Source organism: Leptosomus discolor, chromosome 7 (assembly GCF_034619465.1).
Source record: "Leptosomus discolor isolate bLepDis1 chromosome 7, bLepDis1.hap2, whole genome shotgun sequence".
NCBI classification, from domain to species: Eukaryota; Metazoa; Chordata; class Aves; order Leptosomiformes; family Leptosomidae; genus Leptosomus; species Leptosomus discolor.
The window spans coordinates 35806130-35872378 of record NC_141397.1 but is presented as its reverse complement, the minus strand read 5'-3'; the positions used below and the strand labels follow the sequence as shown (position 1 = coordinate 35872378).

The 66249-nt window shown below is 42.9% G+C and overlaps 1 protein-coding gene across 3 annotated transcripts; it reads left to right on the top strand.

The window, feature by feature from the left end:
• The first annotated feature begins 16306 nt into the window (after positions 1–16306).
• ICE1 (interactor of little elongation complex ELL subunit 1) lies at positions 16307–63669 on the top strand. Of its 3 annotated transcripts, XM_086467881.1 has the most exons (22): positions 16307–16390; positions 17206–17264; positions 18788–18822; positions 19220–19238; positions 20030–20141; positions 21101–21177; positions 36445–36482; positions 38328–38410; positions 38671–38710; positions 38795–38851; positions 40578–40667; positions 40751–40804; positions 46859–47211; positions 47816–48578; positions 48798–49148; positions 49200–52549; positions 53648–53816; positions 56855–57015; positions 59322–59512; positions 60914–61020; positions 61758–61856; positions 62758–63669. In XM_086467881.1, exons 1-22 carry the CDS (start codon positions 16307–16309, stop codon positions 62937–62939), a joined length of 6474 nt encoding a protein of 2157 aa, XP_086324007.1. In that variant the 3' UTR covers positions 62940–63669. The 3 variants fall into 3 exon arrangements, with proteins under 3 accessions (XP_086324007.1, XP_086324008.1, XP_086324005.1); XM_086467882.1 differs by having other exon boundaries at positions 47816–50195; positions 50577–52549; XM_086467879.1 differs by having other exon boundaries at positions 47816–52549.
• The last annotated feature ends 2580 nt before the right edge of the window (positions 63670–66249 follow it).

Here is a 66249-nt window from a genome sequence, read left to right as displayed (position 1 = left end):
CAGTTCTTCTTTTTCCTTTCTTGTCTTTAATTTACATTTGGGCCAAACCCACCCATTCCTGACAGCCTAACTTAATTGCCCAACACTTCTGTACAGGCATGTGATTTTATTCTCGTCTTTAGTTTGGCCAAAATAGTCTTTTTCTCTTTCCCTCATCATTTCTCCTTTTCAGTGCGGGGATAGGGGCAAGGATCTCCCCACTGTATCATATGCCCTCCCTTAAAAGATATTTTTTGTTCCTACTTTGTCGTGCTTGAATATTTATCTCCCCATCCTTTTGCTATTTGTCACTCATTTCTTTCCTCAGTGGCTGCTCTTTTCCGTCTGACCAGTATGATGGCCAGGAAGCAGCCGGGACAGACTGCTCCGTATGGAAAGTAAAGCTGGGAGCTGAGAGTCAGCAAATTCTACAACAACTGAGCAAGAAGAGCAGAACAGGTTCACCAACGCTTCAGGCAACAGGCCAGGCTGCCAGGCAAGCCTGCAGTGACAGGGCAGCTCAAGCCAGCAGTCAAGCCGGTGGGTGAGGGTCAGAGAGGGCAGGCACAATCACACCTGAAATGTAATACAGGGAGGCACTGAGGACGAGAGCATGAATTTAAAGCGGCATGGGAAAGAATGAGGGGCTGGCACCCACTGAGGCTTCTCAAGGCCTGACAGCTACCTGTAGAAGTTGGCACTAAGCCCACCCAGACAAACCCCCAGGGTGGTGGGAAGGGACATGGGGGAGACGTACTCAGCACCCTTAGAGCCACCGATCTCTCCTATATGCAGCAGGGGTGCTGTGAAACAGCCTTGCCTTCCAGGGAGAGGGGAGATGAGGTAGGGAAGCAGAAGGAAGGGAATCCCTAACCATAACCGTCAGTGCCAGCATGCCAGGGAAGATAAATCTGCTAATAGAAACATATTCTTGAACTGGCATCGTGGTAATATTTAAGGACCAGTCAGCCTGTGGTGGGGTCCGTGACTGCTCAGGAGATGCCTGGTGAGAGAGCAAGGTTGCCATGATGCTGAGATTCTGGTGAGGAAGATGAAATGTTCTACAGCTGATGAACTGTAAGTCCAGATGTTCAGGATGAGCCTCCTGCATACACACAATACCCTTTTGTGCAGAAGATTTCCTGGAGTTCCTGACTTTCAAAGAAGCTGTTCCTAGGTGTTTCCAAATGCCGTTGGGGTTACTAACCCTGCAGCCAGAAGCAGTAGTTTAAGATAGTACCGCATACTCCTCCAGAAGGCAAGGGAGTGCTGTGGGCACAGTCCATTGCAGCACACAGTGATGTTTTGTCTCTTTTGTCCTTTCTTTCCTTGCATAAAGCCCTTATAGGCAATTTCATTTAAAAAAGGAAACTACCTAAAAATGAAGATGCTTGTTGAAAATGGAGGGGCAGGTAAAATAATAATGTCTTTGAGGGTTATGTGGAGACTTTAAGAATACAATACTGGAGGCTCAGGACAAATGCGTATAAGGGGGAAAAGGAACCTGCCATGGTTAAGCAACAGGGACAAGGGAGCCTGTTGCTGGGCACAGCATTTCACAAGCATCCTTCGAAAAGCTAAATTTGGGCCTAATATTGAAAATAGAATCTGAACTTGTGACAGATGAAAAGTAAACCATCCCATGAGACAGGCCAGAAGGGTTTGAGGAACAACTTGCATAAGGCATAAAATCTAATAATAAATCCATTTTCAAACACATCAGGCTCTGGAAGCCTACCAGACAGTCTGCAACACCAGGAAAATTAAAACAAATTTAAAGGAGCATACAGAGAAAACAACAGAAAATCTAAATTATTTATTTACATCTGTGTTCACTATAGCAGAGCTGGATGAGATTCCCAAGCTGGCTTTTCTTCTTTATGGGGGACTCACCATGGGTTGTGTCTTGAAAGACTCAGTATGCAACATATAGGCAACATTCATAGTAACGAATCACAAGAACCGGATGCTATGTAACCAGCAATTCTAAAAGAATTCAAGGGTGAACTACAAACTCTCCTGTACAACCTCTAGCAACCTAAACTGATTTGGTAGCAGGAGATGCAGAAGTAACACCATTTTTTTAAAAGGATGCCATAAGAAATCTAGAAAAGTACAGGCCTGATGTCTGTAGCAGGAAATTTAATGGAAACTGTAAGATAGATTAGAATTAGTGAGCATCCACATAAAAATGCTGTAATAGGGATGAGTCAAAGTGGCTTTTGTAAAGAAAGAACTGCCTCACAATCTCACTGAAACGTTTATAAGTCAACAGGCTTGTGGCTAAGGGAAGTAGACCCTGGAATCCTGACCATTGATTTCTGGAAGGTATTTGGAATGTGTATATCATCACAAGCTCTTAAAAGTTACGCTGCCAAGAAATAAATAGTTGCAGGGGTAAATAACTGGTTGAAGGACAGGAAATAAGACAGTAGGAATCAACAGTCTGTGTTCACGAAGTAGAAGGAGGTCACCCGCAGAGTCCCACAAGGATGTGCTCTGGAACCTGATCTGTGCAACGGATTTCTCAAGGATCTGGAAATGGCAGTGTCAGAGTCTGTTCATGGTACAATGTTATTTAGGGAAGCATAGGCAATCTCAGGCTGAGAAGAACTGCAAGCAGAAGAGTCTTAGGATACTGAGTGTATGGGAAAACAATTTAGGGAAGCTTAATGTAAAGTAGCACATATGGGAAGAAACCGTCCCATTGAAACGAAGAGGCTGGAGCTGTTGGCAACAGTTGTAACAGGTAGTTGTATGAAAATGTCTTCTCTGGGTCCAGTAGTGTGAAAGAAAGTCAATCGATCATTAAACATTGCTAAGAAAGGAGTAAAGAATAAAACAGAGAAAACATCAAAATGGTGTATAAATTGATAAATATTATACACAAGTCTGGGTCCTCCATCCCAAAAAGAGTACAAAGGAATGGGGAGAGGTTCAGAAAAGGGCAAGGAAAAAGGGATCATAAGCATGCAATGGCTTTGTACAAAAAATGACTTAGATAAACTTTCTGGAAAAGATAGGGGCAAGGCGGGGGGGGGGGGGATATGACAGAGGTGTGCAAAATCTTGAGCAGCACTGAGGGAGGAAACAGACCGAGCGCTGACCTTTGACACGTGACATCAAATTAAAGATCATTTAGAGTCCTGGCCCGGCAGCACTGAAAGAAGGTAAAATGTCAAGATTAAACTATACTAGACCTAATAAGTATGGGTGCCCTGATAATCCAGACAAGTTAGAAGCTGCAAGAAAACATAATGGTGAGGCACTGATACTAATAACATGATGCTAGTTACAGAATGGCTACTCTGGTTTGAAAAATTTGAATGTCCATCCCAAAGCACCACACAGGAGAATTAAGACCATGGGTGCATCAATAGACCTTACTTGCCCTGACCAGCCTCACCTGGGGCTTCCACCCACATGCTGTGCCCCATGGGCCCAGGAGCTCCATTATGTTCAGAACTGGGTCCCTGACTCTTGCCTGAGCTACTTCATAGGTGTACCACAGGTATACTTGTGTCCACTTCTGTCTTCTGTTGCTTGCTCTGTCTCCTGGATTTCAGGATTGACCTCAGATCCAACTTACCACCTTGCCTTTGATGATCATTGGACTGTTGATGGAGCCTGTTATTGTCACCAGCCCTGCTTGGGTACTGTAAGACTGCACTGTGAGTGGTGAGACCACTGCCCCTGCCTATTTTATGGTCAGTCCTGGCGTGTCTTCCCCTGTGGAGGAGTCCCCACTCCTGCCTGAGAGGTCAAGCCTCCTTGAACTCTGAGCTGAGCACCATGGAGCCAGGCCCTCAGGCTGTGCACGGGCTAGCCCCAGTGCTCCCTACAGCTCTAAGCTCATCTCCAAATGCTGTCCGGGAAGCAGAGACAAATCACAGCCCTGCAGGATTCTGTACATCCCCAGTGCCCAGTGACCCCTGCCCCCAGCTTTGCCAAACACCCTTCAGCGGGGATCAGGTGGGGGTTCAGGAATTTATTAGGCACACGTGGCTAATCTTTACAGACAAGGTAGTAGATACTAGTTGCTCTGCAGTCATAAACTCCTGGCTTTCAGGGTGGCCCTGGGTTGAGTCACCTCTATAAGAAATGCAATGATAGTTTTCTAGAACCCTGAAGCCTTATTCACTGATTTGAAGAGGTGTCTTTGGGGACCATGGATGTGCAGCTGTGGTTGTGACTGCCAGCTCCAGCATGGAAGCCAGGTGGTTGGTGACCAGACAATCCAATTTATGCATTGGCTCTGGAAAACTGGCTGTGAAGAATGAGTAGTCCGTAATGCCCACTACAGATTACTGCCTACTCGAATTCATTCCTCCATGGTGAGGAAATGGGTGGTGCAAGATGTTGGAGTAATTTGTGTAATGGTTTCTTTCTGCTGCTCATTGCTTCTTACTCGTTTTCCTCTGCTCTGGTATGGCTCACCCACGGGCCACAGTCTCTTTCAGGGTGTACCTCCACAGATATAGAGCACCTCTTTCCAGGAGTGCAGCCACATCTCCCTGTCCTGTGGGCCACCAGGTAATCAGGTACTGCATCATCCAGCAAACCCTGTGTCTGGATGCAGAAATATGATGGCGTTGGCAGAAGACTGTGTCTGCAGTGGTCCCTGTAGGATGTACAGCTGCCAGCCATAGTACACGCAACCATCCTGCTCTTGAAGGCTGAGGGCAGCTGTGCCAATGGGATGCTCTATTATGTTCAGGTTACTTCCAGTGGCCTGGAAAAATTCTGCAGTGAATTTGTCCTCTGCCATGGCTGTAATGAAATGTCTTGGAGAAAACAGGGTTGGGGTGCATGCAGAAGGTGTGCATCCAAATCTGAATCTTCCTTCCATGACAAGGCATCAGCCTTGCTGTTCTCTTTCCTGGATGTAATATGAAAGTGAAGGGGAAGCATGTAAAGGAGGCAAGATGGAGAGAAAAACGCTTCACCCATTGGTACTGTTCCATGTTCTGACGGTTGGTCAGCAATCCTGTTGTGGGTTTTGCCCTCTCAAGGAATTGCAGCTTTGGTTGAGAAGACAGTCCTTAACCCAGATAATCTTCTAATTCCTCTCAGTGTAGAGGAGCTGCTGAAAGAAAAAAGGGTGGCGCTCCTGTGTAAGGCCAACCTTCTGGGGGAAGATGGTCACTGTAGCTTGGTTTGAGGCATCTGTGTGCTCTCAGCTTTACACTAGCAGAGTTTTTCAGTTCTCGGCAGCCAGCTCTTCTAGCAGATGCAACAGCTCAAGCCACAGATAGACAAGCAGCTCCTTTGGAAGATCTCTGTGCTCTTTTTTGTTCAAACTGTGCAGAGCAGCCTCAGTTCAGGAAGGCCTAGCTCTTGGCAGCAGTCAGCCACTCAGCACCAAAGCCAGCTATGCTCTGTACAACTTGACAGAGGAAAGACATCAGCAGTCCCAGCAGGAAATGGAAGTGGACCCATCCTGTGAGATTGCTGCTGTGGGTATCAATTGTGGTTGCCTGCACATGCATTGGAGAGGCAGAAATGGAGAGAAGAGACTGTGTCTGTGGAGAATGTAACTAAGGAAGGGAGCTGGGGGAAACCTGCAGAACTTGCCAGCATACAGATGCAGACAGAGAGAGAGAAATCAGAACTATTTATTTATTTATTTGCTACAGTCTAGGTAGGACAAAAGGCCTGTGCAGCCCTCTCAACATGGCCACTACAGACCAGACATGGTTCATATCTATCACAAGCTGGCTAACACCTAATAGTCTTCCCACAGACTGGCAAGAGTCAGACACAAGAAGGCTCCAGTGATGTCTTTTCTTTCCAGAGCGGTGTGCTCACAAAAGACAGTGGCCCAGCAGGGAGTCTCAGAGATGACTTTTCACATGTTGAAATTCTGTACCCACTTCTGATTTCTGAGGTGCATAGCACAAGCTGATTCTACCTTTGGTGCTGGTGTCACAGGTCACAACACTGCTTTCCCTGATGAACAGCTTACGGAGGACAAGTTCTGAAGTCCCCACACAGCCCTTTTGTGCAGACAAAAAGAGGCGGCCTACAGCAGCGGTTTTGTTCTACACATTGCTGAGATGCTGGGCCAGCCCCACAGGGCTCGACAGAGCTTGCATCTTGGTTTGGAGCCTCCAGCAAGCAGCAGCTCTGCTGTCATCCTAGGTGGAAGAAAGAGGCAGGTCCTCCCACAGGTGTAAGCAGGCGGTGAAAGCTGTCTGGCATGAACACAACAGCAAATGAGGCAGGAACGTGCATCACCCACAGACAGCATGTTGTGTTACCAGCGGCTAAGCACAGATCACCAGCCTGAAGGTACAGAGTAAGTGTTGTTTTAGAATGGGATCCATAGGGACAGAAGGAAAGGGAGATGTGCATGAAAGAAAGACATGTTGGCAATTAGGACCAAGAGTCTTTCCGCTAAAGGACTCCTGGAGACTAACTTCTGATTTGCATGCAGTAGACACCCTGTTTTGGGAGAAGAAAAATTTAGCTGTATAAACACAAACTATACCTTGTTACAAAATTTCTGAGCATCCATAGTTCTGTCTGGAAAATTTTGATGAGTAATATTATGTGCTGCTGGGATGCTCAGTAGGAAAAGCATCTCCAGTGTTCATGCAAAATCCAACATACTGGACTTACCATGCATATATTTCTCAGTTAATTACACTTCTAACCAGAACACAGGGCACTCGCTCCACCTGCATTTTTTGCATGTACAGCTGACATGCAGGGGATTTGTAAGCACTGAGTAGTCACATCCCTGTGATTTCTAGTCCACCTTTTGTACCTTATGTAATTTCAAGGAAAAGATTACCAGAAGATGCTGCCAATGTTGTGTCACCCAATTTACTACAATAAGTTTAAGCTTTTTTTTTTATTATTTAAGAAAGGTCTTAAAATGTAAACATGGTGGATTTCAAATAGATCCTTGTAACCGATACACACTCCATCCTCTGCCACTTATCATTCAAATATCAGAGGCAAACAAGTAAGAGAATTCACTGCATGCAGTAAAAGTACACAGGAGGACCGTGCCAGATAATTCTCCACCTGGATGTTCTCCCGATACTGAGAAGAGGCACTAAGAATGATGCTTCAGGAATGATACAGAAAAAATCTTTGATGTCATGGTAACAGAACAAAGAACTAGAGCCCCTCTCAGGGTTATTTTCATAATCAGAAGAAACTGTACCTCTGGATTGATGAGCAGCCTGTGGCAACAGAGCTGCTTTCCAACGTCTGACAAACCAGAGAGAAAAAGAAAAAAAAAAAATCTAAAAAAGAGGTATTGCAGTACTGAAGAAATATGCACAGAGCACTCAGGGTAAAGAATGAGAAAGCCTCAGAAAGGATATAAGAACATGACACACGACACATTATTTTCACCTTCAACTAGGAGTTGACTCACCAAGATTCCTACACAATGTCCATGAGACTATAGGAAACAGAAGCTTCTTGTGTCCCGTAGTACACTCACCTGAAAAAAACTCTTATATGTTTATTCTCAGGACTCTGAATGTTATGCAGTGATAACCCAGCAGATGAGTCTGCAATGCTGAACATATTGTTCAACTGGTGTGTCTGGATTTGTCTTACACTAGAGGAAAAATCTGAAAAAGCAGGTGAAAATAGAGCTATTCAGAAGAGCAAAAAATAGTATATTCTGTCTTAAGTTCCTTTATTGTCAATTTATGTAACAGAAACTCATAATTCTGCAAAGAGTGTGTGTGTGTACATATCTGTATAGAGAGTGAGGGAGAGGAAGAGAGAGAAGAAAGACAGGGAGAAGTTTGGATATACCAGACAGACAAAAGGTAAAGTACTCCTCTGTGACTAACTGCCAGTGATCATCTAGCTGGCAGCCTAATTAAATGGCATTTCTTAAGGGTCAACACTGAGGCTGACACTGTTTAGTATCTTCACCAATGACCTGGAAAAGGGTATGGAAGGACCCTGAGCAAGTTTGCATATGACACAAAATTGCAGGGAGCACATGATCTGCTCCAAGGCAGGCCTGTCATTCAGATGGACCTTGACAAGTCAGAGGAATGGGCCACCAGGGCCCCATAATGCATATAGGGAGAGGCTGAGGTAACTGGTTACAAACCAGTCACGATGTTTAGAAATGCAGGAAGAAGGTGGCAGGTAGGATCTTCAGCTGCAAGAGGAGATGAGCTGTCTGCAAAATTAAGGAAATTGAGTTGCCATTATCCAAAGCATAAGTAAATGCTCATCTGGCATTTCCTCGTCTGAAATTTAATCCATGTACATCCCTAGTCACCTATGTTTATGAAAATCTGATCCACAATTCAGTGAACAGAAGATTTCTCCTAAGAGGTAAAGCAAAACCAGCTCAGATTGCTTAGCCAAAACAAAACAGGACAGGGTCAAGAGAAGCCAAGATAGAGTTTAGTTTTGGTCTTTGTAAATACAGCATAGGGGTACACAGTTGGAAGTGAGGAGAACTATTTAAGGTAACAGAAGAATTGGCAGAAGAACAAAAATATACCAATTGGTTATGATTAAATTTAAACTGGAAATTAAAAATGGGCTTCTAATTTTCAGGGAGTGACATTCTGGACCAGCTCCCAATAAACATAGACAGAATAAGAAATATAAATGGCTGGTAATTGCTGTAAAGGATTAGAAGTAACTGCAAGATGCTTGACTCAATGATTCATCAGATTTCTTCCAGCTCCCATGTTCCTAATTTCTATTAAAATCATTAATACGTGTTGGTGTTATAAGCTAACACCAATATATCTCTCAATTATATTGTCCTCATCACCATATCAAGAGTTTAGTAATAAAATTCAGTACTATATGATGACCTGGAAGCAGTAATATGTCACTGAAACATGAAGCGTGAGCAGGGATACCATTAGCCACTGCCCAAAATAAATTTTAACACTTAATGCTACTCAGGAAAATTTTAGCAGATCATCTTGTTGATCAGGTCTGATCACTGTGCTAAGCTGTAATTTTCCTGCTGCTTGTTGACAGCTTGCAACTGGCATGGCTATTCTGAACTAGTCATGGGAGCATAAAAAATATATGGGTCTGGTAACTGTATTGATGATCCTTGTGTTGGCTGTGTGATTAAATTTACATAAGCATTTCATGCTGATGATAATTTGGAGGCAGAAGGACAATACAGTTTTTACTCCTCTGTGGTAATGACTTGGAAAGGATTACATGCATGCTAGTAGAGTGAGAAAGTAAGAGCTTTCAAATGCCATATGCTGAAAGCATCAAAGCTGACAACAAGAATACTTCATTGCTAACTAAAAAACAGTTACCCTGGTTGAAATTCTGGAATGTCAAACCATGGCATCTGCAAGAAGGGAAAACTATTCACATTTCGAATAGTTGACCTTATTCAAGGTCAGTTAAGTAATACTTGTTTTTATCTGGGAGTAAAATTTTCTTTGCAGATAGAATTTACAAAATGATTCTTTAAAAATAATCGACAGGTGTATGCATATTCGGTTAAAATAAACAAAATGTACTCTCAGTTGTATGAATGTATCCACTCCTGCTCCTTAATATTTTGCATAATCATAGAATCACAGAATGGTTTGGGTTGGAAGGGACCTTAAAGATCATCTAAAATTTTCTGATATTATCTAATGCAATGTAATATGCTAAGGCTTACTAAAAAAAAAATAAAAATAAATGACAGCTCTGCAGTTTACAAAGCTGACACTGGTCTCTTCAGCAGTATTAGTTTCTGCTGACTATTTTAGCATCTGGAATCCCATGGTTTATGTTAGAGCCACTTCCTCCTGCCTAGATTGCTCTTTGGGATTCACTTCCTACCATTCACTTTAGAGCTGTCATTTTGGCACTACAGATTTTCTTACATTTGGTCCATGGGACACCAAACTGATGCCATACAAAGACCGGAAGCTAGATCCAAATTTTGGTACTGAGGATTCAAAGAGATAAAACTCAGAATATACTTTTTTCTTGCAATTTTCCTGGAAAAAAACCAGCTCTGAAGCCCATACACTACCAAGGGGAGGACCCCAATTTCCACAGGAGCCTCCCCTCTTACAATTACGCGTAGCTCATTCAAAAACAGGGGACCCACATTTGACCTTAAATGCAATTCCTGGGTCCATCATGGGCAGAGGGCAAGTACAGATGTCTCAAGTGAGGCTGCTTGGAGCAGCTGAGTCCTACTTGTTCCTTCTGGGTTCTGCCAGCAGCCTCCCCTTATGTCCTCCCGCCTCACTGTCACATAGAGACTCCAGAAAAGTAATACGGGGCTTTTTCATAGCCTCTGCAAGCGGGTTCCTGTGCTGTTTTATTGATGGCATGTTTGGCGCATCCTAGGTACGGTGTGTAACAGGGCATATGTATGTTCGAGCCCAGAGCATGCCAAGAGGACCGTTTTAAAGGGTACTTGCCAAAACAGCACACACTTGTCCACATTGCTACCTCAGTACTATCCCAAGAGCTAGCCAATAGTTAGCCAAGGCATGTTTGGAAGAATGTTGGCTAATACAGCCCCAAAGCATTGTGCAAACAGTTAAACAACTGAAATGATCATGTGCTCTATTTACTCCTATAGAAGGTGATTATATTGACACCTGCATCCAAATGTTACTGGAGTGGATTATTTAAGAGGGGGAAGCAATAAGGTTTGGTGGATCCTCTCCAACAGAGGCTATCTGTGGTTGGTTGATCTTGGTTGGCTGCCAGATGCCCACCAAGCCATTCTATCACTCCACCTCGACAGGACGGGGGTTGAAAATATGACAAAAACCTTGTGGGTTGAGAAAAGGACAGAGAGATCACTCAGCAATTAGTGTCATGGGCAAAGCAGACTCAACTTGGGGAAATTAATTTAATTTGTTGTCAATTAATAAGAGAGTAGGATAAATAGAAATAAGGACAAATCCAGAAACACCTTCCCCCCAACCCCCACCCCCCTTCTTCCCAGTCTCAAGATCACTCCCAACTACTCTACCTCCTCCCCGCAAGTGGCCCAGGGGGTTGGGCAAGGGGTGTTGCGGTCAGTTCGTAATACGTTGTCTCTTCCGCTCCTTCCTCCTCACGCTCTTTCTCTGGTCCGGTGTGGGGTTCCACACTTTGGAAACAGTCCTTCCCGACCTTCTCCAATGCGTGTCCTTCCAATGGGCTGCAGTACTTCAAGAACTGCTCCAGTGTGGGTCCCCCACGGGTTCGTAAGTGCTGCCAGCAAACCTACTCCTGCATGGGCTCCTCTCCACAGCCCCACAGTTTCTGCCAGAAGTCTGCTCCAGTGTGGGCTCTCCATGTGCTGCAACTTCCTTCAGGGCACATCCGCCTGCTGCAGTGCAGGGTCCTTCATGGGCTGCAGGTGGATGTCTGCTCTACTGTGGACCTCCATGGGCTGCAGGGGGACACTTCACTTCTTCACTGACCTTGGCATCTGCAGGGCTTGCATCCAATAAAGGATGGAGATTCTCCTTAGCCCTCCTTTTGTTACTAATGGATTTATAGAAAAACTTTTAATGGCCTTTTACTGCAGTATCCAAATTAAGTTCTAGCTGGGCTTTGGCCCCTTCTAATTTTCTCCCTGTGTAACCTCATGGCATCCCTGTAGTTGTCCTGAGTTGCCTGCCCCTTCTTCCAAAGGTCATAATCTCTCTTTTTCTTTTCCTGAGTTCCAGCCATAGCACTCTGTTCAGCCAGGCCAGTCTTATTCCCTGCCAGCTAGTCTTTCAGCACATGGGTATAGACTGCTCCTGTGCCTTTAAGATTTCGTTTTTTGAAAAAGTCCAGCCCTCCTGGGCTCCTTCGCCCTTCAGGACTGCCATGCTCTGTAAGCAGCAGGTCTCCTATCAGTCAAGCACCTTTGAGTCAGAGATGCTTGAAATCCAACATGCAGATTTTTTGGGGTTGATTTGCTCATAATATGATGTTCTAACCTCTGACTGCTATTTCTGGCTAGCAGCAGGTATTTCTGGCTGCTTCATTCTGCTAGTTCACATCTTGACTTTACGTAAATGGTAGTACTTCTCTACAGCTTTCTTTTGGCGCTTATACATTTTTTTAATGAAATAGTGAAGAACTCTGAGTATGAAGTTCTAATGTAAACAAAAAATAATATTGGTATTATTCATCGGTAATGACAGTCACTAATAATTTCTCCAATTAATAAACTAATGATGAAAATCAGCCTTAAGTTTATCCCAGCTGGAGACTGCGTTAGGATGCTTCAAACACTAAATCAAATGACATCTCAAACATCATCTGGTCCTTTAAGTCTTTGTTTATGCAAGAGCTCTCTGGGGAGTATGTGGTAATAAAACTATAGTACTGGATTAATACAAGTTTCTTTCACACTTACTACAGTTAATAAACTTCTCTGCTCTGAAGCCGCGACTGCCAGAGACCATGGTGCTGTCACGTTGACAAGTGGTGAAGATGGTTAGGCATCTTCATTTCCTCTGCAGAGCCTCTCTGCACCTATCATCAATATTGCCTTCAGTTACTGGCGGCGAGAGGGTGACACTTCGTGCTATGAATGACCACCTGGGTATTGTTTGCGCAGAACTTCTTTGGGACCATCAGCGTCTGATTCTTTCTGTTCTTCATTCATGAGAAAAAGGAAAGAGAATTTCTGTTGTCTCTATGAGCAACAGCAAAGAAATCATGTTTATGTGCTGCTGGCTATTTCAGTTCTGCTAAATAAACACAATAACCCTGCAGGGTTCCATTTAAATGGCCCCGCTCAGCAATGAGGAGATTCACAGCTACATCAGTGGCCAATTTTCTGTTTTATGATCAACAAGAGACCAAAGTCTCTGGGAGTCAGACCTCATGGCACACACATCTTAGCCCTGTATAAGTCTACTCACAGGGGTCTTTATAGTCCAGATTTATAACCCTCCTCTAGATCCTGTCTGCCCTTACTAGTGCCCTCCCAACTCCATGCATCCTCTCTGAACTCTGACGTGCTCATCGCTTGAGATACAATGAAGCAGAGCTTTGGAACTCCAAGCCCTACCATCTCTCTTCTTCTTGGCCTAATCAAGTTAAGTGCCATTTAAAAAAACACACACAGTATTAGTTCATATGCTTTGTTTTAAATTTCAAAATCTCTTAATTTTTTGAAGGAAATAGTTGTTGTCAGGTGTGTTAAAACAGTTTTAAAATATCTTCTTATCAAGGAATGGGAACTTCACATAAAAAATAAAATAGTGGTACTGAATTACTTACCTAGTTCTGCACATATTCGGAGTCTGAAGCACTGAAAGTTATGAGCTTTTATAGAAGAAAATTTGGGCATCTTCAACATTGAAACAGAGTTTTGAGGATAACATTTTCGCTTAAGCATGAAAAGTCGCAGGAAACACGGAACTCTTCTGAAACCATCTTATATTCACTTCTTTCTAACAGAGCGCAGTTTCTTTCTGCAGAACCCTGTCCTTGACTACCTCACCTAATAAAGTGCCTTGTTACCTGACCTAACCATGGCCTCAACTTCCCAAATCTAAAGCGAGTAGCCCTCAGCTCCATTCCCTAGGAAGGGCACTTCACAGAGGAAGTTTACTCACCCCAGAGAGATTGATTCATTCAGGCGACACGGTCACTTCAACTCTATTCCTGCTCTAATGAGTATTTTGTTATATTGCTATAAAGCTCTCGAAGTAGAGAGACTGAGAAAGCCTGAAATATTCTGTTTGATCAGAGCACTTACTTATACAGGAGTTACAAGTTTCAATGTCTTACTCAAGGTCCAGTTAACCATGCAGCTGTACACACTACTGTTAGTGAGAAGGACGATTTAACGTGGCTCTGCAGATCCAGAGCTGAATAGTGACTCCCCTGAGGAATATGTCCAAACTACTAGGAAGACAAGAGTGAAAAAGCAATTTGAAGTACCTGGAAAAAGTGTGAGCCAGAGAAAGTTTCAGGTAGACTAAAAGTTGTGTAAATAGCAGTGATGTTGCAAAGAGCATTCAGTAAATAAAGTCCAACAGCATGAGTTGAATAGAAAATAAATCAGAAACTAATTCACACTATGTGCGACCATCTATCCTGTGTGCTAGAAACTGAATGATCGCTACAGAAATAATGTGATGGGACCATACCTTGACAGTAACATAGTGTGGAACAACACGGTCCACAGTTATTACCTTAACTTCTGCTTCTCTAAGCGTTCAAAAGCGTGGCCTGCAATGCACAGAGTCTTCTCCCAGCCCGCACTCTATATAAAGGTGTTGTGTAAGTGGTAGATGCAGGCAGCCATGATGATGACAAGTGATGCTGAATATTGCCCTTAAAAATCTATTTACGAATGCTTGGATGAAATTAAAAGCTTGATCTCTTGCAATGAATTAGCATTCTCCCACAAGATGCTGTCTGAGCAAGCTGAACTGGAATTGTCCCGTTTTAAGAGCTTGTTTGGTGGATGAAAAACTGGATGTGATCCAGCAATGTGCACTCACAGCCCAGAAAGCCAATTGCATCCTGGGCTGTATCAAGAGCAGCGTGGCCAGCAGGTCGAGGGAGGGGATTCTACCCCTCTGCTGTGGTGGTGTTGAGACCCCACCTGCAGTGCTGCGTCCAGCTCTGGGGCCCCAGCACAAGAAGGACATGGACCTGCTCGAGCAGGTCCAGAGGAGGCCATGAAGATGCTCAGGGGGCTGGAGCACCTCCCTGTGAGGACAGGCTGAGAGAGCTGGGGTTGTTCAGCCTGGAGAAGAGAAGGCTCTGGGAAGACCTTGCAGTGCCCTTCCAGTGCTTAAAGGGGGCTACAGGAAAAGTGGGGAGGGACTCTTGATCAGGAAGGACAGTGATAGTGTGCAGAAAATCCTGGCACCACTGGTCAGTGTTCACAAAGGAGACAGAGGAGTCCTGTACAAATAAACTTTATTCGAATAAAGGGAAAATCCACTGGGCATATCCCATGGGGTCTCTCAAAGTTGATGTGGGTCGCAGCCCCCTTTTTTTCCTAATTTCACGGTCGCATAGGACCCTCTCCCATTCCCCATTGACTAAGGTACTAGGAAGGCACACACTTCCCAATCCACCTACTACATATACTACTTTCTTACCCCTTAAAATGTACCTCCCTTCATGCATCATATGTTTCATTATCATATCATTATGCATCTCCTGGATGGAGAAGTCAATATTTATAAGCCTATTAAGTCTGCACACTGTTTCCTAAAGTTGAAAAGTTCAGACTTCCCTTGACTTTTTCAAGGGAAATTTTTAAATGATTTTTCTTTTAGGTTATCTTCTCTAACAGAGCTTTGTAGTCTGGTGAGTTCTCCTGATTGTCTCTTGCAAGTTGTCTCCTCTAACACAGCTTTGTAGTCTTGTCCTTGGTTCCTGCTAAGATTCTCTAATTGCTGAGATATATGGCACGTTTTATTTCATGAGGCCTGGTGAATAGTGTCGTGTATCTGTCAAGATCTTGTCTTAGTCTTATTACTTACTAAACACATGGCTCCTGTGGATAAACAGCGACATGTACTTGCAAAAACGCTCCCCTCGTTATCTATTCACTGTTTAGGTCTGTGGTATTCTGTACTAGCCTGGGTAAATGGTACTATATTTTTACAAAAACACTCATAAACCTATTGATAGGATGAGGGGTAATGGTTTCAAACTGAAAGAGGGGAGATTTAGATTAGATATGAGGAAGAAGCTCTTCACTGTGAAGGTGGTGAGGGACTGGCACAGGTTGCCCAGAGAAGCTGTGGCTGCCCCTCCCTGGCAGTGTTCAAGGCCAGGCTGAATGGGGCTGGGAGCGACCTGGTCTGGTGGGAGGTGTCCCCGCCCGTGGCAGGGGAGCTGGAACTAGATGGTCTTCAAGGACCCTTCCGGCCCAGACCACTCTGTGATCCCGGGCACGCCCGGGAACAGCACCAGCTCTAGCTCGCCAGCCGACAGCGGCGGAACGGAGAGCGGCCCGGCCCGGCCCGGCCCAGCCCCCGCTTCCCGTGCTCCCGCCTGCCCCGCCCTCCGGCCTCGGCCTCGGCGAGTGCAGCGACCTCAGCCCGCGCTTGCGCTAGGGCCGCAGTGGCGCCCTCCGAAGTGCCCGTGCGTAACCCCCAGCAATAACAGTACTTGCAGGAGGGCGTGGCCAGTGCGGGCCGGGCCGGTGTCCACCGGGCGCTTTCAGCGCTCGGCCTCTGCAGAGCATCTTCTGCCGTCTTTTCCGCTGCCGCCAGTCAGGCAGCGGCGGCGCCACCCTGGAAGGGCGAGCCGGGTCCTTGTTGAGGCGGCGGCGCGGCCCGTGACGCACTTCGGCCGCGTCCCCGCGCCACTGCCGGGCGTGGGCGGAGGGAGGCGTGTGGCTGCGCGGGGCGGCGGGGCCGCCGGGGGCCCGGCGGTCACTATGATGCCTGGAGAGACACCGCCGCCGCCGGCCGGGACTGCGGCCGCCGCCGCGGCCTGCGCGAACTGCGGTGTGCTCCAGCAGGTAGCGACGGGCCGCCGTCTCCCGGGCGCTGGAGCGCCTGGGCCGGGGGCTGCGCTTAAGGGCGCGGCTGCGCGGGTGGGTGGGAAGCGTCGGGAGCCGCGGTCCGCGCTCCCGCTGCAGCGGGAGCTCGGGGCGCGGCTGTGGCCCTGGCGCTCCGTGAAAGGAGCGGCGGCGGCCGCTGCAGCCGGGCGGAGCGCGGAGGAGCAGCCCGTGCCCGCCGGGGGCTGCCGGGCGTATCCTTTTGAGTTTGCCTTGATGCGGTGGAAGGAGTGTCGGCGTTCGCCTCCGTTCCTCGGCGCTCTTGAGCGAGCGTGTGTCCAGCGCAACGCTCGGGGCGACGTTGCCTTCTCCTCCAAACGAGGGAATCCCCTGCCGAGAGCCCAGAGGGCGGAGGTGGCCTTCGGACACACCTAGCGTGGGTTGGGAATCTGTGCGGGAATTTGGGAAACCTGTAGGCTCGAATGAGGTAGGCGCTGTTTATTGGTAATGTTCTGCCAAAGCTTGGTTTAGTTTTGAGAGAAAAAGGTACTGGGGTTTTAGTATGTAACTTACTGTAAAGGCGAAGTTTGAAGGGCTTTTCTAGTAAAGCCTCGTCTAAGTGTGCATACTTTGTTGTGGAGCCTGCATTCTCTGTGTGTGTTTGTACAAATATGTTTTTCGTGAATTAGTAGCTTGTTCACTAAAAGAACTGAAAAAAAGAAGATGGATTATTGTATTGTGTAGAACATTACCAGTCAGTTCTGGGGTTATTTACAGTGTATAGTGCTGGTTTTTGGGGTGAAACTTCTTTACCAACTTGAGACTCTTCATTACAGAATATAAATGAATATGTAGCCGCATTAATTGCACTGAAGCAAAAAATGGTTGATGGAGAGTAAGTACAATTGCACAAGTTTTTTTTTCTTTGTTTTATTTGTATTGCTTTTAAGTTCTTACAGTGATGCAGCAAGTGCCTTTTGTGGAATGTAGATATTTGTTAATGCACAAAACCAAACCCTTCTCAAAATTCAAGTGGCTTCTTCATGAACAGGTCCTAAATCTAGACTGTAAGCCTGCTTTAGTTTATGCCCTAAAACACCTGTGTGTAATGATAGTAAGAGGGCTATTTTGTGTAGCTATAACAGATTATGTATTACTACGATTACTAGCAGAAGCAGCTCTTTGAAGAGATTTGTTTTATTGGTTGTGAAGAATGTAGTATGAGAACAGAAGTCCAGCACAGGTGTACACAAAACTTTTCAACAGAATTTAGTCCAAGCATTAAGGTGTGAAATGCTGTTGGGATTAAATACCAGAATATGAAAAGTGAGGCTGAACATCGGTTGGAACAGGAAGGTTCTAAAATGCTTCTCATAGTTTGCTTTCTCTTCTGTGATTGCTTCTGTTTCTCAGTCACCATCAACATACAATTGTATGGAATAACGTGTTGAGATCTGTTACGGACATCTCCGTACTATGGCCTCGTATCTTTGCTATGTCTCCTAATCATAATGGCTTATTTCTCGTGTGCTCTTTCTCACATACTTGTCTGTCTGGCTTTAGCAAATCCAGATGCCAGGTTGGTTTCCAAAGGGGGCTTCAGAGAGCCTGCCTGCCTTAGCTGGGGCCCGTTTCCTCAAAGCTCCCTTGCTCTGTGTTCACAGATTCCTTTTCCTACCTCCAGACCTTGTATCCTTCTTTCTGCCAGCGCAGGCGCTTCTTGTGGGAATTACCTCTCCCTTAATGACTTGCAGTTCTGCTGCTTTCTTTTTTGCCTTACTCCTGGAGCCCGCTCTGTATTGGCGTAACTGCCGTGGTATTTCTCTTTTTTGTCCTTTCTTCTCCCCATTCTTAAAAAACATAACAGTCAAGGAAGGGAGAGAATAGCTTTCCTTGGTGCTGTCCCATGCCCCCCAGCATGGCTTGAATCAGAGTGTTACCCTCTCATGGCTGCTAGGAGAGTAGTGTAAAGATTGAAGCCTTATCGGGTGTTTTGAACTATTTTTCTTACGTTTGTGTCCTTTCCCTAGAAAAACATCTTTTTAAGTTTGGGAATTAGGATATGATTTTGTGATTATATGTATATTTTGTGAATTTTTTATATGTATATTTTACATTCTTTACCTGTTTGGTTTAGAATTTTTTTGGGGATGGGTTTGTTTGTTTTTTTGGTTTTGGCAAATAGTTAATGGCTACAAAATCATGTAACTACTGGTTGTTGGGCTTTTTCTATTTTAAAGCAGCCTGATTTGAGGTTTGAATGGCTTAATGAAACAAGAGGGTTATATTGACTACTATCAGAATATGCAAATCAAGCTTACACTTTCTGTATTTATGTATAAAGCAAAAAGAAAGGTGTACAAAGACACTATTGTCAAAATCGGGTAAGAAAATGACTAATGTCTTTTTTTTCTGCAGTCATTTGCTGACGGAGTATCAACAGAAATGCACTGATATCCTTTTCTATTAGTGTTCTTACTGAATTGGTGTATCAACACTTCTTATAAGAGGGCTTGAGACTTTTTACTTAAGGTTTAAGCTAAGAGATGATGCCTCTAGTAAAGAACAGACTGGATAGGCTTTGTAATAAAATAGGGCTTTGGAATTCAGCTATCCAATTACAATCCAGCTGTGTCTAGTGTATGGCTTAATATGGGCTATTTGAAATCTGCATTACTGAGAATGACTCAAGTTGTTTCATGTAACAGAAGCAGCTCTGCTTATTCCCTTCAAACGTATTGAAATGTTTCAGTTAACCATACAGTTCTGCAACTCCTGTGTTTTAAGAGTGGAAGTCTTTATTGGATATTTGATGAGCTTTTTTAAATTTCTACCTTAACAAGAGATTACAGCTTCAATTTGCTGAACGGTAAGTTTGATTTTAAACTGTTTGCTAAAGACGCTATGTTCTCTGTGTCTTGGACAGTTTTAGAAGTCTGGCATTGTAACAGCAGCAGCCCTGGTTCTAGGCTGAGCTTTTAATATGGTCCTTTCTTTTACCATGCTTCCTAGGCCATAGTTAGCAAAGATACCCTTGGTGAGGGGAGAAATCTGTCCTCCTTCTACAGTACCTGTGTAAAATTCTTTCCTGGCCGTGTGTTACGTAAGAGTCTAAAGTGACCAAGTGGAGGTGGGGAGGTCATCTTTTGGTGCTGGGTAAATGTGAGCATACTTGGGGCAGCCGTATTTGTATGAAACATTTTGCCTTAGAGTTGTGGCTGTGTGCCCTTGCTTACTCTACTTGATTATAGATGAAGAGGCAGCATAGAATCTTTACAGCCTCCATCCTGCCTGCTGAAGAATCCTGCAGTTGGACTCTGCTCTTATTTCACAGCGGTCCCTATGTAGGGACACTTATTCCTGGCACTTCAGTGTAGGCAGCTGGGCGGTACGCTGGTGTGGCACATGTAACTGCTTGCATCGAGCCTTAGGCTCAGTTTAATGTTTTTAAATCAGATCTTGAATTTTCTTTGAATGTAAAATACTGGATGGAAAAATGAGAATTCTTAGACTCTTAAAAGCCTTTGGGTATCTCTCATGGCATTTTTCCGTAGGGGAAAGCAAAATACTCAGACACTTGCCTGAAGAATCAGAACATTGAGTTTGAAAGCACCCGTGGTTTTTTGGCAACTTTTTTTTAAATTACACTTGCCGTTTCAGAGAGATCTCTGCTCTTCGTTGCCAAGTGGAGCAGATGCTACAGAAAATCCTACCTCTGGAAAAGTGCCAGGAAGAGTTGGGTTCCTTGAAAGCAGAGTTGGAAGAAAAAAAGGTGTGCTTGTAAGGTTTGAGCAACTTGCCCTTGTTCTGTTGAAGGAAATGTATATATTTACTGCTCGTCTTAGTGAACCAGGCTTTAATGAGCCCACTTGTTATTTCCAGCTCATTGGGACAGACAGCTCTGCTTTTAGGTGAAATTAATTAAGTGGCAGCACGTTTCAGATAGGCAAAAAGTTAAGGTGTTTGTAGTTCCTGTGGTTTTTGATCAGATCATTTGGGTTGTATTTCCTTATTTAGGAAGGAATGAAGGAGATACATTCAAATTTCTTTGGCTTTCGGTTCTGATCTTGTTACTGAACTCTCTATAACTTGTGCTACTAAAAAGGTGCAAAGAGGGTCATACAGAATAGGATTTTACTTCTGTTGCCATTTTGAACATTTGCTTTTACCTTATTAGCTAGTTGAGTTTATTTCCAATTTCTTTCCCATCCCTTAGCTGAGATTTAGTCTACAGAAGACAAGCTTTTGACTGTTCAAATTGCCCAATTGTATGTATTTTCTAGATATTGAGTATTATTTCTGCAAAAAATACCATTTTGTAGGGGTGTTTTTACACTGGTACAAGGTAGGATGTTAACATTTGTCTTGTCACTCTGTCTAGTTTTTCTTCTGTGTTAGAGCTGTTGTTTAATTTGTCTTCCCTCAGGAGGCATTAGTAGCTGATGTCCTGATGGCTCTTTTTGAGAAAAGCAGGATTATATGTATGGTGTATAATAGTTGTGCTCTTGACTGCAGTTTTGAGTTCCTATCCAGATAGGTGTTGAAGGCACATACTCAAAAGATAACAAACAAATAAATCTATACCTTGACTTTCCAACTTTTTTTCTCGTTGAATATACTTTTCTGGCTATGCACTGTTTTCATTAGAATAGGTGAAGTGTCTGCCATCTTCCCCCCCCCCCCCCCCGCCTTGGTAAGGACATATTTTAACTGTGGTTTCCTTCTCCACAGAGTTCTCTCAAGATTTATCGGGAGAGTCAACTGGAGTATGTTAAAATTAAAGAAGAAATAGTAAACAGTGATGCTGTGTGAGTGATACTTCTTTTCTTCACAACCTTTCTTTCCTCCTCTTACGTCTTCCAGAACTTGGTCTTCTACCTTACCTAGTTATGCTTTCCATTTTGCTAAAATTTTTATGCTTATCGGTTTTTAGAACAGGGAGTTGATGGAAGAATTGTCTTAAATTTTGTAGCAAATACTCTGGAAGTTAGTATTAGTTTGATTGTCTTGAAGTGGCTTTTGGTGGTTGTTTAGCAAAGGTTTTGAAGAACAGGGTGAGACTGGAGAAGAAGCTATAGTTTCTCCAATTTTAAGTGGTTCTTAGTCCTGGCTTTTGTTATGGCCTCTGTTTCCATTGTGCTAAATCTCTGAGGCTGCCAAAGGGATCTGCACTTAAAATCAGTCATTAAAATAATTGTTTTAAAAGAAATAGCTTAGCAGGCCCTGAACTGTCCACCATGTTTGGAAATGGGTAGAATGGATTTGGCCCCAAAAATGCAGAAGCCATTTTTGCTGCCCTAGTACATAATATGGTGAAGCTGTGCCTTGATAGTTCCCAAAGATTGTTTTTCCGTTAACCAGTCACTCAAAGGTTTCCTTGACTGGAATATTTATTTGTGTTATCATGTCTTAGAGCTCTTGATGGACTCTAATGAATTTGTCTAGTTGCTTTTTAACCCTGTTACACTCCTATATTTCCTATATCAGGAAACTGACTTCTCAATATTGTATTTAAAGATACTTATGCTCTCCATAGAGAACGATTAATATACAGCTGGGTGTTGTGAGTTGTGGTTATTTTTCTCCATGTGCATTGCTTTGCATTTATCAACACCAATGATTGCTCTCGAGTTGCTTGGAATTCTAAGACCCTTCTGCTGTTCTTTTTAGTCAGCTTTTATTTCTGATGTGTTCCAGCATGCATCCCAATGGGACTCCCACTGGTGACTCCTTCACTGCTTCTAAACTGGCCATGATTTTTTAACTTTGGTGTTCTGAAGCTGTTTTGGTGTAACCAGCAGGTTGAGGGAGGTGATCATTCATGTCTACTTAGCACTGGTGAGGCCACACCTGCATTACTGTGTCCAGTTCTGGGCTTCTCTGTACAAGAGAGGTGTGGGCATACTGGAGGGAGCCCAATGAAGGGCCACAGAAGCGATCAAGGGACTGAAGGATCTCTCAGATGAGATACCCTAGTGTCTTTACATGGCTTGTGAAACATACAATATGCACAGCAGGGAGCCACTATCATCCAAAAGACTGTATAAGCAGACTAGTGTTGTTGTCACTTCTGCCAGACTGCACTTACTTCACGTATAGGTACTCTGTCCTGTGAGCTTAAAGGAATATTTAGCCTATTGTCCTATTGAAGAGCAGCAGAGAAGAGATACCCCATTGCTAACCACCTCTTAAGAGGGAGCTGACCACCCTAATGTGCTGGCAATATACTGTGTCGGTATAGATATACCGCCTGTCTCCTATCTGTCACTTTTGAAGAAGGAGAAGCCAAGGCCAGTCAGTCTCACCTTGACCCCTGGGAAGGTGATGGAGCAGCTGATCCTGGAACCTCTTTCCAGGCACATGAAGGACAAGAAACTGCTCAGGAGTAGTCAGCATGGCTTCACGAAGGGGAAGTCATGCTTGACCAACTTGATAAACCTCTACAATGAACTGACATGCCTGATAGATGAGGGGAGAGCAGTGGCTAGTGTCTGCCAGGCCTTCAGCAAGATGTCTGATGCTATCTCCCATAAGAGTTTCATAGCACCTCAAGCTGTTGCTGTATGGGCTGGATGAGCACACAGTGAGGTGGACTGAAAACTGGCTGAATGGCCGGGCCTTGAGGGTGGTGATGAGCAGTGCAAGGTATAGTTGGAGGCTGGTAACTAGCAGTGTACCCTTGGAGGGGGGAGGAGGAGGGCAGCATACTCGCTCCAGTCCTGTTTAACATCTTTGGAAGTGATCTGCACAATGAAGCAGAGCGTACCCTCAACGTGTTTGTGATTGACACAGGGCTGGGAGAAGTTGCTAACAGTCTGGCACAACCTTGCCAGGCTGGAGAAATGGGCCGACAGAAATCCGGGGAAGTTCAGCAAGGAGAAATGCCAAGTCCCACACCTGGGAGGAACAACCCCAGGCACCAGTATATCCTGAGGTCCACCCAGCTGGAAAGCAGCTTGGCAGAAAAGGACCTGGGGGGTCCCTCTGGACACCAAGTTGAACATGTGCCAGCGATGTGCCCTTGGGGCAAAGGCGGCTATTGGTATCTGGGTCTGCATTAGGCAAAGTATTGCCAGCAGGCTGAAGGAGGTGCTCCTTCCTCTCTGCTCGGCACTGGTGAGGCCGAGTCCTGTGTTCAGTTCTGGGTTCCCCAGTACAAGAGAGACATGGACATACTGGAGAGAGTCCAGTGAAGGGCCACAAAGATGATGGAAGGGACTGGAGCATCTCTCCATTCAGGAAGTTGACCATCTCTCTGTTGACCAACCTGATAGCCTTCTGTGATGGCATGACTGGCTGGGTGGATGAGGTGGGGAGCAATGGATGTTGTCTACCTCAATTTCTGCAAGGCTTTTGATGCTGTCTCCCATCACATCCTCATAGGGAAGCTTAGGAGTGTGGGATAGATGAGTGGACAGTGAGGTGGGTAGGGAACTGGCTGAAGGACAGAGCTCAGAGGGCTGTGATCGGTGGCCCAGAGTCCAATTGGAGGCCTGTGACTAGCGATGTTCCCCAGGGGTCAGTACTGGGTCCAGTCTTATTCATCATATTCATCAGTGACCTGGATGAAGGGACAGAGTGCATCCTCAGCAAGTTTGCTGATAACACTAACTGGGAGGAATGGCTGACATGCCAGAGGGTTGTGCTGCCGTTCAGCAAGACCTGGACAGGCTGGAGAGCTGGGCAGAGAGGAACTTAATGAGATTCAACAAGGGCAAGTGGAGGGTCCTGCACCTGGGGAGGAATAACCCCATGCACCAGTAGAGCCTGGGGATCAACCTGCTGGAGAGCAGCTCTGCAGTGGAGGACCTTGGTGTTGTGGTAGACAACAAGTTGACCATGAGCCAGCCATGTGCCTTTGTGGTCAAGGTGGCCAATGGTATCCTGGGGTGCATTAAGAAGAGTGTGGCTAGCAGGTTGAGGGAGGTTCTCCTCCCCCTCTACTCTGCCCTGGTGAGGCCACATCTGGAGTGCTGTGTCCAGTTCTGGGCTCCCCAGTTCAAGAGGGATGGGGAGCTACTGGAGAGAGGGCAGCAGAGGACTGCAAAGATGATGAGGGGACTGGAGCATCTCTTCTATGAGGAAAGGCTGAGAGACCTGGGGCTCTTTAGCCTGGAGAAGAGAAGACTAAGAGGGGACCTTATCAATGCTTAGAAATATCTCAAGGGTGAGTGTCAAGAGGATGGGATCAGGCTCTTTTCAGTGGTGCCCAGTGACAGGACAAGGGGCAATGGGCACAAACTGGAGCACAGGAAGTTCCGCCTGAACATGAGAAAAAACTTTACTCTGAGGGTGGCAGAGCACTGGAACATGCTGCCCAGAGAGGCTTTGGAGTCTCTTTCCCTGGAGATACTCAAAACCTACCTAGATGCAGTCCTGTGTGACCTGCTGTAGGTGACCCTGCTTTAGCAGGGGAGTTGGACTAGATGACCTCCAGAGGTCCCTTCCAACCTCTACCATTCTGTCAAAGCCTGACAGCTGGGACTGTTCTGTCTGGAGCAGAGAAGGCTCAGGGGTGGTGTTATCAATGTCTATAAATACCTTAAGGGAGGGTGCAACGAAGACAGAGCCAGGCTCTTTTCAGTGGTGCACAGTGACACAACAAGAGGCAATGGGCAGAAACTGAAACACAGGAGGTTCCCCCTGAACATCAGCAAACGTTCTTTTTACTGTAAGGGTAACTCAATACTGGCTGTCTTGGTTTGAAGGACAGGTGTCTGTGGAGGAAGGCAGGAGCCTCCCTTGAAATAGAAAGTGCAACCCCCTTCCCTCCATATTATTATAATTTTGAAATTAACGGGCCTTCAGGCAAAGATATGGGGAATAGGAATAACAGTTCTTTACTAATATATATATATATATATATATATATATATATATATATATATATATATATATAAATAACACAAGGCAGGGAAAAAACAAACAACCCCCTGGTTTACACTGACAGAGTCAGGAATACAACCTGACACCCTGTTAGGGTGGCAGTAGCAGTCCGATAAGATGCTGGCTGCAGTCCTCCTGAAGCGATGGATGTAGTTCTGTGGAAGCAGCAATCAGGTAAAAGAGTCTGGTCTTCCTCCGAAGGTCCAGTGGTAGGTAGGTAGCTCTTGTCCTCTGGAACTCCAGTGGGGGGAAAAACTCCTCTGGGAATCCAGTGGAAGAAGGCTGCTAGGGTGTTCAAAATCTCCGTTTTTTATTTGGCATGGACTGCTTGGCTCCTTCCCCCCCCCTCCCCGGGCGGAGCATCTCACAATGGGATGGGGAGTCGTGAGGCAGTTCCTTGATGGGCCATTAACAGGAGATAGCCCAGGAGCGAGTTATCGATGGGTCAGGCGATAAGGCATTGTTGTGCCGATTGACAAGAGATAGTCCAGAGGGGGGAGGCAGGGAGCACCGCCCCACCTGGTCTCAACAGCTCCTGAAGATGGTAATAGAATACTTTTTTTTTTTTTTTTCCTTTTGGCACATTTTACACTGTAACCTAGGACACTGGCACAGGTTGCCCGAGGAGGTTGTGACCTTTCCTTCCTTGGAGATACTCAGAAGCCATCTGGACATGGTCCTGGGCAGCAAGCTCTAGGTGGCCCTGCTTGAACAGGGTGGGTTGGACAAGATGACTTACATAGGTCTCTTCCAACCTCAGCCATTCTGTGATGCTATAGCTTTTTTTTATATACCTTTGACGTTGAGGCCATTTTAAGCAGTAGGTCACATGAGTTCAGTAATTTGGGTGCTGAGTTTCTTCAGAAGCACAATTCTAGTGAATTGTTCATAAAATGAATGTTAATCTATAGTTACTGTAAAATAATTTAGGTCAAAAATTCTCTCTCAAGTCCTTTGATCCAATCTACTGTTCAGAGGCAATGTTAAAGTTAGGTTGCTCAGCACCTTGTCTAGTTGAGTTTTGAATATTTACAAGCATGGTAATTCCCCAGTTCTAAGCGTATAGCAATCATGATAACTTAAGACAAATATGCATGTCTGCTGTGGGGTGGTAGGTATGAAACTGCTCCCACAGATGAACTTTGAAAGAAGTACTCAAAACATTGACTGTTCCAGAAGTAAGGTTGCTCATTTAAATTACAAGATCACATTCTCTCTAAGGATGAAATAAATGATAGACACAGTTGGTTTTTGTGTTTATATTTTTCAACTTTTGAGTATTACAAATACAACCACATTATGGTTTTGTGGTGTGGGTGGATTATAATGTGTATTCTGCTTCAGAATGCAATTTCTGTTGGCATAGCTTTGTCAGCTGCAGCTGTGCATGCATCTTAAAGAGCAGATAGGGGCTTGAGCTGTGTAGCATGAGAAGAGTTCTGTCCAAATGCATCATCTACAGACCTTGCTTTTTGTGAAAGATGAGATTTAACATGTACCTATTTTCTTTCTTAATGTAACTGCATGTAATTGATTAAATTAGTCAGCGTTCTACTGCATCTGTAAAAGTAACTATTTCGTCTGTAAATATCATTGCAATGGTAAATGTTGGCAGTTAGTGGCTGGCTGGTTATTCAGATTCTTAGCTGTTTGTATCATAGAATTTCTATCCTGAGTTGAAAGGGTCCTATAAGGATTGTTGAGTCCAACTCTCTGCTCCTCGCAGGATTACCTACAACAAAACCACATGACCAAGAGTGGTGTTCAGATGCTGCTTGAACTGTTGACAGGCTCGGTGCCCCCCTTCCCTGGGACCACCCTCTCAGTGAAGGACCTTTTCCTAATGTCCAGTCTGAACTTCCCCTGACGCAGCTTTGTTCCATTTCCTCGTGTCTTATCACTGGTCACCAGAGAGAGGAGACCAGCACCTCCCCCTCCACTGCACCCCTTGAGGCAGTTGTACACTGTGCTGAGGTCACCCCTCAGCCTTCTCTTCTCCAAGGTGAACAAACCAAGTGACCCCAGCCATTCCTCATAAGTCTTGCCCTTGAGACCTTTCACCACCTTGGTCACCCTTCTCTGGATATACTCTAATGGTCTGATGTCCTTTTTATATTGAGGCGGCCAGAACTGCGCGCAGTACTCGAGGGGGGATGGCACCAGTGCAGTGCAGAGTGTGACAATCACCTCCCTGAACCAGCCAGCTATGCTGTGCTTGGTGCACCCCAGGACATGGCCATTTTGGCTGCCAGGTAACCCTGTTGACTCTCATTCAACTTACCATCAACCCAAACCCCCAGATCTCTTTCTGCAGGGCTGCTTTACAGCCTCATGTCTCCCAGTTCGTACATATAATCAGGATTACCCCATCCCATGTGGAGAATCTGGCACTTGCTCATGTTAAATAACGTGCAGTTGGTGATTGCCCAGCTCTCTATCCAGATCTCTCTGTAAGGCCTCTCTACTCTCAAGGGAGTCTACAACTTCTAATGTTGTATCATCACTTAATGTACACATCTGACTCCTGTGTCCAGATCATTTATAAAAATTTGAAAGAGCACTGGCCCTAAAATTAAGCCCTGGGGAACCCCACTGGTGAACCCACTGGTCATCAGTCTGTTGTAACTCTGTTTACTATAACACTTCAAGCCCGACCCCTCAGCTAATTGCTTACTCAATGTATTACAGACTTGTCTAGCTGTGGTTAAGCAGGGCTTTTCCCTTGTGAACATGTGCTGGCTATGACCAATGACTGCATTGTCTCTCAAGTGTTGTTCAGTAACTCCCAGAATAACCTTCTCCATAATCTTACCAGGCACTGAAGTGAGACCAATAGGCCTCACTTCATTACCAGGGTCTTCCTTCTTACCTTTCATGAAAATTGGGACAACATTTGCCAGCTTCCAGTCGACTGGGGCATCTCTGAACTCCCAAGCCCGTTGAAAAATAATGGAGAGAGGTCCTGCAATGACATTGGCCAGCTCTTTTAGTACCCTGGGATGAATCCCACCAGGCTCCGTAGACTTATATGCATCTAGCTGGAGCAGCAAGTCTTGAGCAAGTTCAGAGTTGGCTGGGAGTTTATCGTCCCCCCAGTCACAGTCTTCCAACACAGGGCTCTTGGGGTCCCAGGGTCCATCATGGGTGGTAAAGACAGGTGAAGAAGGCATTAAATGTCTCTGCTTTGTCTACATCCGTGTCAAGCAATGGACCAATGTTCTCTCTGATCCTCCTTTTGCTGTTAACATATTTTGAAAAATCGTTTTTGTTGTCCTTCAGAGTGCTGTCCAGCTCAAACTCTAATTGAGCTTTGTCTGCACGAATTTTCTTTAGGCATGGCGAACAGTAGTCCTCCTACGTTGCCTGTCCTTGCTTCCAATGTCCATACTTTGTAGGTGCAGTACTTCAGTGCATTGGTCAGAAAAGATAATCTACAGAGAAACAGTTCATTATCTGCTATTTTTTAAAGGACACCCCCCCCCCCTTTTTCTTTTTTTTTTTTTTCCTACAGCGTTGTTTTATGTGGATTTTTTAAAAATTTGCACCTATGGCTTGACTGTGAAAGGCATCACCTGAGTGTAGACAAAGATAAGTATGAACCTGTTCAGGCTGAGAAAGCCCAAGAGCATTGGGCTATTACTTTATACTACGAATGCTTTGACTACTGGACATGCCAAAGGTGGTCAATCATCCTGTTTCTGAGTGAGTTTTCAAACATATAGCAGTTAATGTCTGAAGTGATGATTAAAGCTTGCATATCTAGAAAGGCTTAGGCTGCAAATCAAAATCCATTATACAGGTTTTAATATGGGGAATGGATGAACTGTGGTGTTCTTAGTGAAGGTGATCAGTGAACACTGGTAGCTTGTGTTTTTCAGGACAGAGTCCTCTGCTTTACACTGTCCTGGGTTACAGTGTAAAATGTGCCAAAAGAAAAAAAATATATTCTATTACCATCTTCAGGAGCTGTTGAGACCAGGTGGGGCGGTGCTCCCTGCCTCCCCCCCTCTGGACTATCTCCTGTCAATGGGCACAACAATGCCTTATCGCCTGACCCATCGGTAACTCGCTCCTGGGCTATCTCCTGTTAATGGCCCATCAAGGAACTGCCTCACGACTCCCCATCCCATTGTGAGATACTCCGCCCGGGGAGGGGGGGGAAGGAGCCAAGCAGTCCATGCCAAATAAAAACGGAGATTTTGAACACGCTAGCGGCCTTTCTTCCACTGGATTCCCAGAGGAGCTTTTCCCCCCACCTGAGTTCCAGAGGACGAGAGCTACCTGCCGACCACTGGACCTTCGGAGGAAGACCAGACTCTTTTACCTAATTGCTGCTTCCACAGAACTACACCCATCACTTCAGGAGGACTGCAGCCAGCATCTTATCGGACTGCTACTGCCACCCTAACAGGGTGTCAGGTTGTATTCCTGACTCTGTCAGTGTAAACCAGTGGGTTGTTTGTTTTTTCCCTGCCTTGTGTTATATATATATACATATTAGTAAAGAACTGTTATTCCTATTCCCCATATCTTTGCCTGAAGGCCCGTTAATTTCAAAATTATAATAGTTTGGAGGGAAGGGGGTTGCACTCTCCATTTCAAGGGAGGCTCCTGCCTTCCTCCACAGACACCTGTCTTTTTCAAACCAAGACAGATTTTGGCGCCCAACGTGGGGCTCGAGGGCATCGAGAGATAAAAGGAATAACGGTTCTTGTGCGTTGGATATAGATTCCTTGTTAAGTGGCATCATGTGGGCTAGCTTATCCCGGTTCGTGTGGCATGTGGTGGTGGCTGTATTTCTCCCATTTGCAGGCCCTTATCTAAACATGGGTCCTATAACTAAGGCTACCGTGACTGTTATCCAGTTTGTTTTATGGATTAATAAGGTGAGGAATTCATGGCTTATTAACTTCCTCTGGAAGGCGGGCACATGGATTCGGAGCTATCAAACACTAAATGTATGCTTTTGGGGTTACTTTAATAATGGTACCTACTGTGAGGAAATGACACCGGGAGAAACTTTCTCCCAACCCCTAACCCAGCTCTTTGGGTCTACTCCACCAGTTTTCGAAGGATTCAGAGCTTTCCTAAGTGCTAATGATATCATACAGTGGCTGGTGTTGCTGATAATCCTGTTTTATTCAGTATTCAGAGATCAGGGGAGATTGGCTTGGATAACTACCCTGACTAGGAATGCTGCTCCAGAATCTGACCCTGCCTCACAGCTCACATCAGAAATGAACCACTCGGATTGGGTGAAGGAGATACGTGAGATGGGCCAGATGCTGAAGGAGTGCATTCTTTCAGCTGCTGGGAATCCCTCCTCCTGCCTTGAAGAGGGAGAGTCTAATGGTGCAGCAGTAGAACCCACAGACGTTACAACCGTCCAGGTTCCAGCTGAAACGCAAGGGCAGTCAGAGCCAGCAGCAGTCGCCCCTGTGGAAACGAGGAAATCTAAGATGAAATCAGACCACTCAGTTAAGAAAGGAGGGCCCTCAGAACCTGCAGGCGAGCCAGTGGTTGAGATAATCACAGAGTCCCTGACGTACGACAGTCTCCGTAATCTGCACAAAGACATCGTACGGCGGGGGCGTGAGGCTTTTACAACCTGGTTACTTCGGGTCTGGGATCTTATGGGTACGGGTGTGCAACTGGATGGCAGTGAGGCAAGGAATTTGGGACCCTTGACTCAGGACTCAGGTGTCAATCTGGTATTTGTAAGGGAGCCAGGGACCCTTTCCCTCTGGGAGCGGCTTTTAATGAGTGTGAGAGAGAGGTTTGTCCACAGAGAGAGAATGCAGGAGCACCATCATAGAATGCGCTGGAAGACCCTTGAGGAAGGGATCCAGCAGCTGAGAGAAGTGGCAGTATTGGAGGTACTCTTTGGGAGGGATGGACAGCATGGTAATGACCCTGACAAAGTCAGGTGCACAGGGCAAATGTTGTGGAATCTGGCAACTCTAGGGCCATCCGAATACTCCACCTTCATTGCAATGATTAATGCAGATAACGACCGAGAGACAGTGGGTTCTGTCACGAGCAAGCTTAGAAATTTTGAAAGCATGATCAATGGCCCAATGCAGGCTAACGTTTCTGCTGTGATTAAGAGCCTACAAGAGGAGATGAGGGAAATAAAGCAGGAGGTGAGGAGGAGCAGTTCCCATTTGGCACCAGTACAAGTCACAGGCCCCAAAGTCGGAGCCCAACGTCCCCCAGCTAGAGGGAGAGGGTACACCCCACGAGCTGAGCTATGGTACTTCCTGCGCGACCATGGGGAAGACATGGGAAGGTGGGATGGGAAACCCACTTCTGTCCTGGCAGCACGGGTGCGTCAACTCAAGGAGGGAAACACTAACCGGGGGAGTAACACTAAAGTGAAGGTAGCCTCAACCTCCCAGGACCGAGCTGCCAGATATTACAGAAGGGAGGATGATCTGACAGATCCCCTTGAAGGAACCTCTAGTATGTATGTCCAGGAAGGGAATGGTAACCAGTGCTAGAGGGGCCCTGCCTCTAGCCAGGGAGAGGCACGGGAAAACCGGATATTTTGGACGGTGTGGATCCGATGGCCTGGCACGTCAGAGCCACAAAAATACAAAGCGTTAGTTGATACTGGTGCGCAGTGTACCCTAATGCCATCGGGACATGTGGGGGCAGAACCTGTTTCCATTGCCGGGGTAACGGGGGGATCGCAGCAATTGACTCTGTTGGAAGCCGAGGTGAGCCTTACTGGGAAGGAGTGGCAGAAACATCCGATTGTGACTGGCCCAGAGGCCCCGTGTATTCTGGGCATAGACTTCCTCCGGAACGGTTATTACAAGGACCCAAAAGGTCTCAGGTGGGCATTTGGGATAGCTGCTGTGGAGGCAGAGAGCATTAGGCAATTGAACACCTTGCCCGGACTATCAGAAAACCCATCTGCAGTAGGACTCTTGAAGGTGGAAGAGCAACAAGTGCCAATTGCCACCTCGACAGTGCACCGCCGGCAGTATCGGACGAATCGAGATGCCGTGATCCCCATCCACAAAATGATCCGCGAGCTGGAGAGTCAAGGGGTGGTCAGCAAGACCCACTCACCCTTCAACAGCCCCATTTGGCCTGTGCGCAAGTCTGACGGAGAATGGAGATTGACTGTGGACTATCGTGGCTTGAATGAAGTGACTCCACCGTTGAGCGCTGCCGTGCCGGACATGCTGGAACTCCAGTACGAGCTGGAGTCCAAGGCAGCAAAGTGGTATGCCACTATTGACATTGCCAATGCTTTTTTCTCCATTCCTCTGGCAGTAGAATGTAGGCCTCAGTTTGCCTTCACCTGGAGGGGCGTACAGTACACCTGGAACCGACTGCCCCAGGGGTGGAAGCACAGTCCCACCATCTGCCATGGACTGATCCAGGCTGCACTGGAAAAGGGTGAAGCTCCGGAACATCTGCAGTACATCGATGACATCATTGTGTGGGGGAACACAGCAAAGGAAGTATTTGGGAAAGGAGAGAAGATCATCCAGATTCTCCTGGAAGCTGGTTTTGCCATCAAGAAGAGCAAAGTCAAGGGACCTGCCCGAGAGATCCAGTTCCTGGGGGTAAAGTGGCAAGACGGACGGCGTCAGATCCCCACCGAGGTCATCAATAAGATCACTGCGATGTCTCCACCAACCAGCAAGAAGGAAACACAGGCTTTCCTAGGCGCCATAGGTTTTTGGAGAATGCACATTCCTGAGTACAGCCAGATCGTGAGCCCTCTGTACCTGGTTACCCGCAAGAAGAACAATTTCCACTGGGGCCCTGAACAGCAACAAGCTTTTGCCCAAATCAAGCGGGAGATCGCTCATGCGCTAGCCCTTGGCCCAGTCAGGACGGGACCAGAGGTGAGGAACGTGCTCTACTCTGCGGCCGGGAACAATGGTTTGTCCTGGAGCCTTTGGCAGAAGGTGCCTGGAGAGACTCGTGGCCGACCACTGGGATTCTGGAGTCGAAGTTATAGAGGGTCTGAGGCCAACTACACTCCCACAGAGAAGGAAATCCTAGCAGCCTATGAAGGAGTCCAAGCTGCCTCGGAAGTGATTGGCACCGAAGCACAACTCCTCCTGGCACCCCGACTACCGGTGCTGGGGTGGATGTTTAAAGGAAAGGTTCCCTCCACCCACCACGCCACTGACGCCACATGGAGCAAATGGATTGCCCTCATCACACAGCGCGCCCGTATTGGAAACCCAAATCGCCCTGGGATTTTGGAGATAATTACGAACTGGCCGGAAGGTGAAGACTTTGGCCTCACTGACGAAGAGGAGCAGGAACAAGTGATGCGGGCTGAAGAAGCTCCACCGTACAACCAACTACCAGCAGAGGAAACACGATATGCTCTTTTCACTGACGGTTCCTGTCGCATCGTAGGGATGAACCGGAAGTGGAAAGCAGCCGTATGGAGCCCCACACGACAGGTCGCACAAGCTACTGAAGGAGAAGGTGGATCAAGTCAACTTGCTGAACTCAAAGCCGTTCAACTGGCCCTGGACATTGCTGAAAGAGAGAAGTGGCCAAAGCTCTACCTTTATACTGATTCATGGATGGTAGCCAATGCTCTGTGGGGCTGGCTGGAAAGGTGGAAAAAGGCCAACTGGCAGCGTAGGGGAAAACCAATTTGGGCTGCTGATGAGTGGAAAGATATTGCCACTCGGGTAAAGAAGCTACCTGTGAGGGTCCGTCATGTAGATGCTCATGTCCCCAGGAGTCGGGCTAACGAAGAACATCGTAACAATGAACAGGTAGATCAGGCTGCAAAAATAGAGGTGTCCCAGATAGACTTAGATTGGCAACATAAAGGAGAGTTGTTCTTAGCTCGATGGGCCCATGATGCCTCAGGCCATCAAGGCAGAGAGGCCACTTATAAATGGGCACGGGACCGAGGGGTGGATCTAACCATGAACAGTATCTCCCAGGTTATCCAAGACTGTGAGACCTGCGCTGCAATCAAGCAGGCCAAGCGGGTGAAGCCTCTGTGGTACGGTGGACGATGGTCGAAGTACAGGTATGGGGAAGCCTGGCAAATTGACTACATCACTCTTCCCCAAACCCGTCAAGGCAAGCGCTACGTGCTGACCATGGTGGAAGCAACCACTGGGTGGCTGGAGACCTACCCTGTGCCTCATGCTACTGCCCGGAACACCATCTTGGGCCTGGAAAAGCAAGTTCTTTGGAGACATGGCACCCCTGAGAGAATCGAGTCAGACAACGGGACACATTTCAAGAACAGCCTCATAAGCACTTGGGCCAGAGAACATGGAATCGAATGGATATATCATATCCCTTATCATGCACCAGCTGCCGGGAAAGTTGAACGGTGCAACGGGCTACTTAAGACTACCCTAAAAGCACTTGGAGGGGGGACTTTCAAAAATTGGGAACTGAACTTAGCAAAGGCCACCTGGATGGTCAATACCCGAGGGTCCATCAATCGAGCTGGTCCCGCCCAGTCTGGACCCTTGCACACAGTGGACGGAGATAAAGTCCCTGTGGTACACACGAGAGGTATGTTAGGAAAGACTGTTTGGATTAATCCCACATCAGGCAAAGGCACACCCCTCCGTGGGGTTGTTTTTGCTCAAGGACCTGGTTACACTTGGTGGGTAATGCAGGAAAATGGGGAAACCCGTTGTGTACCACAAGGAGACCTAATTTTAAGTGAGAACTCTGTGTAAGGTTTCATTGTGTATATATGTATATATGTATCTGTAAGGGGGCATTGGGTTGGGTATGGTGTAGATGGTAATAGAATAAGGGGTGGATTATGTCCTGGGTTACAGTGTAAAATGTGCCAAAAGAAAAAAAATATATTCTATTACCATCTTCAGGAGCTGTTGAGACCAGGTGGGGCGGTGCTCCCTGCCTCCCCCCCCTCTGGACTATCTCCTGTCAATGGGCACAACAATGCCTTATCGCCTGACCCATCGGTAACTCGCTCCTGGGCTATCTCCTGTTAATGGCCCATCAAGGAACTGCCTCACGACTCCCCATCCCATTGTGAGATACTCCGCCCGGGGAGGGGGGGGAAGGAGCCAAGCAGTCCATGCCAAATAAAAACGGAGATTTTGAACACGCTAGCGGCCTTTCTTCCACTGGATTCCCAGAGGAGCTTTTCCCCCCACCTGAGTTCCAGAGGACGAGAGCTACCTGCCGACCACTGGACCTTCGGAGGAAGACCAGACTCTTTTACCTAATTGCTGCTTCCACAGAACTACACCCATCACTTCAGGAGGACTGCAGCCAGCATCTTATCGGACTGCTACTGCCACCCTAACAGGGTGTCAGGTTGTATTCCTGACTCTGTCAGTGTAAACCAGTGGGTTGTTTGTTTTTTCCCTGCCTTGTGTTATATATATATATATATTAGTAAAGAACTGTTATTCCTATTCCCCATATCTTTGCCTGAAGGCCCGTTAATTTCAAAATTATAATAGTTTGGAGGGAAGGGGGTTGCACTCTCCATTTCAAGGGAGGCTCCTGCCTTCCTCCACAGACACCTGTCTTTTTCAAACCAAGACATACACAAGAGTTTAAAAATTGTATCTGGGATATTGGGATTTAACAGAAGGAAATAAAGATGTTTTTACCTTTTTTTTTTTATTTTCCAGTTCGGTTTGTGCTTTACTTATAAGGTAGAGTTGGAAATGCTGAAGTCAAAATTGTTCAGGATGCATAATTTCTTTGCTTTTAGTTTGGCTTTAGAGAATGCCTTGATATTCTGAACAAAAAGCTGTGGGACATAAGTGATCCTGAAGGCTATTCATGATTATCTCATTGCTTAGGTCTCATTGATTGTAAGCAGGGCTTAAGTGGTTTTAAGGAGTAAAACTAACCTGTCTGCTTTACATCATAGAAATGCAAAAAGCAGAAGCCATTTTTCGCGGGTTGTGTTTGTAACTCCAAGTTGTAGCGGAAGGTATATTTATGTACCTGGTTTAGTAGACTGACTCTCTTAAGAGCAAACTCTGCTCTTGTAACAAATACAGCTGTTTGTGTGACGATGTCACTAACATGCTACTGATTTAAGTTTTCAACTTCAACATTGGTCTTATAGGTCCTGGGTCTAGGAAGTGTGTTTTCTCTGAAATGGCTAGATTTTTTTTCCCCCTGGCTTTTCATGCAACATAATTCTATACAAAAATGATGTACTAATGCCTTCTTTTTACCAGGAGGAAGAAGCTGGAAACCAAAGTGAAGAAACTTGAAGGTAACTTTCCACATTGTGTTACTATGCTGTTGTCCTACTCCATCTCTTGATTTCTCTTTTCTCCAAAGAAGTAATTGCAGATTTTTAACACTGAGGCCCCAGGGAACAAGGCTGGGCAGTACTATGTGTGGTGCTTAGTCTCTGAACTACATCAGCCCTCCTGCAAAATCCTTTGAGTATCTTAGGGACATGGTGTAAATGCAGTTGTAAGGGAACTTCTGGACATGAAAACCTCAAAGGATGGAGTCTGTCCAGGCAACCTGATATACTGCATGACTGTCTTCGTGGTGAAAAAGCTTTGGAAACTCTCTTGTTTCAACTTAGGTCTTATGTCTCTCATCCTCCCACCGTGCACCACTGAACACTCTCGTTCAGTCTTCTCGATGCCTCCTTGGAGGTACAAGAAAACTGCTCTTAGATCCCTTCTAAGGTTTTTTGTGGTTGTTTTTTTTCCCCTCTCAAGCTAATTAAGTCTATTTCAACAAGCCTGTTTTCTTAGGGCTTGTGCCCCAGAGTTCTAGTAATCTTGGCAGGATTCTTCTAGTCATGTTTATAATCATATTTAAATACGTAGTGATCCTCACACATGTTTTCTGATTTTTAAATATTCTAGCAATTGGTGTTTGGTTGGTTTGTTTTTAAGTAGAGATAGAGCACTTGCCTCGTGACACTGTGGTCTTTTTGTTTTGCTGCTAGAGGTGGATATGCATAAAGCATTCTGATACTTAACTTGCTGTATTGTTAGCTGGCAAGGCAAATATTTTCATTCATGGCACACTTACAGCTGTGCTTGCCACAGTTTAAAGTACAATGAGCTAAGTGACTTGTATCTTAGTGTTAGAACCCCCCCCCAATCCTACGGTAAAGTGCGGGTACAGGGTGTTTGTTTTGGTAAGCATTCTGGAGTTCCGTTATGTGACAGCAAGGGTTTTATACCCTCTTGCCCCCCAAAACTCAGTTTCTGGCAGAGCTAGAACAAAATAGTTTGTATTAGGTTCAATTTAAGCGACTAGTTTATCTGTTCTTTTCTGTGTTCATGCAATATCACAGACCTCGTGTTTTAGCCTGATATCTTTTGTCAATCTGAGATTTTACCACAATTGTTTTTTGTAACAATCCACCTGAGCCGCCTTTTTAATGCTGTTTCTTTTGATATGCTCTCTTCTGTGACCTGATCTGATCAGCAGGCAAGTTCCATCTGTCTTTTCTCTGCCGTCCATGTGTAAGTCACTAAGCTGATCTGTTGGGAGTTCTCTCAAGTATCTCTCTCGCATGAGAATTTCCCTAGGAACCTCCCATTCAATTTTCGCTTACCTGACTTGTTCTCTTTATTCCCACCCATCTGCACTCATCCCAGGTGCCTGTTAATCATTAAGAGATAAGGTACTTGTCTCTGTTTCTTAGCCGTGAGTGCTAGCTACATCTTTCTAATGCAGTTGGCTGTGGTGGTTTCGTCTTTGAACCAAAGCCCTCTTTTAAATAAGAGAATGAAACATGAAAAAACCATTGCGCCTCCTTCTTAATTTTATTCCCTATTTTCACTTGTATGTTGCTCTACAGTACAGTATCGTTGCAATATGACCCACTCTTCATTCATGCGTGTAAGTGAGAAAGGTAATGTATTTCGGTAGTGCAGAACAGTAACTATGCAGTGGAAGATGACAGACTTGTATGCATGAGTTGTTGTCTTAATAAGCCAAAACATAACTTCAGTAGATTTGGTTTTCGCACTATCTTTTTTTTTTTTCTGGTAATTTGATTTGCAAACTGGTGATCAATACTAGTTAAATTAGTTGTCACTCACATTGCAGTTTCTAACTTGAATTTTGGTTCTCTTTCTTGAAGAGGCTGCAACAAAGCATACACAGGACTTCAGACAGCTGAAAACTGAAAAGAAAAGGCTTGAAAAGGAGCTAAAGAAGGCACAAGTAAGACTTTCCCGGTCTTTTGGATGAAGCTTCTTTTAGTATTTCTGGGGGAAAAAAGGAAGCTTCTAGTTACAGAGATACTGAAGTAGTAAAATTAAGTTTGTTGGGGATATTGAGTAACTAAACATAGCAATTCAACTTGAGAGAAAAAAGTTTTCCAACTGAAGCATGACATTTGAAATGTTGATTTAGATTTGAAAGAGTAGATGCTCTACAAATTATGTATGGCATGAAAAATGAATGTTATTTAATTTTAACAGGGAAAACTTGATGGTGTACTTAAAGAAAAGTGCAGAAAAGGTAAGTGTTCATCTTTGCCTTCAGATGTAATGGTGGGATTCTTGCATTAGAACATTTATTTTCCCCCTCTCCTCTTTCTAATAGTTAAGCATGCGGAGACCCAGAGCTCAAGTGAAGATCTTACAACAGATATAGACAAAGGTAAGATTTTTTGCAAGACTCTTCTGGAGTTGCATTTTTGGAAACAGAGGATACTGACAGAAATGCTGTAAGAGGAGATGAGGTTGGTACAAATGTGTTAACACTAATAGAGGACTAATGTAATAGATAAGTATTTTCAGTTTTGCAGTAAGGAAAATACAGATAAGTATTTTCAGTTTTGCAGTAAGGAAAATACTTGATTCATTAAAATGACTGGTCTACCCCATGTGTGTGTAAAGTCAATTGATGTGCAATTATAAAACGGAATGCAAACACTGAGAAAAATACGAACAATTTCATTGTCTTTGAAGCTCATTGAAGTCGTAAAGGAAGCATGCAAAGCAAAAGACACAAGATAGGAGTGTAATCTACAATTTCTATGTGAGGCTCTGTAAATCAAATGGAAATCCTGGACATATAGTTGTTTCTTATCCCACTGACTTTTTTTCCCCTAATGATCTAAAATATCTGCGACAAATTATCTGAATCTTAACTGTGCAATGGAGCAAACTTCTTCTAAACTTCCTCTAATGTACTGAGGCCAAACTATAAGCAAATTTTGCATTTTTGCAGTCTTTTAAAATACTGGAAATACTTTTAAAATTGCTTAGAGATTCTGAAGGTGATTTTCAGGCAAAAGAACTTCCCTGTTCTATTTCTTGCTTTGCAGTATTTGTATGTAAAGTTTGTTGCCAAATTCAAAGTTTTCTGAAAAAAGTAGACCTTGTCAGTTCTCATGTGTCTTGGCATATTTTTACTGCCTTTTGGATTGTACTAAATTAGTACCCAATGTAATCCTTTAATTTTTAATTCATGGCAAAGTGGGAAAATTAAGATCTGAGCTCTAATTTGAGCTTCAAATAGCAGCAAGGCTTTGTTACTGTTGAGAAATTGCTAGTATTGCTAATAGCCGTCATAGAAAATTTGACAGGTTTTCCTTTTATGTGCTGAGATTTTCTTAATAAGTCTCTCCATAAAATAGCAGCAGTTTGCTGTGGTCTTTGACTTGCGGAATTGGCACAAAAGCAACAGTCTCAGTTCCTGATTGTTGGATGTGATGATAGTTTTGGCATAAGTAGGTGAGGCTTGTGTATTTTGTTGAGGTTTTGATCTGTTTCTGCCTCTCCACCTGCCTTTTTGGTTCTGGAACGAGGGTGTTAGACATCACCTAGCAGTGGTGCTGTTAGGGCTCCAGGCAATGTCTACTAATGTTGTGGCCTGATAATTAATTCAGATATGTTCAATCTGCTGTTACGCCGTGGTAAGACTAAGGTGAATTACTGCTGAGTGGGCATAAAGAAAGAATGTGATCTAAATACTTTCTTCCTGAAAGGTTTCTTCCCCCATTTATGTTCATGTCACCTGCATTGTTTTAGAAAGCTGTTTAATTTTGCTAATTCTACATTAAAATCTGCTTTTACATTTTGCTCTGGGGGCTGCTACAGCTTTTTGCCATCCTCGTTATAGAAAGGAGAAGCTAAAGCATTCTGCAACTGTTCCTTCAGTCTTCTGTATGGCTGTGGCTAATATGGGATCCGTTCCCTCAATGGCATCTATCATTTCTCTTCCTTTGAAGCTAAAATGCCCCTATGTCCCTTGTCTTAGTTTTTGTGGTGGGTATTTTGTTGTAGGCATGTCTGCGTTCTGAACAAAAATAAAACCCCATAAATTTTAGCCCTCTGAGCAATTGAAGTTTTACTCAATTTATAATTTTTTTTTTTAACAGAAAAAATAAAGCTCTTGTTAGAAGAACTCTGGATGTGCATTGATAGTGCAACAGGGAAAAGAGAGAATCAAGAAAATGATCCTGTCTTGGGTGAGATGGCATGCAGAGTCTCGAAATTTTCTTGAAGTTGTCTCTCTTTCTGACCAAAAATAAATATTGGTACATTTTTTCAGCTTCTATTCAGGATAAGGCATGGCCTGAAAAAAGAAGACTGACTGTTACAGAAGGTAGGTTCCAATAAATTCAAATTTATTAGTATCCAAGTGCACTAGTTTAGTCTTACTGGGATATCATCAGGTTGGGTACTGTTTCCATAACACTTCTTTGACAGACTTAAATACTTCCGTTGGCGATTGCCTAGTCAAGTACATGTGTGATTAGAATATTTGGAAATAACTGCAAATATTAATTTGAACAGACAAATAAACTGGAATACTTTTCTAAATAAAAGCTGTTGTAATCTGCTGTTGCAATTGAGAAATCATATTCTTTTACTATCAGCTGCTTTGACTATTTCTAAGTAGTCAAAACTCACCTCATGTTTATATCTTAATTATTATATTGTTATAAACTCTGCAGTATATAATGTGAATTACGAGGTGCAAGCGCTCTTTTTAGTCTGAAGCAAACAAGCGGTAACATAGTTGGATTGTAAAATTGAAGAAGCATTTCTTAATTCATACCTGCCTGCATAATAATAGATAATAGTGCATTAATTTTCATATTAGTGATGCAGAGAAACAAAACTTATAATTTGGTGATAGCTTTAATTTTGTAATGTGATGTTCAGTATAATAATAAAAAATAATCTGAGTAGTTATCCACATGCACATTCACAGCAAACATGAACTGCTTTAACTTCACCTAACAGATGTCATTTTCCTTCTGCCCTCCAGAGTAACAGGTGCCTTGGAACTGCATTAGTATTTCTGTAGTTGTCTCTTCAGAATGTGCTTATTAATCTTTCATTTTTATTTTATTTTTTTCTACTACTTTGGTTTTCTATAACTCAAACTGTAGAGATACTGGCTGGGATAAGTGCCCTGCCTTGTTAAGAGCTTTGAAGGTGAACTGTTATCCTTTCTCCCTGCCGTGTTAAGTTTGAAAATTTGCTGCCAGCATAGAGCCCAATGAATCTAGCTTCAGGTTGTGTTCCAGTGGAATCCACATAAGAGGTGCCAAAATATAAGGACCGGCTCATAAGCCAGTTTATCAACCTCACACCCACCAGTTTAATGCAGCAAATCTGTGGCTTCAGCTCCAAAACAGAGCTAGACAGTTAACCCCTGAGATTCTGAGTTTGATTTCTTGATCAAGGGTCAATCAAATGACAAGAACAAGCACAAGGAACTGAAGAGTTTGAAATGTGGGTGGTTTCAGGGGTATTGGGTTCTGCTGTCATCTCCTTCCCATCCACTGCAAGGGGAACCTTAGATTCCAGGAGTCTTGTCCCATCATCTTTCTGATTCACATCTTCTCAAGGAAACTATGGTACTTTCACAAAGGGAAGCAATTGTCCATACCAGTCCCTTCTAGTCAGTCCCTCTTTTGCTTTTGTTGGAGTGGCCAGGTATCACAGAAATACATCTTCCTTTCTGTTGCTTTGGTTTTGTTTTGTTTTTTTTTTTTCCCTCTTTAAGCCTAGGACACCCATCTTCTTGTTCTGCCTCTCTTGAAAGTGGCCATTACCTTGGATTCCTAATAGCAAAATGCTTATGTTTACAGATGCAGTCTTCTAGCAAAGAAAAGAATCTTAATGAGTTTGCCCTAATTTCTTGTCCTGTATTATAGTGGTTTCATCAGAGTAAATTAGCTTGACGGTAATATTGCCAAAGCATCTTTTCCAGAGAATGTCAGTTCATCTGTCTGCCTAGATCTAGCCTTTCAGGAAGATACCTCATTGGCTGATTTCTTAGTACACTCAAGTGTGCTGTAAAATATCCAAAGTTTTGCATTACAGTCAGTGCCTTCTTCTGTTCTGCCAAGGTTGATACCACTTCGAAAGGCTTTCTTGAAGAACATGTTCATGTATGAGAACTGGAAGACTCAGCAGGCTTTCCATTCATGCTTTTTCCAAGAAATGTGCCATTGTGAAAGCCTCATAGGACAATGAGGTTTTGCCAAATTTAATTTAGAAGCATTTTTGCTTGGTCTTAGCAGTCTTGTTACAAATCTGCCAGTAATAAAGTTGACTGTACTTGCAGCTGACCGTCAGACCAATACCTTAGATCATAATGTAAGTTTAATAAGACATTGCTGTTTTTTTAGGCTTTGGAAAACTTTCCGATGTAGTTTGAGCGTGAGTCACTGTCTTGGTTTGAAAAGACAGGTGTCTGTGGAGGAAGGCAGGAGCCTCCCTTGAAATGGAAAGTGCAACCCCCTTCCCTCCAAATTATTATAATTTTGAAATTAACGGGCCTTCAAGCAAAGATATGGGGAATAGGAATAACAGTTCTTTACTAATATATATATATATAACACAAGGCAGGGAAAAAACAAACAACCCCCTGGTTTACACTGACAGAGTCAGGAATACAACCTGACACCCTGTTAGGGTGGCAGTAGCAGTCCGATAAGATGGTGGCTGCAGTCCTCCTGAAGTGATGGATGTAGTTCTGTGGAAGCAGCGATCAGGTAAAAGAGTCTGGTCTTCCTCCGAAGGTCCAGTGGTAGGTAGGTAGCTCTTGTCCTCTGGAACTCCAGTGGGGGGAAAAACTCCTCTGGGAATCCAGTGGGAAAAGGCTGTTAGGGCGTTCAAAATCTCCGTTTTTATTTGGCATGGACTGCTTGGCTCCTTCCCCCCCCTCCCCGGGCGGAGCATCTCACAATGGGATGGGGAGTCGTGAGGCAGTTCCTTGATGGGCCATTAACAGGAGATAGCCCAGGAGCGAGTTATCGATGGGTCAGGCGATAAGGCATTGTTGTGCCCATTAACAGGAGATAGTCCAGAGGGGGGAGGCAGGGAGCACCGCCCCACCTGGTCTCAACAGCTCCTGAAGATGGTAATAGAATATTTTTTTTTCTTTTGGCACATTTTACACTGTAACCCAGGACAGTCACCTACAGTGTGAATGGGCATGTGAAGAAGCATATGAAGAATCTCACAGCCTAATGCTGAAGATTTTGGTATTTTGGATTCTCCAACATGCACTGTTCATATGCAGGCTTACAGTGAGAGCAGATGAGGAAAGAGGGGAAGACTATGTCTGGGAGGAGTTGAGCCTCTTCAAGTAGTGTGTATAATCGGTTTCTGAGGTAAATCTGGCCTACTACACAGCTATACTCATCTTACCTGATCTTCCTTTTTGTTTGGGGGTCCAGGATAGGGGAGAAGCTGCATTGTAGATGTTAAGAGCAGGGATGGAAAGGAGCACACTGGAGGTACCTTGGTGTCTGCTTTAATACCAGATAAAAGGAGCTACAAGGCAGCGTCATTACATGTGAAATACAAAAATAAGACTGAATCCCTAAAGACTTGTGTATGCTTTATGGTCCTGAGATTAAAGTCCATAGGATGTGAATGATTTAAGAAGCAGACCTCTTTTCTGTCTTTAAGACCATATGTAAATCTCTCAAGATAACATCTTTTTAGATAGAGTAGCATTGCGCATTTAGTTTCAGGTATGCAATGTTCACCCTAATTACTTGTTTCATATGATGGTATGTGTGGATTTGCAGTCTCAAAAACCAGGATATTGTCTGTAGGTCTAAAGTATAGCTAGTGTAGAAAACATCCTGAAATCCACATAATTTGAAACAGGTTGAAAAATCGAGGGTTGACAGCCAGGCATTAGAAACTTTCTATGGAGCGATTTTTTCCTCAGAGAAATGCTGCTATTTGTTCTTGAGAAGTGTGCAGTTGCTACTGCTGGGCATTTGCAGTCACTGTGCTAGTGATGAGTTTTTGCTGTAAACCAGAAGAGATTCTATGGAATTATTTTGATAAAATATACAGCATCTTAATCTGGCCCTTCTTTTTGAGAGAAAGAAACAAGACTTGTTTCAGAAAGTTGCTTTGTTGTTTAGGGTGGGGAGAGAAGAGGACATTGTTTTGCAATGGTGAATTGACCTGCAACGTGGACCGTCAGGAGCAAAGATTTGAGTTGTAAAATTCAGTTTGTTTAGTACCAAGGCAACCTATGTTAGCACTGAATTGCTTATTTCATATCTACTCTTCTTTCTCCATTCTCCATCGAAGAAGTATTTCACAGTAGTGTGTGGCAGATGTGGATGGTGTTTTCAGATCAGAGTAATCTTAACCTTCTTTCAGAACGGGGAGAAGGCAGCAATGTAAGGGGTTTGCAGCTATGTGGACTAGATTCCAGGTTATAGATTTGAGGACAAAACTTAAATCATTTTGGTAAGTGACATAGTGAAAAAGAGTGTGATTCCCTGGATAAAGTAAAATTTGTCTGTGAAATATGATCTTTGAGAGGATCCTTCCAAAGAGAAGGGCTCGATATCAGTAGGGTTTTAATGGGACCTGAAGCTCAGGCAAAGGTGCCAAAGAGTTGGCTGCTTCCTGTAGAGAGGTTTATCATGTCCTGAAACTTTGAAAATTGCTGTGACAACTCTTCCTACAGATAAAGGGGTAACCATGAAAAAAACATCTAATTCCTAAAGAAATTGAAACAAAGTTATTGAGGACTGGGTTGGAAAGGGATGAGGAGAGAATCTCTTAGTTATTCAGCAATTATATCTTGGACCCATTTCTCAGAGGGAACTTTTCAGTGGATGGTGTGTATCAATATTTTTGGGCTCCATATAGGCACATGACTGATCTTGAGAGTATAGATAAGATGTGCTAAATTATCAGGAACTTTACATCTTATCTATACTGAACAGTACTACTGTGCAAGGTAAACTTCCCAGTTGTCTAACTGAAGTTCTAGGGGCAAAGTATGGAACTGTTTCTGTCTGCTTCAGTGTGGAGAAAGTTCTGAGCTTAGAACTGGTTGGCACAAAGGACCATGAAAGAAATCTAAGATATAATCTGAGATATTATTATAATCTAGGATTATATTTTAGAGAGAACTACTTTCTGAATTTTCCTTCTTTTCTTTGTTCCTGCTTGCGAAGGATCTCCTTCTCCCTTGGATGGTCTAATGGGACTTGAATTGTAAAAGGAAGCTAGGTTTTCCCAGGATGTTCTACATCTCGTCATGAAGCTCTACGTGACTATAGCTTGTAAATACCTTTATAAAAACAGTGTGTGATCTCAAAGCTTGTAAGATGCTGCTTTGACCAAAGGAGATACCAGAGTTTACTTATTGAAGTAAGGAAATGAGGTGGTAAGGCCCTTTAGGCTGAACAGTCCATTGCAGCAGTTGAGATTTTGGCACAGAGCTGCTACATGAAGTGACTGAGATAGATCTTGGAAATAGGGTTTTTGATCGTTTTTCCTACTAACTCCCTTAATGGAGCCAACATATCTGAATGTGCTTAAAGGTTATTGAGAGACAGATCTCTGGGAGGTCATTTTCACCTTTCGAATTAAATTAGTATTTTCAAGTCTGATACTACCATTGATGCTGCTTCAGGAGTATCTCTGCAAGTTCTTGTAGTGGATAAACACCAACAGCAATAATGAAGTACACTATTCTTTTTTCTTTTTCCAACAGAACGCAAGTTGTGCCAATTAAATCAGAACCATTTTGTGCATGCGCTGTTCTTTATACTGTGGGATGGTACTTGAATGTACACAGAATAGGCTTGATCTCTTGCTTGAAAACTGCTGATTCTGTGTCCAATAGTGTTTGTGAGCACTGTAAACAAGATCACACATACAAATGTCATATAAGAATTGCAAATACTACAGAGTAGCTTCTAGTTCTATATGGCACAATGGGGTTTTGGGATTGTTGATTGAGTGTGGAATGTCACTGCATGTTGGTCCTGCTTTACCTGAACGTCAGGTACTGGGCTGAAACTGAAATGAGTCATTGAGCTGTATAGACCTTCAGTCCTACCTGGTATGGCCCTTCCTGCTAATAAGAAAAATCGGGAAGAATAGTCTTAATCATCCAAGTCAGAAAGTGGTTTGGGCAGGAGTTCTTTGCACATACATATACCTTTTTCTTGAAAAAAGAATTGTTTGTGAATAACAACATTTGAGCTCTGTAAGGAAAATATTTCTGAAAGTGACATTAAGTGCTTCTTACTACTAGTCTATGGGAACATCACTTGAAAAGATGGTAATGAGTTCTCATTACTATGATGTATTATCTCTATAAAGAAAAACAGGAGAGGAAAAAATTCATAACAATATTTTTGTGTCTTAGAAACTGTACAAATCCATCAAAAGATCAAGAAGTGTGATGGCAAAACGCTGCCTTGGTATTCTTCCCTGGAAGGTGCTGGAAAGCAACATTCTGTAACAGCCATGCAACTTCAAGCGAGTACTGAGCTTTTTGGAGGTGACTGTGTTGAGAACACGACTACTGAAGAATGTATGCATGGTGCTGAAGATAAAACTGTAGATGTGCTAATACAGACAGATGGGGCACAGAGCAGTTCAGACTTCTCTGATCAGGAGCTAAAACGCCTAGGTGGAAGTGTCACGGATATATTGAATTGGGCCAGGCCTCTCCCTGCTCTACTTTCCCCAGTACACTTTTCACCAAGAACTACACAGGTGAGTTTCAGGATGTGACTGACTTGGCACTCACTTGGTCGTATAATTACTGCAAAAATAATTATTTGATATTCCTGGGCTTTTTTATTTTTTTGAGTATCAGTATTAGTTACTTATGCTCTGAAAGGGTCTCTCTGTGAGTGTTTAGATTCACATGGATACTTTTTTACCTTCTAGCGTACTGCCTGTGGAAGAGGGCAAAACGTAATTGTCGGAAGTACATTTAAAACCAAATCACCCATGTCTCAAATGCTGTCATAATTTATTTTTCCAATGTTGCAGACTTGCGGTCCCAACTCCTGTTGTGTATAAGTGTGGCTTTCATAGCAAAATTCCACAGCTTGAAAGTCAAGGGGAACCTACTCAAATGTTGTTTTCCAGTAATCTTAGAATGTAAATAGGTAGGTAAAGAAGTCTCTGACTTTTTTCACAGAGGTACTTTCTAGTTGCCATGAAGAACAATGGTGAAGTATGTAATTCTGTTGACCAGGCTTAATCTCTTAAAAGCACTGCATGTCAGGGCCACCAGTGTATTTGTTTAAAGAAATAGGTCTTAAAACTGATGCCAGGATTTGGAATATTAACTTTGTATTTTTCATTAAAGGATATATTGTTTGGAGAAGTCACAGGTTCCAGTGACGAAGAAGTTGATTGCAGTGCTTCTGCAGTGGAGGATATTTTACAAGAAGACGAAGTTCAGCCTCAGAGTTGTAATGTATTCAGCCTCGATGGGGAGTGTAACAGACAGAACAAATCATGTGAGCATGGTTCTGATGCAGAAATCTCACATAACTTGAGTTGGAAAGAAACGATGTCAAGCAAGGAGGAGAGAGATGCTGAAACAAAGGAGACTGAAGCTGCTATTTTAATTACAAACATGGAAAATAACACAGATTGTTTGGAGGAGAATTCTGAGAATGTGGAAACTGAGAAGAGAGAACTAACTGAAGCAACAGCATGTGAAGTGGAAGCCATTGAAGAACAGAAGGAAGATAGTGAGGACATGCACAGTGAAAAGGGAGGTTCTTCACCTAATTTTATATTGCACAGTTTCAAGTCTCAGAATCAGATGGAAAAATGTAGTGAGGTAGAGCAAACAAAGGAGAATGTAATCTTAATCAGAGCTGTTGATTATGAGGGTACACATGAAAAGCATGGTGAATTAATGAAAGCAGAAAGAGATGGATTATCAGGAGAGAAAGAAACTCCCAGGGCAGTACCCGTTCCCCAAAATGGTACTCATTTGCCACCTGAGCAATGCATTCTGCTTCCAAGTGAAGATTCTGAGGAGAAATCTGATGTATTGATACAGAATGAAGTGGCTGAAAAGGAATCAAAAAATGTAATCAAAGTAACTAATATGGCAAGTGATGTAGGGGAAAACATACAACAAGTGATAATTGGAGAGGAAATAACAGCTGCAATACAGATGAAAGGATTCTATGCAGAGGGAAGAAATGAAAAAGAGCTCTCTGAAAACTTACTGTCTGATTTCAGGATTTCAAAGTCCTTCTGTAAAGTGGAGTGTCCTAAAGACCTAATGATACAGTATGATGGGGAGGGAGTAATTATGGAGACTGAAGCAGACAGTGGAGCTATTGAGATGTCTGCACACTCTCAGTGCTCTGAAATAAAACACAACCGTGAAGAGATACTGGAGAAACAGTGTGTGCAAACAGAATACAAACGAGAGACTGTTCAAGCCTCTAGACATTACTTACGTGTATCTGATGAAGGAATCACAAATTCATTGTCTATGGGTGACATAGACAGAAATGTAGGTATGGAGAGGACTGTTTTGTCAGCCTTTCCAAAAGATGATGAACAGCTCAAAATTGAAGACACGAATATAACCAGACCTGAGACTATTGAACTAGCCATGAAATTTAACAGAGAAGGTGTTCTGGAAACAGCTGAATCGTCAGAGCTACTCCATAGTGCAGAAAATGGAAAATTAGTAGATATAAAGAAGGGGGGATATTTAAAAGGCAAACCACACCAGGAAAACAACGGTAGTAATTTGTTGCAAGGGAAGTCAGGCTTGGAAAGTATACTTGCACTACCAAAGACAGCATGTGTTGCTGATGCAGAAAGCAGTGTAGCTAAGTGTGAATCCTCTGTGGTAGATTTTACAGAAATAAAAGGTGAAATAAAACAACCTGAAAAACTGTGTGGTGCGTTAGAATGTGAGTTGTCCAAAACTCAAAACTTTAGAGTGTTTGAATCTCAAGAGACTGAATTCAAAGTTAATCCAGAAGATTTTGGAGTGGAAAGCAGTGAGCTGTTAGGAAGAGTGAATACCATTGAGTCTGTCTTCATAGAAAGTAATCTTGCTTCTCAGGCACAGTTTGCAAAACCTTTGAATCAGTTCTTGGTAATTGAAAATGTTAAATGTGAGGAAATAAAGGGGGAATTAAATAAACAAAGCAAGGAATTGGTGACTGAGACTTGTTCCAGCTCCTTTAACTGGAAAGAGAATGTTGAGAAGAAAAACAATGTTTCAGATATCATCTGCCAACCTACTTCAGAAATGGATTTTAACAGCGGCTTGGCTTTTTCTGCTCAACGGGACTTGGAGATGGGCTGTATGAATACTGAAGAGACAGATCCTCCTGTGCAAGTGGGAATTGCCTTGGAATCCACAATGCCTCCTGATCTAAATTTCAGCCTTCAGAAAGATGCCAGTTTTTTTGAAACTGATTTCACAGAAAAGGCTGCTTTTTCCCGTACATGGGAAAACAAAGGAGATAAAAGTTGTGTTATGAGTGGTGCATTAAACTGTTTTCCAGAAAGCTTGGAAGAGGGTGCTGAGATCCTGTCTACTGAAAGAGACAACATGTGCAAAGAACTGGACTGCCCTAAGAGGGAGTACCTACACAAAAATGAAGTGAAAATTCCAGATGAGAAGGTGCAGCCAGTAGATAAAGAAGCTCAGGCGGCTGTTCAATCACAGATCCTGGATGCAAACTCTTATAATAAGAATGCGTTTCTTCTCCAAAAGTTGGATTTTCAAGACTCAGGATGCAGGACTCCTGCGTGGGAGATTAGAACAGATCTTTCTAGAACTGGTTCACTTACAGCTGGGGGAGAAAGCAAAGAACTGAATAGTTCTGAAGCATCTGGGAAAAATGCCATAAAAAGATCTGGAAATTATTTTGATATGCTAGAGCAGAGCAATGAATCTGAAGGGAAAGATGGTTCTATACAAAATGCTGGATATATGAAATGTTCTGAATGTGTTCCCATGTTGAAAAAGGAACTGAGAGCTTCCAGGAGAATTGCAGTGGGTGCTCTGGAAACTGGTGCAGTTGTTGATGCTGATTACCAAGTATGTGAACTTCATTCAACAGTGTACCCAGGAAATCCTTTGACAGTTAGTCATCAACGAACAGACACTGTGGTGGATATGGATACACCCTGTGAAACAAACAGATCTCCACATACTGCCAACGAGTTGTCAGGTGTGGTTGGGGAGGGTCATCCTAAAGACTTAGCCTCTTGGGAAAGAAAGTGTGTATTAGTAGTGTCTGAAAATACTGAGCGTGCTAGTGAATGCATGGTAGATTCTAACAGAGCTGGATGCATCAATGAAAGTCAGGAAAGTCTCTTAAAAACTGGGACATCAAAAGAAATCCCTGTGGTGCCAAATGCTTCAAAAAATAGATTACCACCATGCCAGAGGTTAACTGGATTCTTGGAATCTTTCAGACTGTCTGTGCAAAACAGTAAATTAAATACAAGAGCATTAGCACTTGGCAATTTTTTAAAAGAAGATACTTCTGAAAAACTTCAGTCAAATGTGGAGCAAAGTCTATACGGTGTTGATACAGGGGTCTCAGTGTTTGAAGAATATAATCATAATCAAACTTGCACTGCTTGCCAAGTAAGGGAAAACAACACTGATGTTATCCTAGATGGTAGCAGTAGAAAACAAATAGTTGTCAAGTATCTTCCAAATCCAGCCCTACCTGATACAGAATGCAGTTGTCAGACACTTAGGCAGCCTTCAGAGCCACAGAAACCGGTATTTGAGAAGCTGTCTGCATTGGAGTCAGAGTCTTGTGCGGGCGTTGCTCTCAAAAAGAGCAATAAATTGAAGTGCAAAGAGCAAGAACCATCTGAAATCTTGACTGTTTCAACCAAGACAGCTGCCCAAGTAATGCATACTAAGGTATCAAAGAGGCTGTTTCAGGGTAAAAGAAAAACAAAGACTCTCAAAGTTAAACTAACCCAGCCAGTTCTTGCAAATGCTGATACTTCTATGCCTACAACATACTCTTCTGAGACTATAAATAAAATTAGGCAAGAGCTAGGTCCTCCTCTGCCCCCCTTGCTGCTGCCTTTGACTGCTACTCCTCCAAAAGCTGCGTGTACCGTGTCCCCAGTAATGTCTTCTACTGGTCCATCCCCTTTGCTTTCGCCTCTTGATGACCTGATATCCCCACTACGTGAAACTCCTGTTCCTCCTCTTATGTCTCCATTAACAGATACTCCAACAATAAAATCTGCTCTTTTATTTTCTCCTCCCTCACCCTCAGAAACAGCAGTAGGTGGAAGGATTCGTTCCTCACCTTTGAAATTTTGTACTTCCATTCCAAAGCATGCACTTCCTGTTCCAGGAAGGTTTCCTCTGTTGGCAGCTGATGGTGCTGCTGCAGGTGCTCCTCAGGAGAACTCAGTTAAAATATTGGACACTATGTATCCAGAGCTGTCTGCAAGGGCAAGGACACTAAACATTCTGAAAGGCAATATTCAGCTTAACCGATGTGCTTTTTCAGATGGCCAAAGTTTGCCAGGACCTGTGGCTCAAATAGGTGTGTTCAAAGCAATTGCATCTACATCTACTGCCTTTGTTAAAACAGGTAGCAATTTGAAATCTGATAGTAGCAAAGATCAAGACAAAGATGTGCAAAATCTGCAATTGTTTTCAAGCTCATCAAATCATCTTGAAAAACAGATGCTATTGCCAGTATCGATGCCAAGAAGTGCAAAGAGACTGAGGTTGGACAGTGAGCCACCAAAGTTGGAGCCCCATGATATTGCTGCTATCAGAAATACTAAAAATACAATCTCTGAAATGCAGGAGGCTTTCCATGACAGAAGCTGTGAAATCAGTGATTCAGCACACAGATCCAGTTTAGAAGGATCACTACCAGTAAAGAAGGTTATTGATCCCGACTGCCAGAAAGTTTCTTTGGCATTGAAGAAAATCGCTGAATCCTGTTTTGACTTGTTACCAGTTATTAAAGGTCACATGTATGTTGGCAATATCTCAAAGATTCCAGTAATGAGAGATGAAGAGAAAGAAGTTGTCTATGAATTTGGTGTAAAAAACAAGGTGAGTAGCATAATTTTTAATTTGGTGTTTTAATAATGACTCAAGGAGTTGCTAAATCTGGTGACTTCATAGGAACAAGGCTGCGGCAGCCTTCCATTTCCAGGTCCAGCCAGCAGCAAGGCCAAGTATGTCCTCCTAACAGGCACACGTGCACACAACAGGTGCCTCGTCTTGTTCCCTTCTCTGGCTGATGAGGGTGAAAGCCTGGTAGTGGAAAATGCATACATATGTATGCAGCCAGCCAATGTGGACCCCTCCGGCAGCTAACGTCAAGACACTCAGTATATCCTGTTCTCCCCGCGTGTCTCGTGCTGACAGACTTACAGACACAGAAGTGCACATGCAGCCCTCCGATAGCTGGTCCAGACGTATGGCCTTAGGGCGTCTGACCCTCAGACCCCTAGTCTTTCAGGTAGCTGGCTTGGACCTTCTGATTCCTCACAAAGCCAACACTCAGACTCTCTGGTGTCTACAGGTACCCAGCCTAAACCTGTGTCTCCTCCAGCACCTGGCTCCTAAGCCTCTTGTTTACTCCCCACTCTTAGGCCTCCCTCTAAACATCCTACAGTAAGCCTTGCACAGTCCCCATATTCCCCTCCCTTGCACCTTCTATTGAGTCCTGTACTACTGTAGCCAGTAACACCCCCTCTCCACCTCCTGCAGCATGTACAGTGATCCGGGGAGAGACTCTGCCGTTGGCTAATCCAGTAAGTCTCACGCCTGCACCATGGGCTGTTTGTCCTGTGACAGCTCTGGGAGTAGCCAAGTCAGGGTGCTCCATTTGCTCTGATGAGGTTATTTGGGTTCCTCTACCTGTCATTATTCCTCTCCTCACTTTTTGTTTAAGGAAGATAGTTTTTCATCACATAACTAAACAATTTATATTTAAAGAATAGTAGTCCTCTTCTGCATCTGTTTAAGGCATTTTTATTCTGGGAAGTTGCTCCTCTTTTTTTCTTTCGCTGGTTGCCTTGATTTACTTTTCTGCATTTTTATTTGTATGCAAATAGTATTGCAAATAAGGTAGTAGTTCTTTTTACTTGTCATACTACTAGAATGTTGTCAAATATACTAACAGTGGTTTTTTGTGCCTTACAGCATTTAGCAGAGTCCTTGCTGCATGTTATTCTCAATAAACTCAAGGCTCAGAAGAATGCCACAAATTACGATTTCAATCAGGCTCTATGCCGGGTCTATACAGGAGTTTGTCGACAGTTGGGAGATTTGGAAAGAGCTCGCCTTTTCTGCTACAGCCTACTTAGAGAAGGTATAGTATGGCTGAGTGGTCTTGAATCTTAACTATGCTGTGTGCCTTTGCTGTAGTGTTCCAGAACGATTATGTTTGTAAAAACAAACAGAAATCCTGCAAAAAGGGCATTTTCCTTAGAACTTTTTTCTATAGAGCAGAAGTATAGACTGTTGTAGAAGAAATTTTCCTTCTCACAGTTCCTCCACATCTTTGTCTCAGTTTAATGATGACCTGGACTCTTAGTAGTGTACTTATTTTTCCAATTAAATATTTTTATTTAAGATTCTCTGTGCTTTCATTTTTGCCCCACCATCTCCAAAATGATAATGTGATTCCAGGGAATTTTGTAATTTTTGCTTGTTAGTATTTTCTTATTTTAACTGAGTAAGCACTGATTCATAAAGCAAGTGCGATTTGAAAATATGTTTTGGCTTAAAATAGCATCAGGAGTTGGACAGTACCTTGATCAAAACTAGTGCATTTGTACGTGTCCTCCTTAAAGTTTTGTTACTTCCCATTATCTCACTTGGTTGAGAGGTTTTTGGTTTTTTTGATTCCCTTCCTCTCCCCACCTCCCTTTTGTTCCTGGTAACAAAGGTAACACATCCGTACTATCGCTGTACTAAATTAAGAGTCTGTCTTAGTTCTGGGAGGACTTCACTTAGTTTGTAAATACCAAGCCATCCAGGGCTCAAACCAGTGTACTGGTATCTGCGTGTCAAAGTAGAATAAAATACAATTTGAGAGCACAGAGGAGCAAAATACTACAGCTTTTCATTGCTTCAATTAGTGGTTATATTCCATATAACATCCCTGTCTTTTTTTCTTTTTTTTTTAATCTTAATAAGGATTGTGATTTTGGTTTGGTCTTCATTATCTTTTCTTTTTGGGTTGTGGTATTTTTGCTTGGGTTCTTTGCTTGGGTTCTTTTCGGAATTCCTGTTATCTTACCTGCTTTTCTGTCCATCCTGCAGTCCATCATAACACTTCTTTCACCTTTTTTGTGTTAATAGTTTTAATACTGCACCATGCCAGAAACTATTACTCATCAGATATCTTTTCTTAGTCTAAATTAACAATTAAGCCTTTTGTTTTGCAGTACCTTGGTACTTTGCAAATATTAAACATTCCACTTTTTTTGCTTTCTTTTTCTGGGTAACATCCAAACTTCAGTAACTAAATGCAGATTTTAGTTGAACGATTTTCTGTTCTGTACTTTGAATTGCATAAATTCCTGTTGTGGTTGTTCAGTGTTTTTTATTGTTATCTTTTGAGTGTGAACAGCTGTAAACGCATCTTAAGGGTTGTTTTTAAATTTATTTTGATTTTATTATAATGCATTCATTTTCAAGTTTTCTCTTTCGCGTAGTTACACATATTAATTCCTGTCACAATTCTGGTAACCCAAGTGTGAGCTATGTGCCAGCTACACAACTGCCAAATTGACTATGAACAGTCAGTACTTGCATCGTCTGTTCTCATGACTTGTTCATCCTTTTTTGTTCTGTTCTTCTTTCAAGTATTTGGCCTTAAATGACTATAAATTAAATGTTACCTTTCTTTGGTTATTTTTTCTTTAACCCCTCCTCTGTTCTCCCCCATTTTTCTTTTTTTCTTTTGACGTCCCTTTAACTCTTACTCATCACTGAGTGAGTCTTTTAAGTGTTCCAGATTCATGGGCAGGCAATTCCAATTGCAGCACATAGATAATTCTAGTTTAGCAACAGTCCTTGTTCTGACAAAAAAATATTCATCCTTATGTGATGAAGGTCCATCCGAGACACCTGATGGAACTCTGTAATTCTTTATGCTCAGTGAATCCATTAAAGCTTCTTGATTTGATGTATTTTCATATGCTCTCTAGTTCTTAGGATCTTTCTAAAAATGTAGAAGTTATGCTGAAGTGAAGAGGGTACATTTAGCTTTTCAGTTTTCATTGGTTTTTGTAGCTTTTTATAGTGACAATAGTGTTTCAGGCATATGTATCGCAGTATTACGTTTCATGCATGAAAGTAGTATCTACTTGCTTATTCCAATATACTTTTTATTGCTTGCAGTCTACACACTCGTGTTTTGTCTTAATATTTTGCCTTGAAAAATCTCTGCTTTGGTGTTCAGAAGGGTCTATTAGCTGCCCTTCTACAGCCCGGAACTCTGCTCTCTTACTTGTATAGTTCTGGATATATAGTTGTCATATACTTGCTCTGAATTAATTTAATGGATGAGGGTTCTTCAATTATATCAGTAGCACACTTTTTTGTGTCTATGGAAATAAAAATTTTGCATGCATCATTCATATACGCTAACTTACAAGTTGTATAATGTATAATTTCCCTGACAGAGTCTGGAAAAATTGCTGAGCAGTATCAGATTTCCTATTGGAATTGTATGAAAGTTCTTTGCAAAGTTGTTTTTTTTTTTCTCCTGTGGATTCCATGGGTGTATGGGTGCAAGGTGTCAGCAAGTACTGTGGGTTAGGACTGAAGACCTGATTTTCACATTATTACACATCTCAGGGTTATTTTTTTCATTTGGACTAGCTCTAGTCTGATCAGCAGTCCATTCTCATTTGTGTCTGGAGTTTATGAGGTAGGCTTCTGCAGTGCATCTTCCAGTTTAATTTCATCCTGAAAGAATCCAGATGCAGTGCTGCAAGACCACTCTCCTTAGTGAACTTAAGCGCAGTAAGAAGGGTGAAGGGATACTAACCTCAAAATGCAAAAAGAAAGGCCCCTTTGTAGCTGCTGTTACACACTGAAGTCCAGTGAAGCCTTTTTTTTTTTTTTCCCCTTAAAAAAAAAAACAAACTAAAACTACAATGGGAGAGGTGGCTTAAGGGGGGATTTTTTTTTTCTTGGGTCTTTTGTTCTTACTTTAACTCAGGACTGAGCCCTGTTAGTATGCCTCCCCTTCCCTGGGCTGTAGTTGTTACATGACTTACGTGCCTTCTTTCCTAGTTATCTTGCCGAAAAGCGTACTAGCTTTTAGTGCCTGAGTATATAGGGTTTTGATTTTAAATGTTAAAGACTTACTTTGTTCTCTCTTTTTTTCCTTAGACTTTCCAGACTCAGAAAAATTGATTTTATTTATCACAAATGTATGGTCTGACATATTTGTCTTCCAAGGTGCGATTAACAAAGCTATGCAATTAGTTCTGAGGCAGCGTGCAAGCAACGAGGTGCTGGCCTGTCTGAGTACCTATCTCCGCTGGGAACAGGTAACCTCTGCTTTCAGTGTCTGTATCAGCTTCTGTCTGCAGTGGCCAAATCAAACCCAGCAGCTTACTTCTGATGAAGGGTGTGAAGATGCTCTGTGAGTCTCCCTTGAGGTCTGTAAATTGCAACAACTAATGCTGCTGCAGACTTTTTCCCTGTGGTTGCCTAGGCCCTACTAGAACACACCACTTTTCTTGTTTGCCCTGTTAAATACTAATCCCTCTCCTAAACATTAAAAGTAAACATTGTTTTAAACTTTGACTGGAGTGTTCTTCGACTAGGGAATTCTGTCCCTCTGTGGAACTGTGATTTTGATGTTCTTTGAGGTGTGTTTTGTTTTGTTGGGGGTTTTTTAATATGTATCAGGCTTGTCTATCTCACAGTTCTCTGTGTAATAGGTAATTATTTATCAGAGTTAATTTCAAGGTGAGCCTGTCTCTTTTTACTCATGATCTTTCTGTGAGGTAGACGTAAATACCCATTTATCACTAAAAAAAAAATAATCAGATATTCATTTCCTAAGCAGTTGGCATGCTCAGTACAAAACTGCAGTGATGGCAGAAGGATGACCAATGTTAAGGGCGTAAGGACTTTTGGGATTTGACTTCAAGTGCTTGGGCAAGTCGTTTCATTCCTGTCAGTTTTCAGCAGGCACAGATTACCATCCTGAAAGAGATGTTGCAAAGATGAAAAACTGGGACACACTTGACATCAGTAGGAGCAAATTTATATCATGCAGGTGGAAAGCTGAAGGTATTTTCCTTCTGGAGAAGGAGTTTGTGTAACAGGCTTATGTGTTTGCTGAAGGCTAGGGCCCCGGTAGTTTTGAAAGCCACGTATTAATGCTGGGCTTGCTTGGTGGAAGTGCTATAGATCTGTAAATACCAGGTGAACAAAACCATCTTGATTCGTAGCTCACCCATTCCCTATCCTAACATGCTGCTCCACGGCTGCTTTGGGACTGCAGCTAGGTTTACTGCTGCCAGCGTAGCCTTTAGGTGGTGTGCCCACTGGAAAAAGCATGATTTTTTTTTTTTTTTTTTTTTAAATCTGAAACCAGCCCTGAATTTAATATGGTACCACTGGAATTACAGCCCTTATAAACCTCCTGATTTCATGCAGGTTCGCAGTGGAGTGAGTTAAGAGGGCATGGATTTGTATATGTTTCTTTTTTGATTAAGTCACAGTTGTGATGTAGGTTAAGCTCTGGTATTCAGGCCTACAGAATCTGTACTGCAATCCCTGTTTAGCAAAGAATTGATATTTTTCATTCTATTAGGTTACAGCTTGCAATCTCATTCCAGTAGAGATGCACAAAAGTATGTCTCAGTAAATGTTCCTGGAAATATTACTTCTGTGTGCTCACACTACCTACTTTCTTTACGGATCTCTAGGAAATACGAGAGCTGCTGCAGCTGGGGGGAGGGACCTCAGGAATTTCTGTATTGATGACAGCAGATGACATCAGCCTATCTGTGAGATGTTTTCTACTTAGGTGGAAAACGCAGGAACAAGTTTCAAATGGGTTGTGGTCAACAGTCTGTTATACGTATAATTTTATGAAAAGATTATTCTACTTCTGAAAGTAAAGCTCATGTAGATGGGTATTTAGTTCCTGGTCTAAGTATGCCATTTTAGTGACTGGCACCATTGGAGAACTTGCCAAGTATATGAGCTTTTGTACTGAGAAGACATGCTGAGCACTCACTGTGTGTGTAATAAGCCTAGACTTTTTTCTTAATACTTCTGATACTCAAAGAATGTTTGTTTTTAAATTTTGTTGCTTGCCCCAGCTATTTAATTAGCAGAATTGTTTCACATGACGTGTTCATTTATTACTACCTCAACTATTGAAAGTACTTGCTTGGAAATTAGCCCCTAATGAACAGTAAACAGTAACAAATTTCAGCATCAGAAAATCATCTAAAAAACCCCAACAAAACCAAACTTAGAAAGTGAGGAGGTTTAGTCTAATCTTCTTGCATTGGAGAACACTCCTCTGACCTTAAAGCTTCATTGAGAGAAACAAAAATCCCCAAATTGTTGGAGGAGAGAAGAGAATGGGTGTAGGGTTTGTGGGTTTTGTTGGTGTTTGGTTGGTTGGTTTTTTCCCCCAAACTCTCTTTTTAGTAAAAGCATTAAGAAAAATACTGAGTACTTGAAGATTTTAGTTAATGTACTCTTTGTGTTAAGTCAAGTTGAATTTATGGTGTAAGATGCTGTGGACAGCAGTCAGAATCAAATAAAGAGTTTGGTTCTGAGTTGGTAACTTTTCATGCATTAAGATAATCACCTTCTAAAATTCCAGAGTTCCTCTTTAGATGCTGGTCTTATGGTCTCAAACCTGCTTTTAGAAATGCAGTCATGTCCAAAAGTAGAATTTCAACTGAGTGAGCAATACGGAGAGGATCTGAGTGAAGACGCTTGGAAGTACATATTTGCTGTTGATCTACTCTGCTCTCACCTGAAGTGGGACTGGACACATGCCAATGTTATAAGGTATTGTGGCAAGCAGTTCTCTAAGATGTTTTCCTGTGGGGGATTTTTGTGCTTTGGTGTTGTTTTTTTTTTTTCTAAATTTGAGAGATTATGACTTGGCCTTTAACATAATAAAACATTGCATAGATACTTAGAAATGAGAGGGTTTGACCTGATGAGACCTGCTGTGTTTGTCTATTTAAGATAGAATGAGTGATCAATGAGGAAATGTAGGATTTTATGGTACTGATCCAAGAAATTAACCCTGTTTGAACTGTTCTAATAAAAAATTGCTTTAAAAATAGTTATATGTACAGTTTTGAAAGATTTTGAGACAGATTATTTGTCAATGAAGCAAAATGATTGTCTTCCTCTGAATTTAATTGTTGAATTCCTCACCCCTCCATCACTAGAAAATGTGATGTGTAAATAGCGCTTCTTCAGCGCTGAAAGTGAAATGTAACCATACTCATTAGTAGTACTGTCCTGATTTCAGTCTGATTTTAATTCTAAAATCACTGTAATACTTAAATTCAGTGTCTTAAATTTTCTTTGAGCCAAATAATCCAGTGCATGGACTGCTACCATATGTAACTTGGTTTCAAAGACTTCATTTTGATACCTACGCTGATCTGCCAGCCCCTATTTTCTATGTAGAGGTTACATAATATAGTAGAATCTCCAAAAATACGGCATTTGTTTAAGTAGGATATAATCATTGAATATTAAGTAAATGTAAATAACTTAGTCATCACCAAGTCTTTTTATGCAAGTTTCATGCTTTCAAATGGTAAAGGACTTATTTTTAGTGAAGTGCTTTTCAAATGAACACAAATTAGCTTCAGTGAAAGGTGTGTCATTTTAACCAAAGCCTTACAGAGTTGATTGTCCATGTGGAGTTGTGCTGATAATAGGTAGCTAGGTCTATTAGCAACATTTTAAGGATGAAAAAAGTCTTATCTCAGGTCCTTTCAGGTTTAAGAACAAGCATCAGATCCTACTTGTAATGTGCAAACTGAATTTTCAGTCACGTGAGAAGCTTGCATAACATCTCAGTGTGGCGTTTGAAAGTAACGTGATTCCATATACATCTGTGAAGTCTGCAGAGTAAGTTCTTGACTTCAGGTAGAGATGCAGAATGTTGCAGGGAAATGAATGGAAGATAAACAGGAATACTATTCCGAACAGGAATGATTCCTTCAGAAAGTTAGCTTTGATTGTTTGGGTTCAAAACCTTCTTTATGTTACTCAGATTTGTGGATGCTTGGAATATTATGATTTTCCCTAGAAGGTGAATTAAAGATGCAAGTGGAGCTATGGAAATACACGGTAAACAGGAGAACCTTTGCATTCATTATTGTATATATATTGTACCACCCCTTCCTGCAGTATCAGATTTTCAGATTCATTTGTCTTTCACAGCAAAGTGCTTTGGCCTTCTATGGATAAATGGGTAAAGAAGAGAAAGGGGCATGAAACTGCTCAATCCATCCCTGATAGCGTTATAGCATTGACACTCAGGCTAATTGGTGAGTAATCGAAACTCTTGGTTGAACTTCTGCTTTGTGCAAGTATGTCCTTTGAAAGTGTCAGCCTGCCTGGAAAGGGAATTGAAGTGGTTTTTTGGTTTTGTTTTTTTTTTTTTTATCTGTATTTTTTTTTCCACTGTCTTCAAAAATTTTCACTTAGAATCCATTCCTATGCAGATATTTTCTGTCGGCCTGTGGAAAGCATGTACTTCAGTTTTGAGAGATGTTAGCTCTCATTTCACAATAACAAATACCAACATGTTTTATGTATTTGAAATGAAATCATCTGTAGCTACATATGCTTTCTAGCAAAGCATATAAAATAAGATTTTATATGCAACATAATATCTCTTTGTGCAATTTTAAGTTAGATTCATGTATTTGGGATCTAGATGGCATTCAAGGTAAATAGCTAAACTTTGGCTTTCAATAGGTATCTTCGTTATGTAGAGTATATAATATTGTCTGTTAAACAGAAATTGCATTCTTTGTGAGAGTTTTACACTTACAAATTGGAAACCTGCGGGAGATTGAATCAGTGTGATGAAAAATGCCTTAGAGTCTTTAGTCACAAAAGGACTAGGACAACTGTTGTTCCCAAGACATGGTAACAAGAATGAGTAATTTTTATAATTGAAATTTGCCTTTTCTGTTGATACTTCAACAGACACTAAATCTAAAAATTAGGAAGTTGCCTGTCTGAATGTCAGATATGCAGTCACCTTTTTTTCTTTCAGGTCGATTGGGCCAAATAGGTTTGAAGGAAGGGTGTCTTGCTGCAGTGAAGAACGTTAGTTCTGTAATTGGACTGTTTGTACAGCATGCAAAAGAGGAAGGTAATGTGTATTTAGAGGAATTGCAGTGTAACATCCGCAATGTGAAGTTTTGCCAGTGTAAAGAGAAGACACAAATTGAGACCCCCATGCCAAACAGCCTGCTTGTGCAGGCTCGTGTAGTGCGTAACAGTACAAACAGTTTTCAGTTTGAGTCTCTTTTTCTTCTGAAGTTAACCGAGCATGTGTATTACCTTCTATTTGAGACAGAGAGCGACTCTGAGATCGTTTCAGCCACCTTGGAATTGCACTGCTTCATGTAGCAGCATATCAGCTGCCTCAGAGAAGTTAAAGGGTGATCCTAACTGGAGCAGTAATAGCTAATTTGCTACCTGAGCAGCTCACGCTGAAGCTTGCTATGATTGTATTGGTAGAGGGTTGCAAGACAGTCCAAATTCCCGACTGAGACAAACTAAGGCAACTGGGGCAGCAGAGATCTATATTGCTGAGTTGTTCTGGATGTTAAGAGCATTTTGCAGTGAAGCACTAGTTGATGTTAGGGAGCTGTTTTGAACCACTTTTTATAGCGTATCTTCCTTGCAATCTGAAGTTCTTCCAAGTGAATGGTATATGTCCGTGTCTGCTTCAGACTCTGTAAACCTGATTGGTTTTGTAAAAGTCCGATCACCCTTAACTAGAGTAAAATCACTAGATGCTCATATCTTTTATGCCCTTTGAATACTGAAAACCTGCCAAACTTGGAAAACTGGAAAGTGCTAGTATCAAATGGGACGTTATGGAATTTGTGTGCAGGTTGTCATCTTGCTGCTTCCTGGTTTTAGGCATCCCAGTTGTTGTGTTTTAATTCCAATTCTTGAACTAATAGTTTCTTTAGACTCGGGTTTCCCAAAACCATTATGCATATCAAAGTTTCTATAAGCTGACTTGTGTTAACTTTTTGCAGATGTTCCCTGGGGTGTGCAGCTGGCAGCCATATATTCGCTGTGCGACTTGGGTTCAAGCAATCCAGAAGGTATCGTTGAGGCCATCCATGCTTGGAGAGCAACAGTTCTTAACAACATCCCTTTTGCCGTCACAAGTGGCATAGATGAAATCACTTCTCTGTGTAATATGGAGCTGAACTAAAATCTAGGGAAGTGGACGGGTCTAAGGGAAGAAGTGCCTTATTTTACTAAGCAGTAGTTGGTTCCAGTTATAAACCATACAAAGTGCTGTGTCCTCGTGTTGCTTTTTTTTTAACAATGTCTGATGACACAAAGCAAACTCAAGTACTTTATTTGGGTTTTCTGTTTGAGGGAAGAGTTTTTAAAAAATAAATAAAAATACTTGCTTTTCCTAATTTTACTGATCAGTGATCTGAAAACCAGTGCATCTTTGACTCCTGAGTTATTTCTGGTTCGATGGCAATAAAAATCAGTAATAGTTTCCATTATTTTACTTCCATCAGTTTCAAGCATGGGCTATTTGATACAACAGAAGATTGAGCCTGGCTGAAAACCTGGCTCTATTATTTTGTACTATATTTATAAAGTAACCATTCAGATAGCAGAACTTTGCCCAGATTCTGCTTTATTTTGCTTGAGTAGTCCCATAAGCTTAACTTAAAATACTTGTGTAAGACAGGTAGGAATTGACTTTTTGTGTAACAATCATGTATAGAGTAACAGAGAGATTGAATCTCTGAACTTGTATATATGGTATATTCTGATAATGTGTCTCACATTTGATATTGTTCCACTTGGGGAATTTTGTGTATGTAAATAGCAAGTTGTTTCAAAAGAAGTTCACATTTCTAATGATAGCTTCACTACACTCTGTGTTTTTGTATCTTTCGTAATAAAAGAAGCAAACACCATTGTGTTATTGTTGGCCTTTTTGAATAACACAGAATGAACTGCTGTTTCTAGCTTATATAGATACTGCTTTTGAGGGGCAGGAGGAAGTTACCTATGAGGTCATTTCATGGAGTGAACTGCCCACCATGTGGCAGTTCTGGCCACTGGGAAGAGGGTATATTGCATGTGTCCAGAATTCTCTGGTATGCTTTGGAGGCTGGGGAGGTAGTTTTAAAAATCCATTGAAAACTTCTCTTTTCACCCCCTGACTGTAACCGTACAAAGGGGTGAGCTTTGCTAATGCAGCTTCTCGTTGTACTGGGACCTAGACTCTGCTGCAGCTTTGATGTGGTGTCAGTTTTTTTTCCTCTTTCTTTTGATCATAAAAAGGTCAAAAGGCTTTTAGTCTGCTGAAGCCAACTGTGAACTTGGATAATGAAATCTTTAACTCCGGGTGACAACATACAGTTTACACTTAATTCCTTCTCCTACGCATTGTGTCCTTGGAGCCACATCTTTGCTGTCAGGCTTGTCTTCCATCAGGCCAGTAACTTTCAGTTGCAGTAAGCGCTTTACAATTTCTTCTGGTTCTTGTAACCTTTTTTGGCACCTGAGGACCAAGTTGTGTTTGTTGGTCCTCTCAGCAGTTTCTGAGTTGCTGCATGAGCTGCAGGCTCTCAACTGCTGTTGACAGATCTTGTTTCCTGGAGGTTCTGGTCTGCAGCATGCCGAGTCACTCGTTAAAGAAACGTCATCACCTTCCTGCAGTTCTGCTTGATTAGGTGCTGCTGGCTTCAACAGACAGGATGCACACTGCTTTTGGTAATACAGGATACACCCTGTTGTATCAATGCCTGTAGCATCATACTTTCATTTAGACACAAGCTTTAGCTTATTCTGCCTTGCCAGTTTTTTTTTTTTACATCTACTTCAGGTAATGTCTTAAAACCTACTGGCTGGTTTGGGTGTGAATGGAATTTTGTAAGAACCTCCCTTAGATCTTACGCCTCCTATTCTAGGCTCCCTGATAAAGACACTTAAGTAAAATTGATTAACTAAAGTTTCTAAATATTCACGGAAAATGTAAAATTCTGGGTTGGAATAGCTGATACTGACTGTTCAAAGTTTATAGCAAAATCATGTATTTTAGAAAATGTAAATTGAATATTTTGTGGATTTACGTAATTTATACAAAATACTGTATAAATATTTGGTTTCTGATCAAATTACTTTACACTCTATTGCTAATCTATAGAAGCAAGTTCTTAGTTCAGACATCCGTTCTTCAGTTCTGCCACCAGAGTTAGTCTGTCCTCGTGGTATCTGTAGCTGGCATGTTCTTTATGCTCTGTGCGTGACATAAGGGGTAACATATATGCTGAACCTTCAGTTCTTATTTCCTCAACGAATTGCAATGCCTTGTGTCTGACTCCTTTTGATTACATTTTGATTTTAAAAGCATCTTTCTGGATCTTGCTGATAGTCATGTTTCTTCATATGAATGACTTTCATTCCAGACATACTTGTATTGTTGTGGCTTAGAACAATGCAACAGAAGTTTGATGGCTCTTAGCATAGCAGCTTCCAAGTTGTGGGGCTTCGTGCCAGAACAATTAATCTTCAGATCCAGGAGGCTGGTCAGATCATTGTGCCTTGTCCTTTTGATAGCTTTGGAAGCTACTAGCTTAAGAAAGACCAAATGAGAAGTGCCTTACAAGCCATCCAGCCGCCTTACCTGCTTTTTCTGGATTCCAGCACCCTGCATCTCTAGAGCCTTGGTGATTGCTACAGACCAGCACCTTGGTGATTGCTGCAGGCACCAAGAAAACCATTGCTGACATCTGTTCCTTCCAGCCACACCTGAGGCAAGACTTTATGAGACTAATTTCTGCCAGCACCAGTGATGTGACGGCTTTGGTTGCGTTAGTGTCGATTTTTTTTTTTATTTTTTTTTTTTTTTTTTTTGGTGCTGCCTTGGCCCTTAGCCATTTTCCAGCTTTGTGCTAGTACTGTAGTCTGGGTCATTCCACTCTGTCTTCATTTCTGTGCCAGTGCTGCTGGCATGGTCAGCTCTGGTGCAAAGAGCTGGTATTGATACGCATAGTGGGTTTTGTGCCTCTTCAGAGCCTGACTACCAATGCAGTCTCCTAGCCCTCCGAGAGGTTCCTTCCTCTGAAGTGAAACCATGCAGAGCAAAGTGTCCATTGATCTTAGTTGCAGATGTAGCTGCTGGCATTCTGGGCATCCCAGAGACCAAAGTGAGTGTAACACAGCCAGCTAGGTCAATGACAAATGTCTAGCAGTATTGGTAATACCTGCACACAGCAGGCACTGCTGCGGATGTCTATCACGAAGGCTTCCGATAAGGATCTGCAGAAATGAATTTGCCTCAGGTTGAAGCTGTATGATGGCTGGGACACTGGGCATTTTGGTGATTGAGGGCTATGGGGATTTTGTGTGTAGCCTTTACTCATCTTTCTTGCATTAAAATGAGGACACAATATCTGGAATGGAATAAGGGCAAAAGCAAGCAAAGGTTGACAATAAAAGTATTGATAATAATTTTGGTAAAGAAAATGAATGGAAAATAGATCAAATAA

Bases quoted from the DNA above. Each gene is read 5' to 3' on its own strand.
- ICE1 (XM_086467879.1), top strand. From the start codon at position 16,307: ATGATGCCTGGAGAGACACCGCCGCCGCCGGCCGGGACTGCGGCCGCC. The intron at 53,817-56,854 runs GTATAGTATGGC...TTTTTTCCTTAG, and splicing joins CTACAGCCTACTTAGAGAAG to ACTTTCCAGACTCAGAAAAA. The intron at 57,016-59,321 runs GTAACCTCTGCT...CTAAAATTCCAG, and splicing joins CCTATCTCCGCTGGGAACAG to AGTTCCTCTTTAGATGCTGG.